Here is a 72089-nt window from a genome sequence, read left to right on the forward strand (position 1 = left end):
AGGTGTTTCGACGATTCTCACTACACCTTCCAAAGGGTGTGATGATTGCGTTGATTAGGCCCGAACTGAACCAGGTGGCTTAACCCCTGCTCCTCCCACTTCAGCCACAGCCAATGTGATGCTCTCTCTACCTCCTGCCCAGCTGTGCGATCTTCTTCCTCAGTGCTCCTTTTACTCTGAGGATACTTAGTGCCCTCCACAGAAACTGACCTGGGAAACCTCTTGCCCCAACCTCCACCGACAGGCCTTCCATTCCCTTGTCTGTACAGTGCCGGGTACTTCCTCAATCCTCTCGTCCTCCCGTGGAACCGTCAGCTCGAGCATTATGATGTTCTTTATGCTCCTCAGCCAGATCAACAGATCTACGGTGTATTCAGAAAGTGTTCAGACCCGTTGACTTTATCCACATTTTGTTACGTTACAGTCTTATTCTGAAACGGATAAAATTGTTGTTGTTTTTTTTCTCCCTCACACACACAATACCCCATAATGGCAAAGCAAAAATAGGTTTTTACACATTTTTGCAAATGTATGAATAAAAATCCATGGAAATATAACATTTACATAAGTATTCAGACCCTTTACTCAGTACTTTGTTGAAGCACCTTTGACAGTGATTACAGCATTGAGTCTTCTTGGGTTTGACACTACAAGCTTGGAACACCTGTGTTTGGGGAGTGTCTCCCATTCTTCTCTGCAGATCCTCTCAAGCTCTGTCAGGTTGGATGGGGAGTGTTGCTGCACAGCTATTTTCAGGTCTCTCCAGAGATGTTCGATCAGGTTCAAGTCCGGGCTCTGGCTGGGCCACTCAAGGACATTCAGAGACTTGTCCTAAAGCCACTCCTGCGTTGTCTTTGTGTGCTTAGGGTCGTTGTCCTGTTGGAAGGGGAATCTTCGCCCCGGTCTGAAGTCCTGAGCGCTCTGGAGCAGATTTTCATCAAGGATCTTGCTATACTTTGCTCCGTTCATCTTTCCCTCAATCCTGACTAGTCCCTGCAGCTGAAAAACATTCCTACAGAATGATGCTGCCAAGTTTTCTCCAGACGTGATGCTTTGAATTGAGGTCAAAGAGTTCAATCTTGGTTTCAGACCAGAGAATCTTGTTTCTCATGGTTTGAGAGTTCTTTAGGTGCCCTTTGACAAACTTCAAGCTGGCTGTCATGTGCCTTTTACTGAGGAGTGACTTCCATCTGGCCACTCTACCATAAAGGCCTAATTGGTAGAATGCTGCTTCTGGAAGGTTCTCCCATCTCCACAGAGGAACTCTAGAGCTCTGTCAGAGTGACCATCGGGTTCTTGTTCACCTCCCTGACCAAGGCCCTTCTCCCCGATTTCTCAGTTTGGCCAGGCGGCCAGCTCTAGAAAGAGTCTTGGTGGTTCCAACCTTCTTCCATTTAAGAATGATGGAGGTCACTGTGTTCTTGGGGACCTACAGTGCTGCATAAATGTTTTGGTATCCTTCCCTAAATCTGTGCCTTGACACAATCTTGTCTCTGAGCTCTACGGACAATTCCTTCGACGTCATGCCGGGGTTTTTCTCTGACCTTCACTGTCAACTGTGGGACCTGATATAGACAAGTGTGTGCCTTTCCAAATCATGTCCAATCAATTATATTTTTAATTTACCACAGGACTCCAATCAAGTTGTAAAAACATCTCAAGAATGATCAATGGAAATAGGATGCACCTGAGCTCAATTTCGAGTTTTCGTGTTTTCACTTTGGGGTATTGTGTGTAGATTTTATACCAAAGCTAAATATTTAATACAGTTTAGAATAAGACTGTAATGTCACAAAATGTGCAAAAAGTCAAGGGGTCTGAATACCTTCTGAAAGCACTGCATCTACTATGTCTGTCTGTCTGTCTGTCTGTCTGTCTGTCTGTCTGTCTGTCTGTCTGTCTGTCTGTCTGTCTGTCTGTCTGTCTGTCTGTCTGTCTGTCTGTCTGTCTGTCTGTCTGTCTGTCTGTCTGTCTGTCTGTCTGTCTGTCTGTCTGTCTGTCTGTCTGTCTGTCTGTCTGTCTGTCTGTCTGTCTGTCTGTCTACTATACTTGTCTGTCCATCTGTCTCTACAATATACATATATTGGTCTGTCTATATACCTGTCTAACGACTGTATCTGTCTGTCTGTCAGATGGTCCTATCCTGAAGGGGGCGCCCACGCCGATTACGGTGGACATTGACTCTGACGCCAAACTCAACTGCAAGTGGACCGGGAACCCTCCTCTTACACTCACCTGGACCAAGAAGGGCTCTAGCATGGTGAGAACTGACAAGTCCTCTGCTATAGATCCTCGCTTTGGGACAATTCCTTTTCAATAAAGTCAATTCAGGAAGTGAACTGAAATGATTTTTCTCAATGCTTGTCTATGATCATTTTTGGGAGAAATTGGAATTTCGGTATACCTCCTGAATTTACTGGAATTGAAGTTGAATTGACCCCTACTCTGCTGCTCTCCTGGTCCCAGAAACCCCATATCCTGAAGCCCATATCCATCCTACAAGTGCTTGAATTGGAGTGAAATAGGTGCTGGATGTAACTTTTTTTGGAAGCCGGTACTCATTACATTTAGTAGTGGTAATCATCATAAGTCAATATTGCCGTTACTCAGCGTTGAACCTTGTCCCGCCTGTACTTCATACTCACTCCGACCCTAAGACTACCCCCTCCCCTCTAACCCTAAGACCACCCCCCTCCGACCCTAAGACTACCCTCCCCCTCCAACCCTAAGACTACCCCCCCTCCCCCTCTAACCCTAAGACTACTCCCCCTCCGACCCTAAGACTATCCTCCCCCTCCGACCCTAAGACTACCCCCCTCCAACCCTAAGACTACCCTCCCCCTCCGACCCTAAGACTACCCTCCCCCCTCCGACCCTAAGACTACCCTCCCCTCCTCCAACCCTAAGACTACCCCCCTCCAACCCTAAGACTACCCCCCAACCCCCCCTCCAACCCTAAGACTACCCCCTCCAACCCTAAGACTACCCCCCTCCAACCCTAAGACTACCCCCTCCAACCCTAAGACTACCCCCCTCCAACCCTAAGACTACCCCCCTCCAACCCTAAGACTACCCCCTCCAACCCTAAGACTACCCCCTCCAACCCTAAGACTACACCCCCTCCAACCCTAAGACTACCCCCTGCCCAGTTGGGTTTTAAACCCTCCTAATGTTGAACTCCTAACCTGTTCCATAAATATTTTATTAATGCATTATAGCGAATTAAGAACAACTACAGGAACTTTAATGGAGCCTGCGGCTGTGAAAATCAACATGTTTTATGAATTAAATATCTCTCTCTCTCCTTTTACAACTTGCTTCCATCAAACCTCCCTCCCTCCCTCCCTCGTGTGTGTGTGTGTGTGTGTGTGTGTGTGTGTGTGTGTGTGTGTGTGTGTGTGTGTGTGTGTGTGTGTGTGTGTGTGTGTGTGTGTGTGTGTGTGTGTGTGTGTGTGTGTGTGTGTGTGTGTGTGTGTGTGTGTGTGTGTGTACTGCTCTCAGGTCCTCAGTAACAACGAGGAGCTGGTCCTGAAGTCAGTGAGCCAGGTGGATGCGGGGCAGTACGTGTGTAAGGCCATCGTCCCCAGGATCGGAGTGGGAGAGACTGAGGTCACTCTAACAGTCAACGGTCAGTTACAGCACTGCTGTGTTCAGTACACACACACACACACACACACACACACACACACACACACACACACACACACACACACACACACACACACACACACACACACACACACACACACACACACACACACACACACACACACACACACACACACACACACACACACACACACAGCACAGTGTCACTTCTAACATGAATATCCTTTTGATTCTACTGTTACTACTCCTGGGCCCTGGGACCATGTGAGCACATCCTCATTTGCAATCTGTTTATTTATGTATAGTGCTCTGTTTTCTATGACCATTTCATGGTCATCTTTTAGTCCTTTTAGCTTTTTACATTTTTAACTCTTTGCCATTTTGAAGCCTTTTTTCCTATGAATATATTTATTGAAAATAAATTAAAACATTTTACAGAAACAGTGTATTCTACGGTGCAGAGGGCAGATGCTCGTTGTCTGCAGTGAGAAGCTGTCTACCGCAGGACTATGTAGTATCATGACATAGAGATCTCATTCCACCATTTTACATGAAACAGTTAAGTGTCTAGTAATTGACTGTTTGTCTGAGTTGCTATTGGCTAAAGAGGTCATTGTAGGTCTCGACCACTAATTGAGCTAATGAGCTACACCTGTTTAAATGTTTATGGGAGTGTACCAGGGAATGACAGTGGTAAGCTACGATAGACCAGTGAGGATTATTATTTTATTCTATTCATCTTTTAGTTCTTGTTTTTCCCATTTTAACTCTTTGCCTTTTTTCTATTTATATATTGAAAATAAATATCAAAGTTTGGAAGAAACCGCTTCAGTTTTTTTAGTAAAATACTTTTTTTGTGAAGGACATCGGCCGTCCCCGTCAACAGGCCCACATTCAAAAAGGGTCTCAGAGTAGAAGTGCTGATCTGGGATCAGGTCCCCTTTGTCAATTTATTACAATCTAAAAAGGCAACAATTATCCTAGATCAGCGCTACTACTCTGAGATGCTAAGGGGACGATTCAGTCGTTATTCAATCTCCACCCCAAACGAATAACTGATGAATATCATGTTATTCTCATGCTTAAGTTCAATGTCAGAATACAGTAGAGAGAGAAAAGTGCATAATAAGGGAATCACTCCCCCGAGTTTAACTCAAGTCAGAATTCACCCCCCTAGATGAATACAGGCCCTGATACTACTGCTATGTTACAACTAGATGGTCATTTGCTGTGAATAAACATGGTGGGACTTTCTTTAACTCTTTACATGTGTTTTTGTGGCAGTGGATAGGATGGCCTGAACATGTGAACGTTGGTTGGGTGTATCTAGCTTGAACGGTTCAACAGTTACTGTTAGTTAGTTATTTTATGCTCATTTATACACATGTATGTAGTTATAGCTGTCACGACTAGTCAAGGTGGGTGGAATCAGGCGCAGAGAGAAAATAATAAATAGAAGTTTATTCTCCGGTGAACAACAATAAACACGGTCAACCCAAAAATACAAACAGGGTGAAAAATATCCAAAACAGGAAATAACAGACAAACCGGAGAAATAAAACACAAAAACACCGACAGCCGAAACGAAATGACAAAAACAAACAATCCCGCACAAAACAAGGGCGGGACAACCTACATTATATACAGATACTAATTAACTAACACACAGGTGAAAACAATCAGACAAAAACCAACAGATAACCGAAAAGGGATCGTAGTGGCTAATAGGACGGTGACGACGACCGCCGAGCACCGCCCGAACGGGCAGGAGAGCCAACCTCGGCGGAAGTCGTGACAATAGCTGGTGCAGATTTTTAAGAATTTGAAGTTAGGATAGGCAGAATGTTTTAAACTTTGTTTTGTAGCTTAATTAAGGATCATTTTGAATAGTTACTTCTGTATTCCGTGGTTCTCATTCAAACCCATGTTAATTTATGAAATGTATTCATGATTATAGTTCAGAATGTATATATATATATATATGTATAGTATCAAAAAGTCTTTAGGAAAGCAATTTAAGATCTAGTTATGGTCAGTCTGAACATCTCAACGTTGGTTTGGAGTTGAAAGCTTAAACGGCGAAAGAGGACGTAGGTCTAGAATTCTTAATTTTTTTACCCTTCTAGTCTGTGGCCCTTTTTTTGTTCCATAGCAATGGCTACGTTTGGGCTGCTCGGTGACGAGACATGAGAGAGCTGTTAGCGGCTTTTCGTCACTTTAAACTCTGACAAACAGCTGTCATTTTGTGTTGGTAACAGATCATTCTGTTCTGATTCCAGATTTAAATAGTATAGAAGTAGACCAAGATTTTTATACCCTCTAACGCCAGATGTACACTGCACCATTTTCAAAATCCTAACATTGCTGAGACACTTACATTACTATCAACATTTTTCTTACTTTTTAAAGCTCTTGTATCGTTGGTTATTAAGTAAGCATTCCGTCGTAATGTCTACCTACACCTGTTGTATTTGGCACATGTGACAAGTCAAATTTGATTTGGATTTTGGTTTAAAACGACCATCTTTCCTGTAGTTTATTGTCTTGCCAACGTAGGGATGAGGACAGTAAACGATCTGGCACAGAGGGTCACTGTAAGATCCATCACTTGGTGGTGAGGATTCTCCATACCACTCTGTCTCACAAAAACAATTATGTGATTAGATTGTTATCGTAGCCAGAACAAGCTGTGGCTCAAAGCAGTCTCATAAACGTTTTCAGTCAGTAATTCACACTTGCCCTACAGAGTTGAAATATCTAGCTAACATTTTGAAATCAATACGATTTCTTGTGAACTTCAGAGCTGTAACGATTTGACGCTTTGGTTAAAGGCAAGTACTGTACAAACACATACCAGTAGTAGGCATCTCTCATGGGTGATGTGAAACAACGACATCATCTCACTGGTTTCTTCTCCGGCGTGCACTCATTGGCTATTGGTTTCTTCTCCGGCGTGCACTCATTGGCTATTGGTTTCTTCTCCGGCGTGCACTCATTGGCTATTGGTTTCTTCTCCGGCGTGCACTCATTGGCTATTGGTTTCTTCTCCGGCGTGCACTCATTGGCTATTAGTTTCTTCTCCGGCGTGCTCTCATTGGCTATTAGTTTCTTCTCCGGCGTGCTCTCATTGGCTATTAGTTTCTTCTCCGGCGTGCTCTCATTGGCTATTAGTTTCTTCTCCGGCGTGCTCTCATTGGCTAGTAGTTTCTTCTCCGGCGTGCTCTCATTGGCTATTAGTTTCTTCTCCGGCGTGCTCTCATTGGCTATTAGTTTCTTCTCCGGCGTGCTCTCATTGGCTATTAGTTTCTTCTCCGGCGTGCTCTCATTGGCTATTGGTTTCTTCTCCGGCGTGCTCTCATTGGCTATTGGTTTCTTCTCCGGCGTGCTCTCATTGGCTATTGGTTTCTTCTCCGGCGTGCTCTCATTGGCTATTGGTTTCTTCTCCGGCGTGCTCTCATTGGCTATTGGTTTCTTCTCCGGCATGCTCTCATTGGCTATTGCTGATCACCGGTCTGAAAACTTGTTGTTGTATATAATGACAAACGTTTGAAAGCATCAGTGTGTCTGGGCTCAAAGACGGGATCAGTAGCCCTCAGTAGGTCTCTGACCGGCTCACATGAAACAGGCGTCGGTGACAGCCACAAAACTCGAGTAGGCAACAACATGGGGATTTTGTCTCCGATCTCTAAAATGTGTCTGGGACAGCTAAACCGTGTAGTGCGCACCCAGGTTTTTGTCTAAAGTGCTGCGAAAATTGTACAAATTTCAGTTGTTTGAAATATGTCTGTGGTTACTAAAAAAGGTGTATTATTAGATGATTATTATTATTATTATTATTATTATTAGATGATATTGGTATCAGATATTTATTGTTACAATTTTCAGATTTGAGTAGCAGAGAAGCAGGGGGAGATTTTATACCCTCTAACTTTTTTGGGAAAGTGGTCAAAATTCAATGCTATGTGTCAAAAGTGACATTATTTACAGTAAATAGAATATCATGTTGGGAGTGATGATGTCACAATGGGCCCTATAGAATCCAGAGGAAATCCCATGAAAGTGGATGAAGGACAAAAAGCTTAATAGTTGAAAAAGTATCAAATATATATATTTAAAAAAAGTTGTATACAAGCCTGAATAGTCTGAACAATTGAACGTTTGAATGACGTTTCTAGCTTCGACGGTGTAAAAGGACGAGCGTGTTAAAGAAAGATACTAATAATAAGAACCATGACGAAGATTTAAGCGACTAATTACCTCTTCCACCACTCAATCTCCACTCATTATCCGACGTTCTGTCATGACTGGAGTGTATATAGCTGAAATGACATCCTATCTGTCTCTTCCCCCCAGGCCCTCCCATCATCTCCAGCGAACCAGTCCAGTACGCAATGAGAGGGGAGAGAGGGGAGGTCAAGTGCTACATTGCCAGCACCCCTCCACCTGACAAGATTGTGAGTGAAGTGAATTCTGGGAAATTTCCTGGGAAATATCTGTAACACTTTATAATAACTTTAATGTATATCCCTTTATAAAAAGCTTATAAATGCTTTGTATATGTTATAATTGCTTGTGAATTGTAAGGCTTTGTAAGTACATTCAGATCAAAGACAAGAGAGAGTGAATGAATGAGAACTGTACTGATGTTAAGGGGTTGTGTGAAAGGGGATGACATAAAGTTGATGGATATTGTGAGAGGGGGATGACACGAGGTTGATGGATATTGTGAGAGAGGGATGACATGAGGTTGATGGATATTGTGAAAGGGGATGACATAAAGTTGATGGATATTGTGAGAGGGGGATGACATGAGGTTGATGGATATTGTGAAAGGGGATGACATAAAGTTGATGGATATTGTGAGAGAGGGATGACACGAGGTTGATGGATATTGTGAGAGAGGGATGACACGAGGTTGATGGATATTGTGAGAGAGGGGATGACACGAGGTTGATGGATATTGTGAGAGAGGGATGACACGAGGTTGATGGATATTGTGAGAGAGGGGATGACACGAGGTTGATGGATATTGTGAGAGAGGGGATGACACGAGGTTGATGGATATTGTGAGAGAGGGGATGACACAAGGTTGATGGATATTGTGAGAGAGGGGATGACATGAGGTTGATGGATATTGTGAGAGAGGGGATGACACAAGGTTGATGGATATTGTGAGAGAGGGATGACACGAGGTTGATGGATATTGTGAGAGAGGGGATGACACGAGGTTGATGGATATTGTGAGATAGGGATGACATGAGGTTGATGGATATTGTGAGAGAGGGGATGACACGAGGTTGATGGATATTGTGAGAGAGGGGATGACATGAGGTTGATGGACAGTGTGAGAGGGGGATAACATGAGGTTGATGGACAGTGTGAGAGGGGGATGACATGAAGTTGATGGACAGTGTGAGAGGGGGATAACATGAGGTTGATGGACAGTGTGAGAGGGGGACGACATGAGGTTGATGGATAGTGTGAAAGGGGATGACATGAAGTTGATGGACAGTGTGAGAGGGGGATAACATGAGGTTGATGGACAGTGTGAGAGGGGGACGACATGAGGTTGATGGATAGTGTGAGAGGGGGATGACATGAGGTTGATGGATAGTGTGAGAGGGGGATGACATGAGGTTGACGGATCAGGTGTGAGAGGGGAGGGGAGATCGTCGAGTAAAATCCTGTACCTTTCAGCGTCAATTATCCACGACAACAGCAGAGAGACATGAAACTAATCTGTGGTTGAAAAAAAAATAAAGTCCTCCACTCCATTTGTAGTGTCTGTGTCCCAAATGACACCCTTTCCCCTTTATAGTGCACTACTTTTGACCAGAGGTCCGATCAAAGGTAGTGTGCTATAGGATGCTATTGGGATTGAGCCAGTGAGTACCCGGAGCGTATAATGTGATACGACGTTATGGTTTTAGCTTAACGCAGAGACACAAGACCTATTAAATATGAAGCAGGGTGCTGTGTGAGTGTCAGAAAGTAGACCGGGGTGGGGGAGTAGGGGGGAAGGGGAGCGGAGGGGATGAGTTAAAATCTTTCATTTCTTTTTCCTCCCCCTTCTCCAGCCAATTTGCCTTTTTCTTTTTTGGGGGGGTTAAAAGGTACATTAGCACAACATGTGGGCCGCTGCATATTTCATATATTCACACTCCATATTTAATAGTGTAACTACTTCAACAGATTTAAAGTAGAAAAACCTGCTAGACTCTTTATTGCTCGTGTGTGTGTGTGTGTGTGTGTGTGTGTGTGTGTGTGTGTGTGTGTGTGTGTGTGTGTGTGTGTGTGTGTGTGTGTGTGTGTGTGTGTGTGTGTGTGTGTGTGTGTGTGTGTGTGTGTGTGTGTGTGTGTGTGTGTGTATACGCCTCTCTATACAGTATAAATATGTTTTGTTATTGTGTTTTGTCACTTCCTTCAGACGGTAAGGAAATCAGAAGGGAACGGTAGACGAGGGGATTGAACCCACTTCCGATAGTCAAGTCATATATGACAAATGCTCAACCAGGACTCTGCACTTTTCTGTTCTCCGTTTGACTCCCTAATTGTGTGTGTGTGTTTCCCTCCAGGTGTGGGCGTGGAAGGAGAACGTGTGGGAGAAGGAGAAGGGGACTCTGTTGGAGAGGTACACGGTGGAGCAGAGTAAACCTCACTCCCAGGGAGGAGCTGTTCTCTCCACCCTCACCATCAACAACGTCATGGAGTCTGACTTCCACTCTCCGTACAACTGCACCGCCTGGAACTCCTTCGGACCCGGGACCATGATCATCACCCTGGAGGAGAAAGGTATGTCTTAATTAAAGGGGCAATCTTGGTACATTCTTCTTTATAACTGAAGAATGATATAGAATGATATAGAATGATATAGAATGATATAGAATGATATAGAATGATATAGCCATTGATTCTTGAAAAGGGTGGTGGCACATACTTCTCTTTACTGGCAAAGATTTCAGTTTTGAATAGTATGGGAAAGTTTTGAATAGTATGGGAAAGTTTTGAATAGTATGGGAAAGTTTTGAATAGTATGGGAAAGTTTTGAATAGTATGGGAAAGTTTTGAATAGTATGGGAAAGTTTTGAATAGTATGGGAAAGTTTTGAATAGTATGGGAAAGTTTTGGTATTTTAATTTTTTACATTTTTCTATTGAACCTTTATAGGTTAAATAAACAGGTTGGCCAGTTGAGAACAAGTTCTCATTTACCACTGTGACCTGGACAAGATAAAGCAAAGCAGTGTGACACAGACAACAACACAGAGTTACACATGGAATAAACAAAACATAGTCAATAATACAGTAGAACAAAAGAAAACAAAAAGTCTATATACAGTGAGTGCAAATGAGGGAAGATAAGGGAGTTAAGACAATAAATAGGCCATGGTGGCGAAGTAATTACAATATAGCAATTAAACACTGGAATGGTAGACGTGCAGAAGATGAATGTGCAAGTAGAGATACTGGGGTGCAAAGGAGCAAGATAAATACATAAATACAGTATCGGGATGAGGTAGGTAGGTAGATGGGCTGTTTACAGATGGTCTATGTACAGGTGCAGTGATCTGTGAGCTGCTCTGACAGCTGGTGCTTAAAGCTAGTGAGGGAGATGTGAGTCTCCAGCTTCAGTGATTTTTGCAGTTCGTTCCAGTCAGTGGCAGCAGAGAACTGGAAGGAGAGGCGACCAAAGGAGGAATTAGCTTTGGGGGTGACCAGTGAGATATACCTGCTGGAGCTCGTGCTATGAGTGGGTGCTGCTATGGTGACCAGTGAGCTGAGGTAAGGTGGGGCTTTACCTAGCAGAGACTTGTAGATAACCTGTAGCCAGTGGGTTTGGTGACGAGTATGAAGCGAGGGCCAACCAACGAGAGCGTACAGGTCGCAGTGGTGGGTAGTGTATGGGGCTTTGGTGACAAAACGGATGGCACTGTGATAGACTGTATCCAATTTCCTGAGTAGAGTGTTGGAGGCTATTTTATAGATGACATCGCCAAAGTCGAGGATCGGTAGGATGGTCAGTTTTACGAGGGTATGTTTGGCAGCATGAGTGAAGGATGCTTTGTTGCGATATAGGAAGCCGATTTCTAGATTTAATTTAGGATTGGAGATGGATAATGTGAGTCTGGACTGAGAGTTTACAGTCTAACCAGACACCTAGGTATTTCTAGTTGTCCACGTATTCTAAGTCAGAGTAGTGATGCTGGACAGGTGAGTAGCTGCGGGCAGTGATCGATTGAAAAGCATGCATTTAGTTTTACTTGCTTTTTAAGAGCAGTTGGAGGCCACAGAAGGAGAGTTGTATGGCATTGAAGCTTGCCTGGAGGGTTGTTAACACAGTGTCCAAAGAGGGGCCAGAAGTATACAGAATGGTGTCGTCTGCATAGAGGTGGATCAGAGAATCACCAGCAGCAAGAGTGACATCATTGATGAATAGAGTCGGCCTGAGAATTTAACCCTGTCGCACCCCCATAGAGGCTGCCAGGGGTCCGGACAACAGGCCCTCCGATTTGACACACTGAACTCTGTCTGAGAAGTAGTTGGTGAACCAGGCGAAGCAATCATTTGGCAATCATTTGAGAAATCAAGGCTGTCGAGTCTGCCAATGAGAATGTTGTGATTGACAGAGTCGAAAGCCTTGGCCAGGTCGATGAATACGGCTGCACAGTAATGTCTCTTATCGATGGTGGTTATGATATCGTTTAGGACCTTGAGCATGGCTGAGGTGCACCCATGACCAGCTCTGAAACCAGATTGCATAGTGGAGAAGGTATGGTTGGATTCGAAATGGTCGGTAATCTCTTTGTTAACTTGGCTTTCGAAGACCTTAGAGAGACAGGGTAGGATAGATATAGGTATGTAGCAGTTTGGGTCTACAGTGTCACCCCCTTTGAAGAGGAGAATGACCGCCGCAGCTTTCTAATCTTTGGGAATCTCACACAATACGAAAGAGAGGTTGAACAGGCTAGTAACAGGGGTTGCAACAATTTCGGCAGATAATTTTATAAAGAGAGGTTCCAGATTGTCTAGGCCGGCTGATTTGTAGGGGTCCAGATTGTCTAGCCCGGCTGATTTGTAGGGGTCCAGATTGTCTAGCCCTGGCTGATTTGTAGGGGTCCAGATTGTCTAGCCCGGCTGATTTGTTGGGGTCCAGATTGTCTAGCCCGGCTGATTTGTTGGGGTCCAGATTGTCTAGCCCGGCTGATTTGTTGGGGTCCAGATTGTCTAGCCCGGCTGATTTGTAGGGGTCCAGATTGTCTAGCCCGGCTGATTTGTTGGGGTCCAGATTGTCTAGCCCGGCTGATTTGTAGGGGTCCAGATTTTTGCAGCTCTTTCAGAACATCAGCTATCTGGATTTTGGTGAAGGAGAAATGGTGGGGGCTTTAGCGGGTTGCTGTGGAGGGTGCCGGGCAGTTGACCGGGGTAGGGATAGCCAGGTGGAAAGCATGGCCAGCCGTAGAGAAATGCTTATTGAAATTCTCAATTATAGTGGATTTATCGGTGTTGACAGTGTTACCTAGCCTCAGTGCAGTGGGCAGCTGGGAGGAGGTGCTCTTATTCTCCATGGACTTTACAGTGTTTCCTAGCCTCAGAGCAGTGGGCAGCTGGGAGGAGGTGCTCTTATTCTCCATGGACTTTACAGTGTTTCCTAGCCTCAGAGCAGTAGGCAGCTGGGAGGAGGTGCTCTTATTCTCCATGGACTTTACAGTGTTTCCTAGCCTCAGAGCAGTGGGCAACTGGGAGGAGGTGCTCTTATTCTCCATGGACTTTACAGTGTTTCCTAGCCTCAGAGCAGTGGGCAACTGGGAGGAGGTGTTCTTATTCTCCATGGACTTTACAGTGTTTCCTAGCCTCAGAGCAGTGGGCAACTGGGAGGAGGTGTTCTTATTCTCCATGGACTTTACAGTGTTTCCTAGCCTCAGAGCAGTGGGCAGCTGGGAGGAGGTGTTCTTATTCTCCATGGACTTTACAGTGTTTCCTAGCCTCAGAGCAGTGGGCAGCTGGGAGGAGGTGTTCTTATTCTCCATGGACTTTACAGTGTTTCCTAGCCTCAGAGCAGTGGGCAGCTGGGAGGAGGTGCTCTTATTCTCCATGGACTTTACAGTGTTTCCTAGCCTCAGAGCAGTGGGCAACTGGGAGGAGGTGTTCTTATTCTCCATGGACTTTACAGTGTTTCCTAGCCTCAGAGCAGTGGGCAACTGGGAGGAGGTGTTCTTATTCTCCATGGACTTTACAGTGTTTCCTAGCCTCAGAGCAGTGGGCAGCTGGGAGGAGGTGTTCTTATTCTCCATGGACTTTACAGTGTTTCCTAGCCTCAGAGCAGTGGGCAGCTGGGAGGTGTTCTTATTCTCCATGGACTTTACAGTGTTTCCTAGCCTCAGAGCAGTGGGCAGCTGGGAGGGGGTGCTCTTATTCTCCATGGACTTTACAGTGTCCCATAACTTTTTTTGAGTTTGTACTACAGGATGCAAATTTCTGTTTGAAAAAGCTGGCCTTGGCTTTCCTAACTGCCTGTGTATATTTGTTCCTAACTTCCCTGAAAAGTATAACCATGTCTCTCTTGTGTGTCTGTACAGAGATAGTAGGGGTCCAGAGATAGTATGGGAAAGGTTTGGTATAACCATGTCTGTTTGTCTGTCTGTACAGAGATAGTACCAATAGTATGGGAAAGGTTTGGTATAACCATGTCTCTCTTGTGTGTCTGTACAGAGATAGTAGGGGTCCAGAGATAGTATGGGACAGGTTTGGTATAACCATGTCTGTTTGTCTGTCTGTACAGAGATAGTACCAGTGGGGATTATAGCTGGTGGAGCAGTTGGATCCTCCATCCTGCTCCTGATCGTTCTCCTGGCTCTGGCCTTCTACCTCTACCGCCAACGGAAAGGCAGTGAGTCGTGTACCAACCAGATACTACTCCCTCCCTCTGCATGCAACATGTTTGTGGGTCGTGTTCCAACTGGCTCCCTATTCCCCCCACAGGGCTCTGGTCAAAAGTCATGCCCTATACATTTATGGGGAATAGGGGACAGGGAACAGGGTATAGGGGACAGGGGATAGGGGACAGGGGATAGGGGACAGGGGACAGGGGACAGGGGACAGGGGACAGGGGACAGGGGACAGGGGACAGGGGACAGGGGACAGGGGACAGGGGACAGGGGATAGGGGAAAGGGGAAAGGGGAAAGGGGAAGGGGACAGGGGACTGGGGAAAGGGGACAGGGGACAGGAGACAGGGGATAGGGTGCCATTTGGGATGCATGTGGGTGTGGCTGTGTGTGGATGCATGTGAGTGTGGCTGTGTGTGGATGTATGTGGGTGTGGCTGTGTGTGGATGTATGTGGGTGTGGCTGTGTGTGGATACATGTGAGTGTGGCTGTGTGTGGATGCATGTGGGTGTGGCTGGGTGTGACTGTCATTCATATAGTTATTCACAATGTACTGTGTAACCACAAATAGTCACGTGTTTATTCATGATCGCTTATTTAAAACTAAATAAGAATGACTTGTTTTCTCTCTCTTTTGTTGTACTGTAGATCTAAACGTTGATCCAAAAGTACTGTTATTCAGATGTCTGTCCCACTTTAAACGAACAACAGCTTATAAAGGCTTCATATAGCATACATAAAGTCTTCATAAGCGCTCTGTTAGGCGCTTCATGAGTCATGTCTTGTTCTGGTTCCAGGTCGTCGTGGGGTCACTCTGGGGAAGCCGGACATCAAGGTGGAGACAGTCAACAAGGAGACACATAGTCTGGAGGAAGAATCGGGCAGTGTTTCCACGGCAACGCGCATGGTCAAGGCCATGTATTCCGTGAGTACCCAACACCCACCGCTATGAGTCAAATCAAATCAAACATTATTTAAAGTGCAATAACTTAGAACCAATGGAACCAACCTGAACCTCTAGTGTTGCAGTTCCTTTTTTTTTCTTCTTTAAAATATAGCAACAGACTTCATGGTAAAACAATCAAATTAAGCATGAAGGGGGGGGGGGGGCATCTGTTCTCTGTTGCCTTAGACTTCACAGACTGAGGTTGTGTTCCAAGTGGATGCACTATATAGCGCATTACGTCTAACTGAAAGTAGTGCACTATAAAGGGAATAGGGTGCCATTTGACAAACCCTTAGACTTCTCTCAGACTGAGGAACACCTGCACTAGGCTACACTGAGAAAGCTCTATATAAGATGGGACTAATGCCACCGGCCAAATGGGTTGTCATTTGAAATACAGCTATTATAACTGTTATTACAACATGTATCAGACATCATGTGGTCCTTCTGTAGCTCAGTTGGTAGAGCATGGCGCTTGTAACGCCAGGGTAGTGGGTTCGATTCCCGGGACCACCCATACGTAGAATGTATGCACACATGACTGTAAGTCGCTTTGGATAAAAGCGTCTGCTAAATGGCATATATTATTATTATATTAATTGTTCTAGAAGCTAGAAGGTGCTGAAGCCTTTAGTTGTTGTTTGAGAGTAAAACCACTGGATTGAATTCACCTTGTGTTTCACCTGTTACACCTGGTCCTGTTACATCTTCAACTGTACTCTCCAAACATTTGTCAAACAACATTTTCATCAAATGAAAAACCTGATATTCTGTTTTCCTCTTCCCTCCCCTCTCTCTCTCTCTCTCTCTCTCTCCCTTCCTCTCTCTCTGTCTCTCTCTCTCTCTCTGTGTGTTTTGTTGTTTGATGGTTTAGTTTCTACCCTCTGTCTCCCTCTCTCCCTCCACTCAGCCATTCAAAGACGATATGGATCTGAAGCAGGAACTGCGCAGTGAGCTCGATACCCGCGAGGAATACGAACTCAAGGTGAGTAACTCTCTCTCTCTGCTACTCACTTCATACCCTCCTACATCAAACCAACAAACTCCTCATATGTACAGTACATACAACACAATACGCAACAACATATCACACAAAATACTAATACTAACTACCTCACACCTCAGATAAGCTAACACCTCAGATATGCTAACACCTCAGATATGCTAACACCTCAGATATGCTAACACCTCAGATATGCTAACACCTCAGATATGCTAACACCTCAGATATGCTAACACCTCAGATATGCTAACACCTCAGATATGCTAACACCTAAGAAAAAAGCTCACTATCACCTCATCCCTATTCTACAACAATACAACACACAACATGACTACATCACACCTCAAATATGCCCAAACAGGGTTGGGGTGAATTCCAATTGGTGGCAGTCAATTCAGGAAGTAAACTGAAATTCCAATTCAATAATTGAAAAGATGTCATTCATTTTCAATGACTACATTTTATTATTTTAAATGTAAATCACTTTCTGAATGCACTGCCTTTAATTAGAATTGCCCCCAACCTTGACCACACCTCAAATTCAAACCCATGTAAAAATCACTCGCTATTCCCTCATCATGTTTGTCCTTAGGACCCAACGAACGGCTACTATAACGTCCGTGCGACCACCCACGACGAGACCAGGCCGTCCTCCCGCTCCATGCTGTACCAGGGAGAGTTCCGGACCTCCAACCCTCCAGGGGGAGCTACAGGTGCTACCTCCAGTGGCCCAGCAGGGGGTCCCGGAGGGGCGGTGGCTGCAGGAGCGGTCCCAGGAGTCCCAGGGTCAAGGGCAGGGTGCTATGACCCCAGACCTCCATCCAGGATGTCTCACACCAACTACCCCCAGTTCAACACCTTCACCAGGGCGGGCCCGAGCCAAGTCCCGCCCACCAACCACCCCGCCCACCCCTCCCACCCCGCCCATCCTGCCTCACAGACCACCGACTTCCCCGGAGACTGCGGACTATTGGACAACAACAGTCAGCTGACCTATGACAACTATGGCTATCCCGCCCAGTACCCTACCTATCGGGTGGGCTTTGCACCGCCTCTGGAAGGAGGGCCGGCCTATGAGGTCTACCCAACTGGGCAAGGGGTGGGACCAGGGCCAGTGCAAGGACCAGTCCAAGGCCAAGGCCCATGTCCGGGTCCTGAAACTGTGCCTGGGAATTATGGGACCACCCGCTTCTCTTACACTTCTCCTCCTAGTACTGACTACTCTCCTCCTGCTACTGACTACTCTCCTCCTGCTACTGACTACTCTCCTCCTGGTACTGACTACTCTCCTCCTGGTACTGAGTACAACCAGAGACACACTCAGAGGATGCAGACACACGTGTGAGAGAGATGGATTCTGTAATACATAGTGATACTTGTTGTCATACATGCGTACATACATATAAACACAGCCACACACACACACACACACACACACACACACACACACACACACACACACACACACACACACACACACACACACACACACACACACACACACACACACACACACACACTTGTTGGAGAGATACATTTATTCTCTCTAAGCTTTCTTTATCGCATACACACACACACAAACAAACGCAAACAATCTGACACAGTCTCTCTCAAGCTTCAGCTCCAAGAGGGGAGACATGACAAAAGAAAGAGAGGCTGAAAGTTATTTTCTTAAACTAGGTGGTGATTCAGCAGAGTTTGATTACTTACATGCTAATTGACAGCGTCCAGATCCATCTCTTCTCTATTGGACTCTCCACCCCTCTCTCTTTCCTCTCACACAATCTCTGTATATAATATCAGTGGGGTAGATCATTTTAACCTTAGTATAACCTTGTATAAACGTACTGTGTACAGATACAGCTGCTGAACTTTTCTCCTTATTATACACCCTCTTACACTCCTTTACATTCACAGGAACACACACACACACACACCCTCTTACACTCTGTTAAATTCACAGAAACACACACTTACATGCCTTTAAATTCACAGAAACACACACACACACACACACACACACACACACACACACACACACACACACACACACACACACACACACACACACACACACACACACACACACACACACACACACACACACACACACACACACACACACACACACACACACACACACACACACACACACCCTGTTACACGTTGAAAGAGACAGTGTTGCGTCCCAGCGGTGCTCAGGCAAGGCGACAGCTTGATCTCTGTATGTGGAGCTCTTTTTAACATGCTTCTTCTCCATGCCGCCACAAACTGCTCCACCGGCATGGCCTTAGGGCTTCAAGAAGTGAATGAAAGGGAAATATGGGGGTGTCTCCCAAATTTCACCATATTCCCTATGTAGTGCACTACTTTTGACTAAGGCTCATAGGGCTCTGGTTAAAACTAGTGCACTATATAGGGAATAGGGTGTCATTTGGGACACAAACAAAGGCATCATGGCATAACAGCCATTACACCAATATGGCGATTTGACATCAGACAAGATAGAGGAAGAATGACCTTGTGCTTGACACCTAGAAGGTACAGTGAGGTAACTCTAACCAAGGTGACCGTGAGGTACCTCCCTCCATGGTAACAATGAGGTGTATGTGTGGACTGTATGGACAATGAAATAGGGTTTTGTATACAGTATACCACTTACAGTATGTTGAGCAACCTATAGGGGAAGAACAGAGCTGTAGCTTCTTCAAAGGCTCATCACAGTACATATCTACCCCACATGTCACTCATCTGAGGTCAATATGATGTGTTTGGGAAGCAGGGGAAAGAGCTTTTGTAATAAAATGAATCTTTACATTTTGTACAAATTCCCCCAACCCCCAAATAGTATTGTATGTGTCTCTGTCACTTGCACAGTAGAGTAGCTCTTTCCTCATATTTATACCTAAATAGAAGAACAAGAAGCAACACAAAAAACAACACATTCATAAAAGTTTGATAGTATTTTTATAAGGGGGTTGCAGACCAAAGGTTCAGAGGTTTGGGTGACATTCACTTGTACAATTCAATGTTCTGAGGTTTCTGTGTCGTTTCATTCACTGAGTTTCTATCTGGTCATGTTGTTGTTGTTGTAGACTAGGACTGCGTCCCAAAAGGCACCCTGTCCCCTATATAGTGCACGGCTTTTGACCAGAGCCCTACGGGCTCACTGGCTCACCATAGAGCTCTTGTCAAAAGTAGTGTACTATATAGGGAATAGGGTGCCTTTTGGGATGTAGTCATGATGGTGTAGTCTTGAAACTAAAGCATCAAACTTGTAGTTTGATGCTGGCAATGGTGCACTTTTGAGATTGGCGCTGAGTGACCAATGCTGGTACTGTCTGTCCACAGTGGCCTGTACGTATGATATAATATTTGGTACTTTGCTTTACCCCATCTGGTATTGGGCACAGTGCTCTATAGTGGTGGATGTGAAGGCCTCCACACAGTGGCTCTGTAGCTGTGGGTAAACTCTGATCATGCAATTCACCATCATTATTTCACCTCGGTACGCTAATGCATAGAATGACATATAGAACCCATACATAACATATTGGATCTTTGTGCCCTATTATCTATATATCGGCTCCCGAGTCGCGTAGCAGTCTAAGGCACTGCATCTCAGTGCAAGAGGCGTCACTACAGTCCCTGGTTCGAATCCAGTCTGTATCACACCCGGCTGTGATTGGGAGTCCCATAGGGCAGCGCACAATTGGCCCAGCGTCGTCTGGGTTTGGCCGGGGTAGGCCGTCATTGTAAATAAGAATTTGTTCTTAACTGACTTGCCTAATTAAATTAATAAATATATACAGTTGAATCCGGAAGTTTACATACACCTTAGCCAAAAACATTTAAACTCAGTTTTTCACAATTCCTGATGTTTAATCCTGGTTTAAATTCCCTGTCTTAGGTCAGTTAGGATCAGCGCTTTATTTTAAGAATGGGAAATGTCAGAATAATAGTAGAGAGAAGGATTTATTTCAGCTTCTATTTCTTTCATCACATTCCCAGTGGGTCAGAAGTTTACATACACTCAATTAGTACTTGGTAGCCTTGCCTTTATTTTTTTTAAAACTTGGGTCAAACGTTTCGGGTAGCCTTCCACAAGCTTTCCACAATAAGTTGGGTGAATTTTGGCCCATTCCTCCTGACAGAGCTGGTGTAACTGAGCCAGGTTTGTAGGCCTCCTTGCTCACACATGCTTTTTCAGTTCTGCCCACAAATTTTCAATAGGATTGAGCTCAGGGCTTTGTGATGGCCACTCCAATACCTTGACGTTGTTGTCCTTAAGCCATTTTGCCACAACTTGGGGGTCATTGTCCATTTGGAAGACCCATCTGCAACCAAGCTTTAACTTCCTGACTGATGTCTTGAGATTTTGCTTCAATATATCCACATAATATCCCTCCTTAATGATGACATCTATTTTGTGACATGCACCACTCCCTCCTGCCGCAAACACCCCCACAACATGATGCTGCCACCCCTTGCTTCACGGTTGGGATGGTGTTCTTCGGCTTGCAAGCCTCCCCCTTTTTCCTCCAAACATAACGATGGTCATTATGGCCAAACAGTTCTATTTTTGTTTCATCAGACCAGAGGACATTTCTCCAAAAAGTACGATCTTTGTCCCCATGTGCAGTTGCAAACCGTAGTCTGGCTTTTTTTTATGGCGGTTTTGGAGCAGCGGCTTCTTCCTTGCTGAGCAGCCTTTCAGGTTGTTGTTATAGGACTCGTTTTACTGTGGATATACTGTAGATACTTGTGTACCTGTTTCTTCCAGCATCTTCACAAGGTCCTTTGCTGTTGTTCTGGGATTGATTTGCACTTTTCGCACCAACGTACGTTCATCTCTAGGAGACAGAACGCATCTCCTTCCTGAGCGGTATGATGGCTACGTGGTCCCATCCCATTTTTATACTTGCGTATTAACGTGGTACCTTCAGTCAAAATTGCTCCCAAGGATGAACCAGATTTGTGGAGGTCTATAATTTTTTTCTGAGGTCTTAGCTGATTTCTTTTGATTTTCCCATGATGTCGAGCAAAGAGGCACTGAGTTTGAATGTAGGCCTTGAAATACATCCACAGGTACACCTCCAATTGACTCAAATGATGTCAATTAGCCTATCAGAAGCTTCTAAAGCCATGACATCATTTTCTGGAATTTTCCAAGCTGTTTAAAGGCACAGGCAACATAGTGTATGTAAACTTCTGACCCACTGGAATTGTGATACAGTGAATTATAAGTGAAATAATCTGTCTGTAAACAATTGTTGGAAAAAGTACTTGTGTCATGCACAAAGTAGATGTCCTAACCGACTTGCCAAAACTATTGTTTGTTAACAAGAAATGTGTGGATTGGTTGAAAAACAAGTTTTAATGATTCCAACCTATGTGTATGTAAATTTCCAACTTCAACCGTATATATAGTGTTTCGATCAGAGCCCTATGGGTCATTGTCAAAAGTAGTCCACTATATAGGGAATAGGGTTCCATTTGGTTTGTAACTATAATGTTGCTGCAAACCACGGATCAGAGCCGTCAGAACTCCCTCTTTGATCTCTGTTTCTACCGGAGTCCTGTTGACTTTCTTCTTTACACCTTTTCTTCCAGATCTCACCTTTTCTTCCAGATCTCACCTTTTCTTCCAGATCTCACCTTTTCTTCCAGATCTCACCTTTTCTCCCAGATCTCACCTTTTCTTCCAGATTTCACCTTTTCTTCCAGATCTCGCCTTTTCTTCCAGATCTCACCTTTTCTTCCAGATCTCACCTTTTCTTCCAGATCTCACCTTTTCTCCCAGATCTCACCTTTTCTTCCAGATCTCACCTTTTCTCCCAGATCTCACCTTTTCTTCCAGATCTCACCTTTTCTCCCAGATCTCACCTTTTCTTCCAGATCTCACCTTTTCTTCCAGATCTCACCTTTTCTCCCAGATTTCACCTTTTCTCCCAGATCTCACCTTTTCTTCCAGATCTCACCTTTTCTCCCAGATCTCACCTTTTCTTCCAGATCTCACCTTTTCTCCCAGATCTCACCTTTTCTTCCAGATCTCACCTTTTCTCCCAGATCTCACCTTTTCTTCCAGATCTCACCTTTTCTTCCAGATCTCACCTTTTCTTCCAGATCTCACCTTTTCTCCCAGATCTCACCTTTTCTCCCAGATCTCACCTTTTCTTCCAGATGAAAACATAGGAGTAGATTAGAGATTATGGCTAGCTGTAAATAAACATCTTTTTGACAGGTCGGCCCTCTGTTCAAAAGATATAACTTCCTTCATAAACTCATATCAATTTTGTTCGTTCCTCATCCACCATTTTATCATTTCATCAAATGCCTTCCACATATGAAGCCAGTATTATAGTTGTCATATTATATTCATGGTGTTATTATGTCACCAATGAAGGTGACACTAGGGTGTTTAAACTTCTATACACGTCCTGTATCGTTTACTTGTTGTCTGTGTAGGCCTCTGTTTCTATGTAACGGGGGTCACGGTCAACCTATTCTCTATATAGTGCACTGCTTTTCACCAGGGCACATCGGAATCTGGTGAATAGTAGTGCACTATTTATGGAATAGGGTGCCATTTGGGACTAGCCTCAGACAAAGGGAGTGGTGATACACTTACATGACCAAAATGAATGCACAATTAGGCCACACCAGATGGGACAGATGTCTATCCTACCCAGGCCTAACCCAGGTCTCAGTGGACAGTACTAAGGTGCTCTGAGCTGTTCTCTGCTATCTCTGACCAGGATTTATTTACATACGTTGTTTGGTAGCAGTCTCAGGCCGGGATTCAATCCCAGGAGCCTTAGAGAGCAGTGCACTGGTGTAAAGGCATTTTTCCCAGATGCTCGCAGCGATTGGATTCACGATAAATGAGTGTATAGTTTGAGCGTATTAGTACATTTTTTAAAGTATGCTTTGCTTCACAACACATCTTGGATTGAATCCTGGTTATGTTGTGTTATGAATCTCTAATCTAATGGGAGTCAAAAGACAAAACAACAGAAATGAACAAAGCAGACAGACCAATGCAGCAGCCATTTGTGTTTACAGTACAACTGTGTGTATGCGTGACCTCTGACCCTGGTGTTTTGATCAGTGTGTGTGTGTATATAGAAAGGGGACATTGGGCTGTGAAAACATGGCGAAAGCGAAAGATGGAGAGACTGAGAGAGAGAGAGTGACTGGTTATGTCCTAAATTGTACCCTATTCCTTACCAAGTGCAATAATTCTGTCTAGAATCCTATGGGCCCTGGTCAAAACCGTTGCCCTATATAAGGAATAGGATGCCATTTGGGATGTAATCATGGAGCCATCATGTGACCATAGGACATGAAGAATGAGCCGACTGAGTCCAATCATTCTTCATGCCACTGTTGAGTTAACAGAGGACTCCAAATACGTCCATGGTTAACACAAATGGAACCCTATAGATGTAGGATCTTAATTTGAGCCAGTTTGCTAGAGCAGGAAAATAGTCCTGCAGCAACAGGAAATGTGAATTATAATTAATGGACATTTTTGTTGTAGGGGTTGATAATGTTTTCGTTGGGGCAAATCAAGTCAGACATTTTACAGTGGAAATTACAAACTTTAGTAGTCTTTTTAACCTCAAATACACTACAAGTTTGCATTTTCTGCTGTGCAGGAAAATTCCCAGCAATAAAAGAGTGATCAAATTACAAACTACATCTGTATTCCCAATATAGTGTTGACCAGAGCCCTAGTCAAAAGTAGTCCTTGACAATAGTACTATGGGACCTGGGGCACTGTATGTGTGTACACCAGTGGAGGTGGGTGGGAGGAGCTATAGGAGGACAGGCTCATTGTAATGTCTGGAATAGAATTAATGTAACGGCATCAAACAAATCAAATTTACGGAGACCATGTTTGACTCCGTTCCATCAATTCCATTCCAGACATTAGAATGAGTCTGTTCTTCGATAGCTCCTCCCACCTGTAGTGGGTGTGGCTGAGCATGTGCACGTCTGAGTGAGTGTATTTCCTCCATATAATTCATTCTCATTCCTGTTATTTTCTATTCTGTCATTGTTCCAATAGGACTGTTTCCTGTATTATTGTCACTATGGGCTTCTCATTCAGTAATGCTCCTCCTGTATAACGGTTCTTCTTTAAGAAAAAAACACAAATATATTACTGAAATGTGTTTTCATTTTTATTTTTATTCAATATTTTTTCAAATTGTATGTCATTATTTTTCCACAGTATTACAAAAAAATAAAAAGACACAGCTTTCATAAGAACAAGGATAAAACCTCCTTTTTTCATTTTTAGAGACAGAGTAAGATTAAATATATGAAATGCTAACCAGTACAAACACGGGTCCCAAATGGCACCCTATTATTTTTTTAACAGAACCCTATGGACCATGATTGGCACAGGTCAGATTCAAACGTGTGTAAGGGTGTCACAGAGAGAGAGAGGGAAGGGTGACAGAGAGACTTAGAGAGAGCAAGAGCAGGGGATTGATTAAACTTGGGCGGTGTAGCAGTCTATATGCTAAAGTCTTGTCACTATGCAACAACACACCCTCTCTGTTGTCTTCATCGTGGACACTAGGCAACAACACACCCTCTCTGCTGTCTTCATCGTGGTCACTATGCAACAACACACCATCTCTGTTGTCTTCATCGTGGTCACTAGGCAACAACACACCCTCTCTGTTGTCTTCATCGTGGTCACTATGCAACAACACACCATCTCTGTTGTCTTCATCGTGGTCACTAGGCAACAACACACCCTCTCTGTTGTCTTCATCGTGGTCACTATGCAACAACACACCCTCTCTGTTGTCTTCATCGTGGTCACTAGGCAACAACACACCCTCTCTGTTGTCTTCATCGTGGTCACTATGCAACAACACACCCTCTCTGTTGTCTTCATCGTGGTCACTAGGCAACAACACACCCTCTCTGTTGTCTTCATCGTGGTCACTATGCAACAACACACCATCTCTGTTGTCTTCATCGTGGTCACTAGGCAACAACACACCCTCTCTGTTGTCTTCATCGTGGTCACTAGGCAACAACACACCATCTCTGTTGTCTTCATCATGGTCACTAGGCAACAACACACCATTTATTACTCTTAGGGTGATAACTAGGCCTGTCACTTTTCTTCCCATGCCTTATCACATTCTCTGTGAATGTTTCTCCATGTAGATTGAGCCTAACAGAGTCATCACAACAGAGACTCCAGTCCTTCCGGCCTGTGCACTGGTCAGCAGGTTTCCTGCATCTCCACCTGCAGAGGATCACACCAATGTTGATTAGCACCGCATCTGAAGAGATCAGCTGATGATTTGATTTATGTCAGCTGACTGACACGATACAAAACAGTACATCCATACCCAGCGACAAGTACCCGGCAATCTGGGTGCCTCTTTGATGCACGTAAGAGTTGTAATACCTCCTCCAATAACAAACCGTGTTCAACTACATGAAGGCTAAGAGAGAAAGAGAATAGAGGAGTCATTAGTTCAACAGTTACACTGAAACAAAGATGACACGGACGACACAGGGAGTATGTTGTACTCACGATATCATCCGCAGGTTTGGGCAGGCCTGGCTGAGACTGATTACACTGGTAGCACACCTCTCTGTCAAGCGTCTCACAAACAGACTGATGTCCTCCAGAGAGGTTTGAGAGTGTAGCAGCGAGATCAGTGCTTCAACATGCTCATCCCAATCTGGACTGGTAGAGGTCATTCATATGACACAAACAGACAGACACAGACTCTCATCATGGTAAAGCAAATATTGTCATATGTTTGTGTGCAGATATGTAAAATTATTTATTTGTCCTTTATTTAACTAGGCCAGTCAGTTAAGAACAAATTCTTATTTTACAATGACAGCCCACCCCGGCCAAACCCTAACCTGGATGACGCTGGGGCAATTGTGCGCCGCCCTATGGGACTCCCAATCACGGCCGGTTGTGATACAGCCTGGCATCGAACCAGGGTCTGTAGTGACACCTGTAGCACTGAGATGCAGTGCCTTAAACCGCTGCGCTACTCGGGAGCCCTATACACTACGGCCCGGAATCAATCCGAATTGCGTTAGGGAGCAGTGTCCTTCTATAGGTCATTTTACAGCCATTCTTTCATGATAAACACTCAAATGCAAATTACCTTCATGTGAAAGGTGCATTGTCAGCTGTCTAGTGAGGTACCCTATAAAGAACCTTGGATTGAAACACGGCCGTGTGTGTGTGTGTGTGTGTGTGTGTGTGTGTGTGTGTGTGTGTGTGTGTGTGTGTGTGTGTGTGTGTGTGTGTGTGTGTGTGTGTGTGTGTGTGTGTGTGTGTGTGTGTGTGTGTGTGTGTGTGTGTGTGTGTGTGTGTGTGTGTGTGGGAGATTTTATTGAGGACAGAAGTTCTTACTGTTGCTCCAGAGTGTGAACGAGCTGAAATAATTTTCTCCAGTCGAATATGGGATCGCCACAGAGGGTTATTTCAATCCCTCTGAGTGATATCTGGGAGTGTAAACCTTCACTCACTGCGTCCTGTCCATATAAATCTTTGTGTTGAAAGCTGAGCCTGAAATCCAAGAAACATTTTCATTAAATCTTGTACACATGAATCAATGCATGATGATCCACTGTCTGGCAACATACAGTATGTTGAGCATAGTTCAGCATGACAAATATAAAGGGTTTGTAAATTACATGTAATGCAACTAAGTCAAATGTAAAGGTTCATGATAGATGTTAGGTATTTGAAATTTGCTAATATTTATGAAGTATAATCTCAACTCCCTCACCTTAACTTGTCTACAGGGTGGATGATTGCACTCAGGTCATCCAAGTCAGTGTCTGATAGGTCAGCCACATAGCTCACAGACAAGCTATCATCAGGAGAAGAGAAACATCTTTATTTAGGGGAAGGGGGATACCTAGTCAGTTGTACAACTGAATGCCTTCAATTGATATGTGTCTTCCGCATTTAACCCAAATCCTCGGAATCAGACGGGTGCAGGGGGCTGCCTTAATTGACATCCACGTTTTCGGCACCTGGGGAACGGTGGGTTAACTCCCTTGCTCAGGGGCAGAATGACAGATTTTTACCTTGTCAGCTTGGGGATTCGATCCAGCAACCTTTCGGTTAGTAACCCAACGCTCTAACCACTAGGCTACCCGCCTCTAGCCACTTAGCTACCAGCCTCTTGCCACTAAGCTACCTGCCTCTAACCACTAGGCACACGCCTCTAACCACTAGGCTACCCGCCTCTAACCGCTAGGCTACACGCCTCTAACCACTAGGCTACCCGCCTCTAACCACTAGGCTATTTGCCTCTAACCACTAGGCTATTTGCCTCTAACCACTAGGCTACCAGCCTATAACCACTAAGCTACCCTCCTCTAACCACTAAGCTACCCGCCTCTAAGCACTAAGCTACCGATACTGGGTAACTCAAGTTTTTGCACCTAATAGTGCTACGATGCTTCGAGATTCATACTTTTAATTTGCGCTTTGTTTTACCCACATAATTTTTAACACAAGGACAAGTTATACCTCGACAATTTATTAAAATGAGAGGCTGCCTGGATCTTTCATTTAAAGACCCTTGCTCTCTTTGGTCTCAATTTAGACTTTGATCTGAAGCCATTCTTGTGATTTTTTATTGTGAGTTTTCTTGTAATTTTGATGTATAAGTGTTTTGATCGAGTGGAAAAACTTGAGATATTTTCTCCTTCAAATGAGTGTAACTCAGCTAAGCTAACTAACTTTGCATGTAAGCCAAGATGGCTGTCACAGCTGTCAAAAGAAGCGGACCAAGGTGCAGCGTGGTACAGCGGCGTACATTTTACTTTTATTATAAAATGATGCCAACAAAACAACAAACGAGAAAACAAACAGGGCACAATGCCTCAAACAAAGTTAACTTCCGGCGCCGACAGAGATGGCCGCCTCGCTTCGCGTTCCTAGGAAACTATGCAGTATTTTATTTTTAATGTGCATGTTATTTCTTATATTGGTACCCCAGGTAATCTTAGGTTTCATTACATACAGTCGGGAGGAACTACTGAGTATAAGAGCAACGTCAAATCACCATCATTACGACCAGGAATATGACTTTCCCGAAGCGGATCCTGTGTTTTGCCTTTCACCCAGGACAATGGATCGGATCCCAGCCGGTGAACCTAAATACCGTCGCCGTAAAAGGGGTAAACGAAGCGGTCTTCTGGTCAGGCTCCGGAGACGTGCACATCGCGCACCACTCCCTAGCATACTACTCGCCAATGTCCAGTCTCTTGACAAGAAGGTTGATGAAATCCGAGCAAGGGTTGCCTTCCAGAGAGACATCAGAGACTGTAACGTTCTTTGTTTTTACAGAAACATGGCTCACTCGAGAGACGCTATCGGACTCGTTGCAGCCAGCTGGTTTCTTCACGCATCGCGCCGACAGAAACAAGCATCTTTCTGGTAAGAAGAAGGGCGGGGGTGTATGCCTTATGATTAACGAGACGCGGTGTGATCATTACAACATACAGGAACTCAAGTCCTTCTGTTCACCTGACTTAGAATTCCTCTCAATCAAATGTCGACTGCATTATCTACCAAGGGAATTCTCTTTGATTATAATCACAGCCGTATTTATTCCCCCCCTAAGCAGACACATCGATGGCCCTGAACAAACTTTATTTGACTCTTTGTAAACTGGAAACCACATATCCTGAGGCTGCATTCATTGTAGAAGGGGATTTTAACAAGGTTAATCTGAAAACAAGACTCCCTAAATACTATCAGCATATCGATTGCACAACCAGGGCTGGTAAAACCCTGGATCATTGTTATTCTAACTTCCGCGACGCATATAAGACCCTCCCCCGCCCTCCTTTCGGAAAAGCTGACCACGACTCCATTTTGTTGCTTCCAGCCTACAGACAGAAACTAAAACAAGAAGCTCCTGCGCTCAGGTCTGTTCAACGCTGGTCCAATCTGATTCCACGCTTCAAGACTGCTTCGATTCCATGGATTGGGATATGTTCCGCATTGCGTCCAACAACAACATTGACGAATATGCCGATTCGGTGAGCGAGTTCATTAGAAAGTGCATCGGCGATGTCGTACCCACAGCAACTATTAAAACAAACCGTGGATTGATGGCAGCATTCGCGCGAAACTGAAAGCGCGAACCACTGCTTTTAACAAGGGCAAGGTGACCGAAAACCTGACCGAATACAAACAGTGTAGCTATTCCCTCCGCAAGGCAATCAAACAAGCTAAGCATCAGTATAGAGACAAAGTAGAGTTGCAATTCAACGGCTCAGACACAAGAGGTATGTGGAAGGGTCTACAGTCAATCACGGATTACAAAAAGAAAACCAGCCCCATCGAGGGCATTGATGTCTTGCTACCAGACAGACCAAAAAACCTCTTTCCTCGCTTTGAGGACAATACAGTGCCACTGACACGGCCCGCTACCAAAACCTGCAGACTCTCCTTCACTGCAGCCTGACACGAGTAAAACATTTAAACGTGTTAACCCTCGCAAGGCTGCAGGCCCAGACGGGTTCCCCAGCCACGTCCTCAGTGCATGCGCAGACCAGCTGGCTGGTGTGTTTACAGACATATTCAATCACCCTTATCCCAGTCTGCTGTTCCCACATGCTTCAAGAGGGCCACCATTGTTCCTGTTCCCAAGACAGCTAAGGTAACTGAGCTAAATGACTACCGCCCAGTAGCACTCACTTCCTTCATCATGAAGTGCTTTGAGAGACTAGTCAAGGACCATATCACCTTCACCCTACCTGACACCCTAGACCCACTCCAATTTGTTTACCGCCCCAATAGGTCCACAGACGACGCAATCGCAACCACACCGCACACTGCCCTAACCCATCTGGACAAGAGGAATACCTACGTGAGAATGCGTATTTTCCACCATAATTTGCAAATAAATTCATTAAAAATCCTCCAATGTGATTTACTGGATTTGTTTTTTCATTTTGTCTATCATAGTTGAAGTGTACCTATGATGAAAATTACAGGCCTCTCTAATCTTTTTAAGTGGGAGAACTTGCACAATTGGTGGCTGACTAAATACTTTTTTGCCCCACTGTATGAACCAAAAGAATGATATCTATTTTAGAAGGTTACTTTTCATGAAATGTGTATCTAACAGTTGCATGCTAACCGCTAACATTAGCTAGCTAATTCAGCACTGAACCAGTAACTGTGCATTAGAGACCTCTCTAATGCCCAACAAGCTCAGTCCAAACTCCCATTCACCAGCTCCGCAAGCGTTATAATGTCAAAATACATTAGTTGATCACCAAATATAGTTTCACTGATCAACGATCATATTTTGAAGTTCTAATGCTTGCAGAGCTGGGTTTTCATTTATTAATACACAGGCCTGTTCTATAATATGTTTGGATAATTAGCACTGTATACAGTATGTAGTGAATCAGATGTACTGTTACCCCAATAAATCATAGTTGTTTTGCACACCACCATCTTTGCTCCGCGATCAGACTGGCAGCGTCATCGTATCAATGCTGCGTAATACATTCTGCAGTCAAACTTATTTCAGCTTGTAATCCAACAGTTGTACTTGATATGTGTGTAACAACAGTTCAACATTCACTTTCTTCTACTATTTAGAAAGTACTGCAATTGCCTCTACAACGCAATGATGCAAGTTTCTTTGGAAATGAATGTGCTTCTGTTATACCAAAAAGCAATGACGCTGTTGGTCTGATCGACAGGGTTAGTGACAGGGATATGTAGCTAACGTTAGCTAAACAAACACTAACTACATGGTAGCTAAATATTAGCTAGCTAGCGACATGCATAGTTGAGAGCTAGCTTTAGCTACAGTATGTCATGAAAACGTTGAGAAAACATGATTGTAGTGTATTTGAAAATGTGCGAAAGTGTTGTTTGCTACTGCCATAATATACCAAACTTTAGGAACACCTTCCCAATATTGAATTGCAACTCCCCCCTCCCTTCGCCCAAGGACAGCCTCAATTCGTCGGGGCATGGACTCTACAAGGTGTCAAAAGCGCATGTTGACTCCAACGCTTCCCACAGTTGTGTCAAGTTGGCTGGATGTCCTTTGGGTGGTGAACCATTCTTGATACATATGTGAAACTGTTAAGCGTGAAAAACCCAGCAGCGCTGCAGTTCTTGACACAAACCGGTGCGCCTGGCACCTAATGCCATAACCCCGTTCAAAAGGAACTTAAATCTTTTGTCTTGCTCATTCACCCTCTGAATGGCACACATACACAAGGCATATCTCAATTGTCTCAAGGCATAAAGATCCTTCTTTAAAACTTCATTGGGATAGGGGGCAGCATTGGGAAGTTTGGATGAAAAGCGTGCCCAGAGTAAACTGCCTGTTACTCAGGCACAGAAGCTAGGATATGCATATATTGGTAGATTAGGATAGAAAACACTCTAAAGTTTCCAAAACTGTTAAAATAATGTATGTGACTATAACAGAACTCATATGGCAGGCAAAAACCTGAGAAAAATCCAACCAGGAAGTGGGAATTCTAAAGTTTGTAGTTTTTTAAGTGAATGCCTATCCAGTATCCAGTGTCTGTGGGGTCAGATTGCACTTCCTAAGGCTTCCAGTAGATGTCAACAGTCTTTAGAAGTTGTATCAGGCTTCTATTGTGAAAGGGGAGAGAATAAAACCACTCAGAGTAAGTGGCTCAGCTGAAAGCTATGAGTTGTTTATCGCGCCCTGAGATCGCTGTTCGTTCGCTTTCCTTTCTAATGAAAACAGTATTGTCCGGTTGAAATATTATTGAATATTTATGATAAAAAGATCCTAAGGATTGATTATAAACATTGTTTGACATGTTTCTACGACCTTTGATGGAACTTTTTTGACTTTTCTTCTGGATGTTGTGAGCGCGCTTTGTGCCTTTGGATTACTGAACTAAACGCGAGAACAAAACTGAGGTATTTGGACATAGAGGGAATTTATTGAACAAAACAAACATTTATTGTGTAACATGGAGTCCTGGGAGTGCCACCAGATGAAGATCATCAAAGGTAAGTGATTCATTTAATCACTATTTCTGAGTTTGTGAGTCTTCTCCTTGGCTGGAAAATGTCTGTATGGTTTTTGTGGCTAGGCGCTGTCCTAACATAATTGCGTGGTGTGCTTTTGCCGTAAACTCTTTTTGAAATCGGACACTGTGATTGGAATAACAAGAACTTTGTCTTTAAAATGGTGTATAATACTTGTATGTTTGAGGAATTTTAATTATGAGATTTCTGTTTGAATTTGGAGCCCTGCAATTTCACTGGCTGTTGTCGAGGTGGGACATCCCAGAGAAGTTTGTCTCCTCCCCTTCATCTACACTGATTGAAGTGAATTTAACAAGTGACATCAATAAGGGATCATATCTATGTCATGGAAAGAGCTTGTGTTCTTAATGTGCTGTATACTCAGTGTATTTGGGATGAAGTTTTCAGGTTTCTTTAGCGGTGTTGCATTGTAGCATACTCTATTCTGATGTCTGTTTCTTTACTTAGATGTTTTTAGAGAAAGTAACGCATCTGCTGTATCCAGGGGGAAGGTGAAGACCTTGATGGAGTCTGCAGAAACAAACATTTTAAACTAAAGGAAACTTATTGGCAGTGAAAAGACAATAAATAATAAATAATATGATTTTAGAGTTAAATCCTTTGTTGTTGTTTTAATTAATTCTTTACAGGTTTTATTTTTTTGATTGTATTTTGAATAATAACTTGTAGAAAATACACTGTCACGAAGCATTATTTGTCATATGCGCCCAATACAACATGTGTAGACCTTACCGTGAATGCTTACTTACAAGCCTTTTAACCAACATGTGTAGACCTTACCGTGAATGCTTACTTACAAGCCTTTAACCAACATGTGTAGACCTTACTGTGAATGCTTACTTACAAGCCTTTTATCCTCTTGCTCCTACGTGACATGCAGGCGTCCCATCTAGACATCTGGAAATGCAAATGCGCTACGCTAAATGCTAATAGCACTCGTTAAAACTCAAACGTTCATTAAAATACACATGCAGGGTACTGAATTAAAGCTACACTCGTTGTGAATCCAGGCAACAAGTCAGATTTTTTAAATGCTTAGCATAGTCGGCGCTACAAAAAACGCACAAATAAAATATAAAACATTCATTACCTTTGACCATCTTCTTTGTTGGCACTCCTAGATGTCCCATAAACATCACTATTGGGTCTTTTTTTCCGATTAAATCGGTCCATATATAGCCTAGATATCGATCTATGAAGACTGTGTGATCAACGAAAAAAATAGCGTTTTATAACGTAACGTCATTTTTTTTAATTAAAAAAGTTGACGATAAACTTTCACAAAACACTTCGAAATACTTTTGTAATGCAACTTTAGGTATTAGTAAACGTTAATAAGCGATCAAATTGATCACGAGGCGATGTATATTCTATAGCTGTACGTCTGGAAATAATGTCCGGGTAAATCTCAACCAAAATATCCGGTCGGAGACCGGAAGAACTGCGCTGCCTTGTGTCTGTTTGACCAAGAAACAAATCGTAGGCAAATGACAAGACTGTTGACATCGTGTGGAACCTGTAGGTATTGCAACCTCGGCCCATTTAATGTGGATCACGTTTAACAATGGGTTGAAGTGGCGCATGGATATATTTTCCCATTTTCAGTGATCAGATTTTCCTGCACTTTTCGATGAAACGCACGTTCTGTTATAGTCACAGCCGTGATTTAACCAGTTTTATAAACGTCTGAGTGTTTTCTATCCACACATACTAATCATATGCATATACTATATTCCTGGCATGAGTAGCAGGGCGCTGAAATGTTGCGCAATTTTTAACAGAATGTTCGAAAAAGTAGGGGGTAGGAGTAACAGGTTAACCAACATGTTACAACCTTACCGTGAATGCTTACTTACAAGCCTTTAACCAACAGTGCAGCTCCAGAAAGAGTTAAGCAAATATTTACCAAATTAACTCAAGTAAAAAATTATAAAAATATCACAATAAAATATGAGGCTATATACAGGGGGTACCGGTACCTAGTCAATGTGCGGAGGTACAGGTTAGTCGAGGTAGGGGTGAAGTGACTATGCATAGATAATACACAGCGAGTAGCAGCAGTGTACAAAACAAATGGAGGAGGGGGTCAATGTAAATAGTCTGGTGGCCATTTGATTAATTGTTCAGCAGTCTTATGGCTTGGGGGGTTAGAAGCTGTTAAGGAGCCTTTTGGTCCTAGACTTGGTGCTCCGGTACCACTTGCCGTGCGGTAGCAGAGAAAACAGTCTATGACTTGGGTGACTGGAGTGAATTTTTGGGACTTTCCTCTGTCAATTTACTTGGATTAAGAAAATACAGTTTATTACATTGTCAATAACAATGATTACCATCACAAGGACATAAACCAGAAAGGCCTATCACGTACATGCCCATTATGTCAGTCATCAGTGTTTACACCTGACTCTTACATGAGACTTACGAAGATCACATTGAAACGACAGGAGGTGGTCAGGAACGCATTGTGTGTGGAATTCTCCTCAGTCTGGAAGCAATCAGGCTATTGAAAGTGCATACAATGGGCAATGTCATCAGCACTCTGCCCACAAGTCTCCAGAAAACGTGTGTTTTGGGACGGAGAATCACTTTCATTATAACTTTGGAGGAAATGCTTTCCTAGTGTGTGGGGAATGTGTTTTCTGGCCTCAAAGACATTTTGAAAACAAGTTATGCTAATCCATTTGCAATCCCGTCAGCTTTGGTTGCTAGCTTGCTGACTAGCTACAGAGGCTAGCTGGCTAGTTAGCTACACTAGTTAGCTACTGCCATCAAGTTGTTGTTGTGTTATTATAATATTTAGCCTATGCATACTGGCATTTGAATACAGCGCGGCCAAAGGGAACACAATGTGGACATGGTGGACACATTTAAATGTAGACGCATGATGTGTTTTGAATTCCATGATCAGAATACAAAAACTGCATTAACTGTTAGGTCTAGACACAGCCAAAGACAGTGTCTTGTCCTGCTCCTGAAATCTGCTCTTGCATCAGCAACAAAGCATTCGCGCAGATACATGTCTGACATCAATGTGTGCTCAATTACAATGATCATTTAATATGTTATATTACGGTAACATAGCGTGGTGTAATAGAATGGTTTGCCTTGTGAGATAGATTTGGTGGGTTTTGACACTCTTATGTAGGTGTCATAACCAGCCATAAAATAACAAGATATACTGTATGTCACAACAGGTCTAAATATATGGGTCACGACAGTGTTATGACCATATCATGACACGTTATGTCAAGTTATGTCAGCTGTTATGACCATGTCATAACGTGTTATGATGCTAGGTGTCAAATAGAGTGTTACCTATAGCGATGTCATAGATGAACTGGAGTGCAACAATAAAAGAATATTGCTAAACTACAACCGTGTGTATATAGCCATTTGGGATCGAAGCTAGGTCTCCTGGGCATCACAAGACTGTGTTAGCCTGCTGAGCTTAAGTCTACAGTAAGCACTAAGCATTGGGAGCCATTGCAACTCTTCAGGTCTTAGACAAGGTTACTCGTCTCTTGAGTGTGCTTCACCAAACCACTTCCTTAACATGGACAATAAATTAAAGATATCCACTGTAAAATGTAGTATTATATGTAGTATTAGAAATGATAAATTGTACTTACTCTATTTCACTCAAACTGTAGCCAGATGCCCTGATACAGTCACAGATCATTTTCATGTCAGACACTTTTAACCAAAGAGAAGTTTGGAGAGTCCTTCACAGGCAAGAGATGGTTGAATTAGTACATGAATATTTTGATCGACAAGACATCTACACTCAAAAAACAACAACATTGTTACAACTGTACAGCATGCAATATCAATCAAGTGCACCTTTCTACTGAGACAATGTAGAAGAAGCTCACCCACTGACTCCATTTTTCTGTAGATTGGCTTCCAATGTAACATTCTCACAACAATGAAGCCTGAAACAGTAACATATCATACTGTTAAGAGGCTATTTAATTAACATTATTATGGCCATGTTTTATATTGTGTCCAATCACGGGTTGAATTCAACCCCCAAAATGTCAAATTCTGCAGACCAGTGCCAGTGTGTCACGCCTTGGTCTTAGTATTTTGTGTTTTCTTGAATTATTTGTTCAGGCCAGAGTGTGACATGAGTTTATTGTATTGTCGTATTGGGGTTTTTGTAGGCATTGGGATTGTGGTTGATTAGGGGTGTGTCTAGTTAGGCTTGGCTGCCTGAGGCGGTTCTCAATCCCAGTCAGGTGATTCTTGTTGTCTCTGATGGGGAACCGTATTTAGGTAGCTGGGGTTTCACTTTGTATTTCGTGGGTGATTGTTCCTGTCTCTGTGTTGTGTTCACCAGATAGGCTGTAATTAGGTTTCACGTTCCGTTTGTTGTTTTTGTATTTATTAGTTATTTCATGTATCGTTCCGTTTTTTTCTTCATTAAAGTCATGAGTAACCACCACGCTGCATTTCGGTCAGACTTTCTTTCGACAAACGAAGAACGCGTTACAGAATCACCCACCACACGCAGCACGGCGACGTGGATGGAAGCCCGGGAATCAGCCCCAAAAATGTATTGGGGGGGGGCTTACAGGGAGTATGGCTACGCCAGGTAGGAGACCTGCGCAAACTCCCTGTGCTTACCGGGGGGCTAGAGAGACCGGGCAGGCACCGTGTTATGCTATGGAGCGCACAGTGTTTCCAGTGCGGGTGCATAGCCGGCCCAGTACCACCAGTGCCAGCACCACGCATCAGGCCTACAGTGCGCCTTGCCTCTCTTGCGCTGTTGGAGTCTCCCGCCTCTCCTGCGCTGTCGGAGTCTCCCGCCTGTTCAGCGCTATCAGAGCCTTCCTTCTCTACAGCGCTGCCGGAGCCTCCTGCCTGTTCGGAGCAGCCTGAGCTGCCAGTCTGCAGGGAGCTGTCAGTCTGCAAGGTGCTGCCAGCCTGCATGGAGCAGTCAGAGCTGTCAGCCTGCATGGAGCAGTCAGAGCTGTCAGTCTGTATGAGGCAGCCAGAGCTGTTAGTCTGCAAAGAGCTGCCAGTCTGCAAGGAGCTGTCAGTATGCAAGGAGCTGTCAGTCTGCAGGGAGCTGTCAGCCTGCATGGAGCAGGGGGGGGGGGGTTCTGTCACGCCTTGGTCTTAGTATTTTGTGTTTTCTTTAATTATTTGTTCAGGCCAGAGTGTGACATGAGTTTATTGTATTGTCGTATTGGGGTTTTTGTAGGCATTGGGATTGTGGTTGATTAGGGGTGTGTCTAGTTAGGCTTGGCTGCCTGAGGCGGTTGTCAATCAGAGTCAGGTGATTCTTGTTGTCTCTGATGGGGAACCGTATTTAGGTAGCTGGGGTTTCACTGTGTATTTCGTGGGTGATTGTTCCTGTCTCTGTGTTGTGTTCACCAGATAGGCTGTAATTAGGTTTCACGTTCCGTTTGTTGTTTTTGTATTTATTAGTTATTTCATGTATCGTTCCGTTTTTCTTCATTAAAGACATGAGTAACCATCACGCTGCATTTCGGTCAGACTTTCTTTCGACAAAAGAAGAACGCCGTTACACAGTGTGACTCCTCCTCACAGACTGAAATGGTCCAGTGTGACAGTGAATAACAGGGTTCCCACAATTCCCTTGCTTTTGTCAATTGGGTGTTAAGATTACTTACTAGTGTACTAATGTTAAGATTACTAGTCCTAAGTAACTAGTGCTAACTCAAATCTTGGGTTTCTGACTCTCCAAGTCTAGTCTAAATATTTACAAGATGTGGTACACTGTTGAAATTAAGCGCTTTGTAACTAACACCGAAACGAGTGGTAGCTGAGCTGCCACCAACACAAAGGAGACAAAACCTTAACTTTGCTGGAGTATTGAAACACATCATCTTGGGTTGTTTTGAAACATGACATGGTGTGTTGTAAACCACTTAATCAAGTGTAGTGCAACACCTTGCAGGGGACTGGGAGCCCTACCGTTGGGGTGGCAATCAGCAGTTGATAACAATTAACAAAGCGGACTCTGCACCCTGGTTTGGTAAAAAGCTGAGGGATGGAGCTGGAGAAATTTAACAACTCTCAAATTCAAAGAAATACTTAGTTTCCACCATAATTGGACTAAACCCTTTTTTTATGACAAACTATATAAAATGCCTTTGTTATTAATCAATTATGTATTTATGTTCACTTCTGCATTACCTACATGTTAATGAATTAACCCTTTTTGTAACAGACATTATGCATTTACCATGTATGTTCCATCTTAGTTTCCTAATTGTTATTCGAGGAAACATTGTGTTTTATATACAGGTTGGTTGGAAGCTAAATGAAAAGTTACTTACCCTATGCTTTCCAAGTCTGCATGTGCCTTATTGATGAGGGACATGAATTTGTCAGCTGTATTGCTGGTGATGGACTTCACTCCAATGTCAATGTTTCTGGGTTTGTGTTTAGTCAGAGCAACAAGCAAGTCCTGCACTTTCTCATCAGAGAAGTTGTTCTCTGTCAGACTGAAAAATACAGTACAATTTGGCGTGAGGCACATAAAACACTATTTTTTTTAAACAACAAAAAATATGTGGTAGACTAAAGTAACTCATTAATATAATGTAAGTGCACTCTGAAATTATTCAGAACCCCTCGACTTGTGTGTAGATTGATGAGGGAATTTTTTTTTTTTTTTTTAAATGTTAGAATAAGGCTGTAACGTAACAAAATGTGGAAAAAGTCAAGGGGTCTGAATACTTTCCGAATGCACTGTAACTGAGGTAGAGATATATTTAACAGCAAGAATTTGATAGATGACAAATAAGGTTTGATGTTACAGTAAAGATCATGTGATTCTTACTCCAGCTCCAAACTCTTTCCTTCTCCCAGTGCTGTCAACAGACCATCTAAATCATCATCGGCTAGGTCGTCCACCTGCAACCTACAAAAACAAATACCAAAAACAATTAAGTGACAAAAATGACATAAATAATTAATTCAAGAGTTTAAATTAAAACAAATATCTATGTCCAAATAACCTTTTTATAAAATAAACATTATATTGAGCATCAACCAGTTATTATTATTATCGTGGTCCTTCTGTAGCTCAGTTGGTAGAGCATGGCGCTTGTAACGCCAGGGTAGTGGGTTCGATCCCCGGGACCACCCATACGTAGAATGTATGCACACATGACTGTAAGTCGCTTTGGATAAAAGCGTCTGCTAAATGGCATATATATATATATATATTATTATTATAATTAATTCAAATAACATTTGGGGAAATATATACTGTATATATTATTTTATGTATGAAAATCAGGCTTGTTCTAGGTTGAGAAAGGGAAATATACTCACTCGAGATGTTGACATTTTTCCAATGCTGGCAGAAGGATTTTTATCTTCTCTGCAGATAACTTGCACCAGTTGAGAATGAGTGTTTGGATGCACGTGCAATGCTGAAAGCAGTACTTCAGCACCCAACAGTCTGTTTTTGTCAGGGGAATGTGAGTCAGATTAAATTCTGTGTATGTATTCATAGCTTTCTTTACAAAATCATCTACATGTAGTTCATATAGACAGTGAAATGCAAAAAGCCACATTGATGAAATGTGATAATCAATGGCGTTTCGATTCTCCTTTTCTTTTTCAATGACTTCCAGAATAAAATGTTTGAGCTGGGTCCAAATTCCTTGAGAACAAGAGATGTATTTTTTATCCTCGAGCCGTTTTCCCACTTCCTTGTTTACGATGCCGAAGAGAAATTGAACTATGGGTAGCAGGTGACTGTTTTCTTTTCCACGTCGAACCTTGGAAAGTAGCTCTCTAACTTTCTCCTGAGCTTCCTCATCACCCAGTAACATGTATGAGAGGGCTGTGAAAAACTCCTGGAAGCTGAGGTGCATGAAGCTGTACATAGTGGTCTGACTTACTCTTTTCTTTTGGAGAAACTTACACAAGAAGGGGACTTTGGAAGGATCTGACACTGTCTGTGAGACACAATCATGGTCAAATAACACCTGCTGCTCTTCCATTCCCTGTTCTGCCAGCTTGCCTAGTCCTTGGAGGATAGTAAGAGCTGACTGACCCAAATCCTGACAGTGGTGCTTCAACAGAGTGTCAACAAATTCAACAAAGATGGAGGTGGTGGTCTCCAGTGATTGTATCATCTCTGTACCTTCATCAAACTGCTCCCTATAAACTGTGCAAATGATCCAGCAGATGACTGGAATGAAACATGCGGTGAAAAGGGTTTCATTTTTTCTCACAGCGTCATAGGCTTGATGTGAGTGTTGCTTCTTCTTGAAGAATCTATTGAAGTATTCCTCCACCCCCTCTTTAGAAAAGCCCAATATCTCAGCGTATCTCACTGGATGTTTGACCACTTCTTTTAATTTGTCCAACGCTGTGGACCTGGTGGTGACAAGCAGAAAGGACTCGGGTAAGATCTGTTTCCGTATCAGGCCACTCAGTGTCACTTCGGGGGAGCATTGTGTCCACGGGTCCCTGGGAAGGGAGTCTTTAGGTACATCAAGTGAGAATTTGAGCTCATCAAAGCCGTCTACCAGGAAGAGAACCCTCTCAGGAGACTGGTGAAGGACCTGCTTGATCATTGATGATGAACTCTGATCGTAGTTAAGCAGATCCATCAGACTTTTTCTCCCAGTGGCCTGGTTCAGTTCTTTGCACCTCAGGTGAAAAACAAAGTCAAATCGGTCTTCGTAAAGTCTTCCAAAGGCCCAGTCAGACATGATCTTCTGACTGGTAAATGACTTGCCAGTTCCAGAGTGGCCCTGCAGTATCACTGTTCTCTGAATGTCTCCGTGCTCGTCTGGATCAAACAGCCGCTCCACTTTGGTACTCTTGTAGGTCTCGCTGTCCCTCTGGTCCATGACTTGATGAAAGTTCTGTCCTCTGGAGCGGATCTCCTCCTCTCTCTCTCTCTGCTGACGGTATTTCTGGATGATCAGGGGCTCAGTGTAGCGATCATCTAGCTTCACATGTTCTCCAGGGAGAGAGTTGTACTCCTGCACTGTGGCATATTCACCTCTGATGAATTCCTTGTACTTTAGGCTTATTGTGCTTTTGTTCTCTACACATAGAAACAATAAAAGAAAGTCAATTCATAATTTTCCAAAAGTGTTTTTGTTGTATAATTCTTGAAATCATATAACATTATAAGAAATGTAATTGATTAAAAAGGTGAAATAAACATGGCCTACCTGGTTCACCTCTTTGTTTGCCACTGCATTCTATATAAATGATTGACAAATACATATCACGTTAACCTTCTCACAAGATATCGCTAATCTTTGCATCTTCATCATTTATTGAAAACGTTATCACGCAACAGTTAGGTTGGGCATTGTTTCACTTGACACATTTCAGTGTTTCCACAAAGAAACATCAGTACGTCAGGTATTGTTGACAGTTCGGACAATCCTTGTCATGTAATGAAACATTATTTTATAGATGGGAGAAAATAAATCTGTAATTAATGAATACAATTACATATAAGGGAAGTTTGTAAGAGCAATAACTTGTTTTTGTCATTTTCCAAATATTTTAAATACTGTACATTTCCCATATCTGCATTCTGCCAGGAAATGCCCGTCCTGAGAAACTGATCAAAGTTTAAACACTTAAACTTCAAAAAAAATTATATTCACTGTAAAATGATATTAAGAAGTTTCTTTTAATAGCCCTCTGTGACTTTAAGGAACATTTTTCTTAAAACACTGACTCCTAAAAGATGTGTCCCAAGGTCAACTGTGTTTTAATTAGGAGGTTGCTCCTTTATGTGGTGTGTAGAAAATCTGGCTAACTATGTAAGTGAGGGTTCATCTGTGTATTTCTATGTAATATCCTCATTGTTACTATGTAATTTTACCTTTATTTAGGTATGTCAGTTGAGAACAACTTCTTATTTTCACTGAAAGCGAAGGAACAGTGAGTTAACCTTCTTGTTCAGGGCAGAGTGGCATTTTGTATTTTTTTTTACATTGACAGCTCGGGGATTCAATCTTGTCAAGTCCAACGCTCTAACCACTAGGCTACCTGCCGCCCTAACAGCCTTGAATAGCATATTCCACAGTACCACATCATGTAACTGTGCTTATACATGCTTACTCAGGTGTTTACATGTTGTAATATCATGCAGCATACCCTGGTTATCTGGCCCTTTTGGCATAGTTTATGTGTGGCTACATGTGGTACACTCTGTCCCCATAACTTACTATGGGCCAAGATGGCTTCAAGTCAATAGTTGTATATTACACAACCAATATGGCCGACCATTGACGCCATTGTTTACATCCTAGCAAACTACTTCTAACCATTAGCCCCACTAGCTGCTAACTGTACTGTGCATAGGGTTATACAGCTCCCTATGCCGGCCTATAGCCTGAGGGCTACTAGCCTATAACCTAGCTTAGCGTGCTAGCCTCCAGCTATTGCCTGTTTATACTGTATGCCAACCCACAGCCTGTGGCCCACTAGCCTAGCATGCCAGCTGCTAATTGTATCATGTTTATACTGTACCTCATATGCTACCCTAGCCCCTTTATAGAATATGGTATAATCATTACTGCTATGTAGCGTGTTAGCCTACTAGCCATAGAGTGCTGTATGCCTATTACCAGATAATACTGTTAGCACACTAGCTTCTTATTGTGTGCTAGCCATAGAGAATGATAGATGCCTCTAGTGGCCAAAGGGCTTTATTAGCATTGGCAGCGCCATTGAGGGCTTCCAACATTTAAAAAAAAGATATACTACTTCAAAATGGAGAATGGTACTACCCATGCTGTCACAGATGTTATAACGCACAGATACAAAGATGAGTCCTCTAGCTATCTCTATGATGCTAGCTCATTGCTATCCCATTGCTGCTATGCATATTTTACATCATTGCCATTCTGTTTGTATAGCCTTACATGGCTAGTACTCTGGAGTAATTGCCTGTTTCTTCTGTTCTACAGAAAACACTATCACTTCCACTAGTCCCTTCCTCTTGTTTGATGTGTGTGTGTGTGTTAGTTGTGTAGTAATAAAGTGTGGATTGAATCCATGTCTCCTACTGGTAATTTCCGTCCTCTAACTGGGACCCTGGGACAGTTGTACCAGTGGAGGCTGCTGAGGAGAGGACGGCTCATAATAATGTCAGGAATGGAGTACAATGGATGGAATGGAGCGAATGGTATCAAACACATGAAAACCATGTTGATACCAATCCATTGACTCCATTCCAGCCATTAGTATGCTCCGTTCTCCCCTCAGCAGCCTCCACTGAGTTGTACCTATATCTAAACCAACCTCTTTCAGGGGAAACACCAGATGGTGGCACGCTTTCTCCTTGTGTGATACTGTAGCAGATAGTTGATTATTTGGTCTATAAAATATAGATTTTTCAAATTTGCTTAATATTAATATATATATATATTTTTTTAAATGTTGGCTTTCAAGAATGCCTGACCTAATCCCAGCCCATGTATCTAAATTGCCAAACATCTTCACTTACCCAAATCCTGGACCAGATTAGGTTCATTCTCCCTCAGTATGGAGAGAAAGGTAGATTTCACTTTGTTTCCTCCAGAGTGGAGGGCTTTAAAGAGCTCCCTCATTTTGTCCTGATTAGTCCTGGCAGCACTGATGTTGGAGTACATCTCTTTATGAATCATGCCTTCAGATAGCAGCTCATCAGCTATAGGCATCACCATGGTGACCCTCTGAATGAGCTGGGGCCTGTACTTGTCCACGAACTGAGCACCTGTGGAGGGGACATATTGGATTGAGTCTCTCCCCTAAACCAACCACCTCAATAAATATACATTCTATTTCAACTTAATTATGATATAAATGATATAATATCAAGTTTTATATTATTCAGATTCATTGAAAGTGCCATCTTGGTTGACCATCTTGCTATCTTCGTTAAATGAGTGGCTACAGTGCTGTTCTGGGAATTGCGAAAACAGATTGGGGAAGGTTCTGCACTATCAGAATTATGCTCAGTTCAAGAGCTGACCACCAGATGGAACCAAACATTTGTCTATCTAAGTCAAGATGGGACAGACGGGCCTTTCAAAATGGGAATCCCCTGTTACAGAGTGGGCAGAACAAGCAAGGAGGTGGGCAGAGCCAAAAGATCTTATTGGAGCTTTTCTGCACGCATATTTCCGTTAGGGAACGCCTACCCTCTCAAGTATCCGTGTGCAAGAACTTGAATTTGAACATCTTCTTAAACAACGAACAAGAACAAAACACAAAAAAGTTTGCCAATGAGTCAAGTCTACTCAACGTCATGTCGCAACAAATTCTCGTTTTTGGAAACAGAAAAGTGTATTGAGATCGAATGATGACGTCTATGAGAAAACAAGCAGAATGTCGGCCAACTGTAGTTTCGCTATGCTCTATCGCCCCCCTCTGGCTGCCACTGGACTTGCTCTCATCTCCATTACTGGTCGTGAGCGGAAGCCTCCACAGACTCAGTTTTTTTTTTTTACCCCATGTGACACATCTGTGTTTCCCCTTGTAATGTAGGTACTGTAGCTACTGCTTGTATTTAAATGTCACAGATAGGAGACTTGTTTGAAAAACATAAACCACACTGATTTAAATGCCATTACATAGTAGAATCATGGAGTGGTATATTAAACAGCCAGGGCTGAGCGATTAGCGCTATTTGAGGTCTGTTTTGGTTCGGTTTTTTTTTTCAATTTCGGTTTCATACATTAAATGCAATATGAAATACGACCTTGAAATCATTTTAGAGCTTTGTAATTGAAATTTTAAAAGACAAATATTGAGAACATTCAATTGACAAATAATTGAAACCATTCCATTGTCTCTTAACAACAAAGAATAAATTGATAAGAGCCCCATGATGGTAGTGACTGCCCATTACTGCTTATCATTTATTAACTTTACTTAAATTAATTACATTGTCTACTTAAACTTTTTTTTGACGACATTATTATTTATTGTCCAGTACTTTGGTATACTTTTTAGCCAGTAGTTCTGAAAGTAGCCCCACGAGCTAAGTAGCCCCACGAAACCACATTGCTTTCTCTTTTGATTTGCTGTGTGTGCGCATCTTGCTAGCTGTCACTCAAATGGTGAGGGGCTGATTGGATTTCGAAGTGCTAGGGGGCTGGCCCACGTGGGGGGAAATTACGCAGCGCAGCATTCGTTTTCAACCTAGGGATTTTGCAGATAATTATGATTAAACAGTCATTCTGCTCATAGATTATGCATGTATGAACTACATCTTGACACGTACAGCTCAAAGCTTGTCTGCAAAGTTCCACAGCATGTCTTTAAAGTCCTCATCTGATCTCTGCTGGCAGTAACAGACATACAACCATTTAACAATGTTTCTATGGTCCACAATGAGCCAAGCTCCCCTGTCGAGTGAAAAAAAGTAGCCCATGATCATTTTGTTGCCACATTGCCCATAATGCAGAGCTGTCTGACAAAATCACTATTTTAGTATTTCTTCAAAGTAGATAAAGCATACTTTCAAGACTGCTACAACTATCAGTCAGGTACTATAACTATCCCTCTGTACATTCCTCTCTAATGTAGTCGGTGTGCCGGGAAGAATAGGCGCAGTGGATTCCGGTCATTGTAGTTAATTACCACGTTTTCAGCATTGAACTAGCGTGAATATTTCTATTTTTTGTAATATACTTTTGAAAACCACAACTCCTACAGCGTCCCACCGGTCGTTCTTGATTTGATGTCTGTCGTGCTTGATAGGATTTCTTTGTAGAGAAGCAGGGTGTTGATGTAACAAAACAAAAACGAAATAAATGGAATTCAAGTAATTGAACCATGTGGGTCTATGAGTTGTTTAATAAAAAATAAAAAATAAATAAAATCAGGTTAGATCTAACTAACTGCATTACTGTAGTACATTAGTATAGTTCAGTACATTTGGAAAGTATTCAGACCCCTTGACCTTTTCCACATTTTGTTACATTACAGCCTTATTCTAAAATGGATTAACATGTTTTTCCTCATTAATCTACACACAATACCCCATAATGACAGTTTTTTTTAGAAATGTTTGCAAATGTATTACAAATAAAAAACAAAAATACTTTATTTACATAAGTATTCAGACCCTTTGCTATGAGTCTCGAAATTGAGCTCAGGTGCATCCTGTTTCCATTGATCATCCTGGAAATGTTTCTACAACTTGATTGGAGTCCACCTGTGGCAAGTTAAATTGATTGGACATGATTTGGAAAGGCACAAACCTGTCTATATAAGGTCCCACAGATGGCAGTGCATCTCAGAGCAAGCCATTAGGGTCGAATGAATTATCTGTAGAGCTCTGAGATAGGATCGTGTCAAGGCAGAAATCTGGAAAAAACAATTCTACAGCATTGAAGGTCCCCAAGAACTCAGTGGCCTCCATCACTCTTAAATGGAATAAATTTGGAACCACCAAGACTCTTCCTAGAGCTGACCATCCGGCCAAACTGCGCAACCGGGGGAGAAGGGCATTGGTCAGGGAGGTGACCAAGAACCCCATGGTTACAGCCTCGAGCGTGTAAAGCTGTCATCAAGGCAAAGGGTGGCTACTTTGGAGAATCTAAAATCTAAAATGTATTTTTATTTGTTCAACACTTTTTGATTACTACATGATTCCATTACCTGTTTTTTCATAGTTGATGTCTTCACTATTTTATTTGAGAATGTAGAACATAGTACAAATAAAGAAAACACCTTGAATGAGTAGGTGTGTCCAAACGTTTGACTGGTACTGTATTTTTTAATTTGTAATACATTTTCAGAAATGTCTAAACCTGTTTTTTGCTTTGTCATTATGGGGTATTGTGTGTAGTTGTGGAAAAGTCAAGGGGTCTGAATACTTTCTGAATGCACTGTATCTCAGACCATATCCAGGTCTAACTTACTGTCTTCAGACGACTCCATTTTGTTCATCAGGAAAGGTCACACTGCAGCATTAAATCGTCTCTCTTCACTGGTTGTCTACTAGGGAAACAGTCAGTTATGCTCCACAATTATGTGCCCATATTCAATAGCTAATGTTAATGCATACAGTATATGGAGTATTCTCTATGTGTAACAGTATATCTTTAGACCGTCCCCTCGCCCATACCCGGGCGCGAACCAGGGACCCTCTGCACACATCAACAACAGTCACCCTCAAACCATCGTTACCCATCGCTCCACAAAAGCAGCGGTCCTTGCAGAGCAAGGGGAACTACTACTTCAAGGTCTCAGAGCAAGTGACGTCACCGATTCAAACGCTATTTAGCGCGCACCGCTAACTAAGCTAGCCGTTTCACATCCGTTACATATGCAACAGATATTGAGACCACTTCCCTTTCTATAGTTTGAAATGTCTGTAGTATCATTTTTCTTGGACTCTCTGGGGCCCACAAATCCTTTTTATTTTGGTTTCTACGGAAGGCACAACAAAACATATTTGACTTCCTCTTTGTCTTTGTGTTGATTAAAAAAAACAGCAAGTTTATGTTTGCTGTGTTCAAGTGGACTTATACTCACCGTTCACATCCACAGCTAAAGTTAATGGATAACATCATGTCTTTCAGATCACATCAATCTAAAGGCTGTAACTTCAACATGTTAAAGGTTCGCTGACTTGCTGTATGTTTGTCTCCAGTGGTTATTTAAACTAAGACATATTCCATCAGAAGGACAGGGGTTTACTCTTCCCTGCTCCCTGACAAACTGTAAACCACTCCCCCTTACACTTCCTGGAACTCATGCACGTGCAGCAACGTGGAAGGAGAAGGATCACAGACACACAGAGATTGGGCAAGTTCGTTTTGCATGGCCGGGTGCCCCGGGTGGACAGAGTTTGCACATTTTAGACCATTCCATTGGTCTTATACTGCACTGTTGGAACTGGAAGCACAAGCATTTCGCTACACTCGCATTACCCTCTACAGAATCGGTGTCCCGACCTCAGGAGTGTTGAACTAATGTGATTAACATGAGGTTGTAAGAAACAAAACAAAAAGTCCCAGGACATAGACATATCTGATATGGGCAGAAAGCTTAAATTCGTGTTCATCAAACTGCACTGTCCAATTTACAGTAGCTATTACAGACTGCACATGGGCTAGAATAATTCATTATGGCCTTTCTCTTGCATTTCAAAGATGGAGAAAAAAAAATCATATTTTTTTCTTTGTATTATCTTTTACTAGATCTATTCAACGACAGTGATTTCACATTTCCACAAACATCAACGTGTTTCCTTTCAAATGGTATCAAGAAAATGCATATCCTTGCTTCAGGTCCCGAGCAACAGGCAGTTAGATTTGGACATGTCATTATAGGTGAAAATGGGAAAAAAGGGGATAATCTTGACATCTGCTAACCATGTGTACGTGACAAATACAATTTGACTATATTTTTTATATAAGTCTAATATTGGGATGCAAACTCAATGTAATACATTTCAACTTTATATCTGACATGGTATAGGTAGGTGTCTTCTCTTATTTCAGCCCATAATCATGTGTGTGAGGTGTATACTTTTGTTTCAAATTAGATTTGTTTAAGACTACCAAGAAACACTCTGTGTGACCCTGATTTAACCCACTGCAGTAAAAAGTTAAGAATATCTGTCTTGAGTTCAGTTTATAACGAAAGCCACTTGGATTAATGTACAACAACAAAAAACTCTTTAAATCAAATCAAATTTATTGATATAGCCCTTCGTACATCAGCAGATATCTCAAAGTGCTGTACAGAAACCCAGCCTAAAACCCCAAACAGCAAGCAATGCAGGTGTAGAAGCACGGTGGCTAGGAAAAACTCCCTAGAAAGGCCAAAACCTAGGAAGAAACCTAGAGAGTAACCAGGCTATGAGGGGTGGCCAGTCCTCTTCTGGCTGTGCCGGGTGGAGATTATAACAGAACATGGCCAAGATGTTCAAATGTTCATAAATGACCAGCATGGTCAAATAATAATAATCATAGTAGTTGTCAAGGGTGCAGCAAGTCAGCACCTCAGTAGTAAATGTCAGTTGGCTTTTCATAGTTGATCATTAAGAGAATCTCTACCACTCCTGCTGTCTCTAGAGATTTGAAAACAGCAGGTCTGGGACAGGTAGCACGTCCGGTGAACAGGTCAGGATTCCATAGCCTCAGGCAGAACAGTTGCAGCAGCACGGCCAGGTGGACTGGGGACAGCAAGGAGTCATCATGCCAGGTAGTCCTGAGGCATGGTCCTAGGGCTCAGGTCCTCCGAGAGAGAGAAAGAAAGAGAGAATTAAAGAGAGCATACTTAAATTCACACAGGACACCTGATAAGACAGAAGAAGTACTCCAGATATAACAAACTGACCCTAGCCCCCCGACACATAAACTACTGCAGCATAAACACTGGAGGCTGAGACAGGAGGGGTCAGGAGACACTGTGGCCCCATCCGATGATACCTCCGTTTGTAGTTGGCTAAGACATCATCAACAATGAGGCCACACATGGTTTGTAGTTGGCTAAGACGTCATCAACAATGAGGCCACACATGGTTTGTAATTGGCTAAGACGTCATCAACGATGAGGCCACACATGGTTTGTAGTTGGCTAAGACATCATCAACGAGGGCGGCCACACATGGTTTGCGAGGCAGAGGTCCCGGGGTTCTAGTCTCGGTGTGAGCTTGTGTGTGTCATGTTTTGTCTTATATTGTCTTGTCATTTTGCTTTTCCCTCTGTTCGTTTTCCCCCTGCTGGTCTTTTTAGGTTCGTTCCCCTTTTTCTCTCTCCCTTCCTCTCTCTCTTCTCTCTATCGTTCTGTTCCTGCTCCCAGCTGTTCCTATTCCCCTAATCAATCATTTAGTCTTCCCACACCTGTTCCCTATCTTTTTCCCTGATTAGAGTCCCTATTTCTCCCCTTGTTTTCCGTTTCTGCCCTGTCGGATCCTTGTCTATTGTTCACCGTGCTGTGTCTGTGTATCGCCCTGTCGTGTCGTGTTTCCCTCAGATGCTGCGTGGTGAGCAGGTGTCTGAGTCTGCTACGTTCAAGTGCCTTCCCGAGGCAACCTGCAGTTCATGATCGAGTCTCCAGTCTGTTCTCGTCATTACGAGTGGAATTGTGCTTTATGATTGTATATTTACTTTACTGGATTAAAGACTCTGTTTTCGCCAAGTCGCTTTTGGGTCCTCATTCACCTGCATAACAGAAGGATCCGACCAAAGAATGGACCCAGCGACTACAGACGCTCGTAACACTGCCGTCGAGATCCAAGGAGCCATGCTCGGCAGACACGAGCAGGAATTGTCTGCTACTCACCATGCCGTGGAGAACCTGGCCGCTCAGGTTTCCGACCTCTCTGGACAGTTCCAGAGTCTTCGTCTCGTGCCACCTGTTACTTCCTGGCCTGCCGAGCCTCCGGAACCTAGGGTTAATAACCCACCTTGCTACTCCGGGCAGCCCACGGAGTGCCGCTCCTTTCTCACCCAGTGTGATATTGTGTTCTCTCTCCAACCCAACACATACTCTAGAGAGAGAGCTCGGGTTGCTTACGTCATTTCACTCCTTACTGGCCGGGCTCGAGAGTGGGGCACAGCTATCTGGGAGGCAAGGGCTGATTGCTCTAACAATTACCAGAACTTTAAAGAGGAGATGATTCGGGTTTTTGACCGTTCAGTTTTTGGTAGGGAGGCTTCTAGGGCCCTGGCTTCCCTATGCCAAGGTGATCGATCCATAACGGATTACTCTATTGAGTTTCGCACTCTTGCTGCCTCTAGTGAGTGGAACGAGCCGGCGCTGCTCGCTCGTTTTCTGGAGGGACTCCACGCAGTGGTTAAAGATGAGATTCTCTCCCGGGAGGTTCCTTCAAGTGTGGACTCTTTGATTGCTCTCGCCATCCGCATAGAACGACGGGTAGATCTTCGTCACCAGGCTCGTGGTAGAGAGCTCGCGTCAACGGTGTTTCCCTGCTCCGCATCGCAACCATCTCCCTCCTCTGGCTCAGAGACTGAGCCCATGCAGCTGGGAGGTATCCGCATCTCGACTAAGGAGAGGGAACGGAGGATCACCAACCGCCTGTGCCTCTATTGCGGACTTGCTGGACATTTTGTTAATTCATGTCCAGTAAAAGCCAGAGCTCATCAGTAAGCGGAGGGCTACTGGTGAGCGCTACTACTCAGATCTCTCCATCTAGATCCTGTACTACTTTGTCGGTCCATCTACGCTGGACCGGTTCGGGTGCTACATGCAGTGCCTTGATAGACTCTGGGGCTGAGGGTTGTTTCATGGACGAAGCATGGGCTCGGAAACATGACATTCCTTTCAGAGAGTTAGACAAGCCTACGCCCATGTTCGCCTTAGATGGTAGTCATCTTCCCAGTATCAGATTTGAGACACTACCTTTAACCCTCACAGTATCTGGTAACCACAGTGAGACTATTTCTTTTTTGATTTTTCGTTCACCTTTTACACCTGTTGTTTTGGGTCATCCCTGGCTAGTATGTCATAATCCTTCTATTAATTGGTCTAGTAATTCTATCCTATCCTGGAACGTTTCTTGTCATGTGAAGTGTTTAATGTCTGCCATCCCTCCCGTTTCTTCTGTCCCCACTTCTCAGGAGGAACCTGGCGATTTGACAGGAGTGCCGGAGGAATATCATGATCTGCGCACGGTCTTCAGTCGGTCCCGAGCCAACTCCCTTCCTCCTTCCGGGGACCACTCCTCCTCGGGGTAGACTATACTCTCTGTCGGCTCCCGAACGTAAGGCTCTCGAGGATTATTTGTCTGTGTCTCTTGACGCCGGTACCATAGTGCCTTCTTCCTCTCCGGCCAGGGCGGGGTTTTTTTTTGTTAAGAAGAAGGACGGTACTCTGCGCCCCCTGCGTGGATTATCGAGGGCTGAATGACATAACGGTTAAGAATCGTTATCCGCTTCCCCCTTATGTCATCAGCCTTCGAGATTCTGCAGGGAGCCAGGTGCTTTACTAAGTTGGACCTTCGTAACGCTTACCATCTCGTGCGCATCAGAGAGGGGGACGAGTGGAAAACGGCGTTTAACACTCCGTTAGGGCATTTTGAGTACCGGGTTCTGCCGTTTGGTCTCGCCAATGCGCCAGCTGTTTTTCAGGCATTAGTTAATGATGTTCTGAGAGACATGCTGAACATCTTTGTTTTTGTCTATCTTGACGATATCCTGATTTTTTCACCGTCACTCGAGATTCATGTTCAGCACGTTCAACGTGTTCTACAGCGCCTTTTAGAGAATTGTCTCTATGTAAAGGCTGAGAAGTGCTCTTTTCATGTCTCCTCCGTTACTTTTCTCGGTTCCGTTATTTCCGCTGAAGGCATTCAGATGGATTCCGCTAAGGTCCAAGCTGTCAGTGATTGGCCCGTTCCAAGGTCACGTGTCGAGTTGCAGCGCTTTTTAGGTTTCGCTAATTTCTATCGGCGTTTCATTCGTAATTTCGGTCAAGTTGCTGCCCCTCTCACAGCTCTTACTTCTGTCAAGACGTGTTTTAAGTGGTCCGGTTCCGCCCAGGGAGCTTTTGATCTTCTAAAAGAACGTTTTACGTCCGCTCCTATCCTCGTTACTCCTGACGTCACTAGACAATTCATTGTCGAGGTTGACGCTTCAGAGGTAGGCGTGGGAGCCATTCTATCCCAGCGCTTCCAGTCTGACGATAAGGTTCATCCTTGCGCTTATTTTTCTCATCGCCTGTCGCCATCTGAACGCAACTATGATGTGGGTAACCGCGAACTGCTCACCATCCGCTTAGCCCTAGGCGAATGGCGACAGTGGTTGGGGGGCGACCGTTCCTTTTGTCGTTTGGACAGACCATAAGAACCTTGAGTACATCCGTTCTGCCAAACGACTTAATGCTCGTCAAGCTCGTTGGGCGTTGTTTTTAGCTCGTTTCGAGTTTGTGATTTCTTACCGTCCGGGTAGCAAGAACACCAAGCCTGATGCCTTATCCCGTCTTTTTAGTTCTTCTGTGGCTTCTACTGATCCCGAGGGGATTCTTCCTTATGGGCGTGTTGTCGGGTTGACAGTCTGGGGAATTGAAAGACAGGTTAAGCAAGCACTCACGCACACTGCGTCGCCGCGCGCTTGTCCTAGTAACCTTCTTTTCGTTCCTGTTTCCACTCGTTTGGCTGTTCTTCAGTGGGCTCACTCTGCCAAGTTAGCTGGTCATCCCGGTGTTCGAGGCACTCTTGCGTCTATTCGCCAGCGCTTTTGGTGGCCGACTCAGGAGCGTGACACGCGCCGTTTCGTGGCTGCTTGTTCGGACTGCGCGCAGACTAAGTCAGGCAACTCTCCTCCTGCCGGTCGTCTCAGACCGCTCCCCATTCCTTCTCGACCATGGTCTCACATCGCCCTAGACTTCATTACCGGTCTGCCTTTGTCTGCGGGGAAGACTGTGATTCTTACGGTTGTCGATAGGTTCTCTAAGGCGGCACATTTCATTCCCCTCGCTAAACTTCCTTCCGCTAAGGAGACGGCACAAATCATCATCGAGAATGTGTTCAGAATTCATGGCCTCCCGTTAGACGCCGTTTCAGACAGAGGCCCGCAATTCACGTCACAGTTTTGGAGGGAGTTCTGTCGTTTGATTGGTGCGTCCGTCAGTCTCTCTTCCGGGTTTCATCCCCAGTCTAACGGTCAAGCAGAGAGGGCCAATCAGACGATTGGTCGCATACTACGCAGCCTTTCTTTCAGAAACCCTGCGTCTTGGGCAGAACAGCTCCCCTGGGCAGAATACGATCACAACTCGCTTCCTTCGTCTGCTACCGGGTTATCTCCGTTTCAGAGTAGTCTGGGTTACCAGCCTCCTCTGTTCTCATCCCAGCTTGCCGAGTCCAGCGTTCCCTCCGCTCAAGCGTTTGTCCAACGTTGTGAGCGCACCTGGAGGAGGGTGAGGTCTGCACTTTGCCGTTACACGGCACAGACTGTGAGAGCCGCCAATAAACGTAGGATTAAGAGTCCTAGGTATTGTTGCGGCCAGAGAGTGTGGCTTTCCACTCGCAACCTTCCCCTTACGACAGCTTCTCGTAAGTTGACTCCGCGGTTCATTGGTCCGTTCCGTGTCTCCCAGGTCGTCAATCCTGTCGCTGTGCGACTGCTTCTTCCGCGACATCTTCGTCGCGTCCATCCTGTCTTCCATGTCTCCTGTGTCAAGCCCTTTCTTCGCACCCCGTTCGTCTTCCCTCCCCCCCTCCCGTCCTTGTCGAGAGCGCACCTATTTACAAGGTACGTAGGATCATGGACATGCGTTCTCGGGACGGGGTCACCAATACTTAGTGGATTGGGAGGGTTACGGTCCTGAGGAGAGGAGTTGGGTTCCGTCTCGGGACGTGCTGGACCGTTCACTTATTGATGATTTCCTCCGTTGCCGCCAGGATTCCTCCTCGAGTGCGCCAGGAGGCGCTCGGTGAGTGGGGGGTACTGTCATGTTTTGTCTTATATTGTCTTGTCATTTTGCTTTTCCCTCTGTTCGTTTTCCCCTGCTGGTCTTTTTAGGTTCGTTCCCCTTTTTCTCTCTCCCTTCCCTCTCTCTTCTCTCTATCGTTCCGTTCCTGCTCCCAGCTGTTCCTATTCCCTAATCAATCATTTAGTCTTCCCACACCTGTTCCCTATCTTTTTCCCTGATTAGAGTCCCTATTTCTCCCCTTGTTTTCCGTTTCTGCCCTGTCGGATCCTTGTCTATTGTTCACCGTGCTGTGTCTGTGTATCGCCCTGTCGTGTCGTGTTTCCCTCAGATGCTGCGTGGTGAGCAGGTGTCTGAGTCTGCTACGTTCAAGTGCCTTCCCGAGGCAACCTGCAGTTCATGATCGAGTCTCCAGTCTGTTCTCGTCATTACGAGTGGAATTGTGCTTTATGATTGTATATTTACTTTACTGGATTAAAGACTCTGTTTTCGCCAAGTCGCTTTTGGGTCCTCATTCACCTGCATAACAGTGTGGGATGAAGTGTCAAGGTTAATCAAGCCTTACTGACCTCCGTCACTCATACTTACACACATCTCCGCTGGCTCTCTTTGTAGTGATCTGTCTTCTTTTCTTAGATAGTGTATCAGTCATTCAGCCTTATAGCCAGAGGCCCCAGTCCCATTCTTCCCAGTCTAAACCGGTGTAACGGATGTGAAACGGCTAGTTTAGTTAGCGGTGCGTGCTAAATAGCGTTTCAATCGGTTACGTCACTTGCTCTGAGACCTTGAAGTAGTAGTTCCCCTTGCTCTGCAAGGGCCGCAGCTTTTGTGGAGCGATGGGTAACGATGCTTCGAGGGTGACTGTTGTCGATGTGTGCAGAGGGTCCCTGGTTCGCGCCGGGTATGGGCGAGGGGACGGACGTAAAGTTATTCTGTTACACCGGCACCTCTCTTGGAGACCACGACCAACAGGTGGGGCTCTTGTTCAGTACATTTACATTTACATTTAAGTCATTTAGCAGACGCTCTTATCCGTAGACATGGAATCGACCAATGGTTATACTTTAACACGCCCCCTCTGGCTTGTCTTGCTGAACAGGTTGCTGGTGTGTCACATGATGGTTCCATCACTCCTGGTAACCACCATGACCAGCTGGGGCTTGTGGAGAACCACCTGTGTGATAAGAACGAGAACCAGAATTGAAATAGCTTGTTAGACTGTATTGTGTTTTTAATCCTTAAATATTTATAGTGTAATGATAATATACATATATCATAATATATACATATACATAATATACATATATGATATATAGCATCACCCACCTGTAGCACGCGCTCCAGCAGGTATATCTCTCTGGTCACCCCCAAAACCAATTCTTTCTTTGGCCGCCTCTCAGATTTATACACAGTGTACAGCACATTAAAACAACATGCTCTTTCCATGACAGACTTAATAACATACTCTTTCCATGACAGACTTAATAACATACTCTTTCCATGACAGACTTAATAACATACTCTTTCCATGACAGACTTAATAACATACTCTTTCCATGACAGACTTAATAACATACTCTTTCCATGACAGACTGAGTAGGTGAATCCGGGTGAAAGCTATGATTGCTTATTGATGTCACTTGTTAAATCCACTTTAATCAGTGTAGATGAAGGGGAGGAAACAGGTTAAAAGGTTTTTAAGCCTTGAGACATACATAGATTGTGTATGTGTATGATTCAAAGGGTGAATGGGCAAGACAAAATAATTAAGTGTCGTTGAATGGCTATGTTAGCTGGTGCTAGGCGCATTGTTTTGTGTGAAGAACTACAACGTTACCTTGTTTTTCAGTTTTTATTTTGAGATATCCAGACCACCACCCAAAGGACATCTAGCTAACTTGACACAACTGTGGGAAGCATTGGAGTCAACATGGACCAGCATGCCTGTGGAATTCTTTTGACACCTTGTACAATCCATGCGCCGACAAATTGAGGCTATTCTGAGGGCAAAACGGGGTTGGAACTCAATATTAGGAAGGTTTCCTTCATGTTTGGTACACTGAGTGCATCCAGAGTGCATCCAGAGGGCATCCAGAGATTAGGAAGGTTTTTTGGGGAATGAAAAATAACATTTGTTTTTATTTTTTATTACCAGTTCTCAAGATTTGAAAATAATGGTTCTGTTCCGGAACCCAAGAGATTACTTTCGTTCTCAGTTCTGTTTCTCCGAAAAAAAAATACTTTTTCGTTTTTCGTTTTTCTTTTTCTTTTTTCTGTTCTGCTCCCTGAACCGGTTACAACTCTAGGAAGAAACCTAGAGAGTAACCAGGCTATGAGGGGTGGCCAGTCCTCTTCTGGCTGTGCCGGGTGGAGATTATAACAGAACATGGCCAAGATGTTCAAATGTTCATAAATGACCAGCATGGTCAAATAATAATAATCATAGTAGTTGTCAAGGGTGCAGCAAGTCAGCACCTCAGTAGTAAATGTCAGTTGGCTTTTCATAGCTGATCATTAAGAGAATCTCTACCACTCCTGCTGTCTCTAGAGATTTGAAAACAGCAGGTCTGGGACAGGTAGCACGTCCGGTGAACAGGTCAGGATTCCATAGCCTCAGGCAGAACAGTTGCAGCAGCACGGCCAGGTGGACTGGGGACAGCAAGGAGTCATCATGCCAGGTAGTCCTGAGGCATGGTCCTAGGGCTCAGGTCCTCCGAGAGAGAGAAAGAAAGAGAGAATTAAAGAGAGCATACTTAAATTCACACAGGACACCTGATAAATCAGAAGAAGTACTCCAGATATAACAAACTGACCCTAGCCCCCCGACACATAAACTACTGCAGCATAAACACTGGAGGCTGAGACAGGAGGGGTCAGGAGACACTGTGGCCCCATCCGATGATACCTCCGTTTGTAGTTGGCTAAGACATCATCAACAATGAGGCCACACATGGTTTGTAGTTGGCTAAGACGTCATCAACAATGAGGCCACACATGGTTTGTAATTGGCTAAGACGTCATCAACGATGAGGCCACACATGGTTTGTAGTTGGCTAAGACATCATCAACGAGGGCGGCCACACATGGTTTGCGAGGCAGAGGTCCCGGGGTTCTAGTCTCGGTGTGAGCTTGTGTGGGATGAAGTGTCAAGGTTAATCAAGCCTTACTGACCTCCGTCACTCATACTTACACACATCTCCGCTGGCTCTCTTTGTAGTGATCTGTCTTCTTTTCTTAGATAGTGTATCAGTCATTCAGCCTTATAGCCAGAGGCCCCAGTCCCATTCTTCCCAGTCTAAACCGGTGTAACGGATGTGAAACGGCTAGTTTAGTTAGCGGTGCGTGCTAAATAGCGTTTCAATCGGTTACGTCACTTGCTCTGAGACCTTGAAGTAGTAGTTCCCCTTGCTCTGCAAGGGCCGCAGCTTTTGTGGAGCGATGGGTAACGATGCTTCGAGGGTGACTGTTGTCGATGTGTGCAGAGGGTCCCTGGTTCGCGCCGGGTATGGGCGAGGGGACGGACGTAAAGTTATTCTGTTACACCGGCACCTCTCTTGGAGACCACGACCAACAGGTGGGGCTCTTGTTCAGTACATTTACATTTACATTTAAGTCATTTAGCAGACGCTCTTATCCGTAGACATGGAATCGACCAATGGTTATACTTTAACACGCCCCCTCTGGCTTGTCTTGCTGACCAGGTTGCTGGTGTGTCACATGATGGTTCCATCACTCCTGGTAACCACCATGACCAGCTGGGGCTTGTGGAGAACCACCTGTGTGATAAGAACGAGAACCAGAATTGAAATAGCTTGTTAGACTGTATTGTGTTTTTAATCCTTAAATATTTATAGTGTAATGATAATATACATATATCATAATTGTGAGCGTACCAAGTAATTAGGCGTCACTCTAAAGCGGGAAGGTGGAATAAACGAGTCAGGAGTAGGTTTTTCTGATTGAACACGGTTCTCTATTGAGGGTATTTTGTCAACAAAAACATTAACATAATCAATGAAAAATCTTCCAAGGAAAAAAACACATCTTCTTCTCCAGATGAAACAAGAACACAATAGGATAATCTTTAAACTACAACAAACATAAATCATGGGTTTGTCACCATCTTTCTGGTTCTTTCAGCACAGCTTCTCTCTCTCGGTAGCCATCTTCCAGAGATAGTTTTCCCCCTCTCTGTTGGTTCCATTCTCTCTCTTATAGGGGAAGGAGAGTATCTCATTAGTACCTTCAGCTGTGCTTAATTGACTCTGGTTACCTGGTCTCCCATGCTTTGTTGGGCTACTATCCATGAGCCCAGCCTGCCCTCTAGTGGTCCTTCCACATACCTTCCCCCCCAGGACCGAACCGGAGGGTCGGGCGCCAGACGCACCGTCTTGGTCGCGTCGGGACAGCGCGTCTGCATTCCCGTTCTCGATCCGGCCCTGTGGATGACATGGAAAGAGAACGGTTGTAAAGACAAAAACCATCTGGCTATTCTGTTGTTATTGTTTCTCTTACCAGCCATCCACGCGAGGGGCGCATGGTCAGTAACTAATGCAAACCTCCGACCCAGTAGGTAGTACCGGAGATAATCGAGGGCCCACTTGATGGCTAAGGCCTCTTTCTCTACGGTCGCATACCTCTGTTCCCGATCGCTGAGTTTCCTACTAATGAAGAGAATCGGCTTCTCTGCTTCACCTTCACCCTGAGCTAGTACGGCCCCGAGCCCGGTATCCGAGGCGTCGACCTGCACAATGAACTCTTGTGAGAAGTCCGGAGCCTGTAGAACGGGATCAGAACACAGGCCATCTTTTAACAATTGAAAGGCCTCTTCCGCCTCGTCTTTCCACTCTACCTGGTTTGGCAGGTTTTTCCTGATGAGGTTTGTGAGGGGGTTGGCAATGGTTGCATATCCCGGGATAAAACGGCGATAATATCCTGTTATCCCTAAGAAGGCCCGAACGTCTCGCTTGGTCCGGGGTCGAGGCCAGTCACGAATTGCCCTGGTCTTCTCTGCCTGCGGGCGTATTTTCCCATTCCCCACGGTATACCCCAGGTATTCCGCTTCGGACAGGCCCAGGCAGCATTTATTTGGATTGGCTGTCAACCCTGTGGCTTCCAAACTCACGAGCACCGCCCGTAATCGCAGGAGGTGACTATCCCAGTCCTCGCTGTGGATGACCACATCGTCTATGTACGCCGCTGCATACTCTTGATGGGGGCGTAGAATGGCATCCATGAGGCGTTGGAAGGTTGCAGCGGCTCCGTGCAGTCCGAAGGGCATCCTCACATACTGGAAAAGCCCCTCTGGGGTGGCGAAGGCAGTCTTTGAGCGATCCTCCGGAGCCACCGGCACTTGCCAATATCCCTTCGTCAAATCCAGGGTAGTGATGAACTTGGCCTTTCCTAAGCGCTCCAAGAGTTCATCCACACGGGGCATGGGATACGCATCGAATGTAGAGATGGCATTCACGCCCTAAAGTCGTTGCAGAGTCTCATACTACCATCGGCTTTGGGGACCAGGACTATGGGACTGGACCACTCGCTCGTCGAGGGCTCGATCACGCCCATCCTCAACATCTCCCTCACCTCTTTCTTAGCGATGACTCGGCGAGCCTCAGGAATCCTGTAAGGGCGGATATGCACTTTCTTGCCGGGTTCAGTGTGGATATGGTGGAACAGGACATCTGTTTGTCCTGGGAATGGAGAGAATACTCGACCAAAGTTCATAATCAGCTTATCTAGCTGTCTTGACTGCTCCGGTAGGAGAGTTTGGCCACGGCGCACCTGTGGTAGAGCCTCTTTTTTTTCTTTGCCCTCCAGGGCCATCAAAGCCACCTCCTCCTCTCGTCCATGGTACGTCTTCAGCAGGTTTATGTGATAGAGTTGGACCTTCTTCCTCCTGTCAGGTTGCTTGATGAGGTAATTGACCGGTGAGACCCTTTTCATTACCTCGTAGGGCCCCCTCCACTGCGCCAGCAAGCGATGTTCGGCCGTGGGCACAAGCACCATCACTTTCTCTCCCACGGTGAACTCACGGGGGTCGCAGATTTATCATAGGCCCGGCCTTGGGTCCTTTGGGCCTTCTCCATATGCTCCTTGACTATGGGCCACACTGCTGACAGGCGGTCTCTCATCAGGGTAACGTGTTCTATTGTGGATCGAAAGGGGCATGGTTGGGTCTCCCAGGTCTCCTTGGCTAAGTCGAGGATTCCTCGACAGGGTCTGCCATAGAGCAATTCAAACGGCGAGAATCCAGTGGATGCCTGAGGTACTTCTCGCAGGGCAAACATTAAGTGTGGGAGGAGCATGTCCCAGTTTTTCCCGTCTCGGGACACCACTCTTCTCAACATGCTTTTAATTGTTTTGTTCAAGCGTTCACACAACCCATCTGTTTGAGGGTGGAATATGCTTGTACGTATCTGTTGAACCTGATATAACCGACACAAGTCCTTCATCAACCGGGACATGAACGGGGTTCCTTGATCGGTTAAGATCGTCTTGGGAAGGCCCACACGAGAGAACATCAGGAATAATTCCTTGGCAATTCCCTTTGACGACATGTTACGCAGGGGTATGGCCTCCGGGAACTTGGTAGCATAATCTATAACCACTAGGATGTACTCGTGTCCTCTGGCGGATTTTGGGAGGGGTCCTACGAGGTCCATAGCTATGCGTTCAAAGGGAGTCTCTATGATGGGGAGAGGAATCAAAGGGTTACGTAGGTGTGGCCTTGGGGCTGTACGTTGACATTGATCACACGTCTTACAATACCTGGCCACATCTCGGGTGACACGGGGCCAATAGAATCTCTGCATGATTCTGTCAATAGTCTTGTCTCGTGCCAGGTGTCCTCCTAGGACGTGGGAATGGGCTAACTGTAGAACTGTATCCCTGTAGGGTCTAGGCACCATTAGTAATTCCTGGTTTTCCCCCCTTCGTCGTACGACCCAGTATAAGAGACCCCGCCTGATTGCATAGTAAGGAAGAGGGGGCTCACCTGATCCGTCGACGTTCCTCCCGTCGATTACCTTCACCTTCCTCATGGCCTCCCTTAGGTCTGGGTCTCTATGCTGCGAGGTGCCGAACTGTCCCTTTAATTCCTGGGGCAGGTCAACCTCAGTAGAGGGATGTGGAGGTTGTTCCACATCCCCATCAGGGGAGACCGAGGAGAATCCCTTCCAGGTTCCCTCCTCGGATGGAGCTTCAAATATATCCCTTAGTGCCTGGTTGCTCCTTCCTTCCTGCGTTGTGTATAACCCTTCACAGGTGTCTTCATCGGTGGTTTCCTGGAATATCTGTCGTAAACGTTGGGTCGCTATTTCTTCCTCTGCAGTAGAGGACGAGGACGCGGCTACGTCTCCTTGTAGTACTACTACCTCGGGCTTGGAGATTCTCTTCTTTCCTGTCCCCCTTCTTCCCGTGCATAACGTCATCTGCCGAAGCTCCTTATATAGGGGACAGTCTCTCCCGATCAATAATGGCACCTTCAGCTGGGGCACTTTCCCTGCCCTGACTGTACACCTTCCTTTTGGAGTGAGAATAGGCAGATTCACAGTGGGGTAATAGTGGGTGTCTCCATGGATACAGGATACGGCTACTTTGTCTGGTAGCAGTGTTGCGGAGGTCACCATCCGCTCCTCTACTAACGTAACCATACTTCCCGAGTCGAGAATAGCTACCACATCTTGTCCTTCAACTCGCACCGGAATCTCTGAGGCTGGGGCTATCTCTGCTAACCAACAGTGTTGATCCTGCCCCCTCAAAACGGGATGTGTGGGGGTAGGCAGTGACGACTCTGTGACCATGGGCTCATCCTTGCTAGGACATTGTGGGGCATAATGGTTGGGAGACTGACACTTATAACACCGACCCGGCTGTGTGGTGGCTGACTTCTCCCACCTCCGGGGGGCTTGGACGTTTCGGTGGCGGGCAAGCCGGGGTGAGTCGTGGTACGGGATTGGACGACTCCTTCCGTTCCTCCTTGTCACTTTTTAACAACTCCCCTGTAGACCGATATGTTTCCACCGCCTGGGCTATTTCGTCGGCTGACAACGGGTTGGCTTGCCCCACAACCCTTTTAAGTCACTGGGTAATTCTCTCAATATCTTGTCCACTACGAGAGTCTCTATCACATGTCCTACTCCCTTTCCAGGTTCTAGCCACTGTTTTGTCAGTCGTATTAAGGCGAAGATCTGGGCACGAACGGGTTGATCAGCTGTATAGGTCCATTGATGGAACTTTACAGCCCTATCTCTGGCAGTCAGCTGGTACCGGGACAGGATCTCGGTTTTTAGTCGCCCATAGTCCGCAGCTTCGCGGGAATCCAGGTCAAAATAGGCTTCCTGAGCCACCCCGGTCAAAAGAGGAGCTAATGCGCTAGCCCATTCTGTGGGCGGCCACTCTTCCAAGGTGGCCGTCCTTTCGAAGGTCATGAGGAAGGCCTCAATATCATCCTCCTTGGAGATACGAGATAAGATGGCGTGAGCAGCCGCTCTTGGCCTAACTCTAGGTTCTTCTCGTCGACTCAGCTGTTGTTGCAGGAGTTCTATGGTTGTCTGCTGTGCCGTGATCAATTGTTGTAGTAGGGCGTTATCCATCGTTCTTGAATGGTTCCTCCGGGTCTTCTGGAAGAATATTAATTTACTCACTTATCCTTGTGTCACTCGTCCACCTAATGACCGCATCCTCCACCAATGTGAGCGTACCAAGTAATTAGGCGTCACTCTAAAGCGGGAAGGTGGAATAAACGAGTCAGGAGTAGGTTTTTCTGATTGAACACGGTTCTCTATTGAGGGTATTTTGTCAACAAAAACATTAACATAATCAATGAAAAATCTTCCAAGGAAAAAAACACATCTTCTTCTCCAGATGAAACAAGAACACAATAGGATAATCTTTAAACTACAACAAACATAAATCATGGGTTTGTCACCATCTTTCTGGTTCTTTCAGCACAGCTTCTCTCTCTCGGTAGCCATCTTCCAGAGATAGTTTTCCCCCTCTCTGTTGGTTCCATTCTCTCTCTTATAGGGGAAGGAGAGTATCTCATTAGTACCTTCAGCTGTGCTTAATTGACTCTGGTTACCTGGTCTCCCATGCTTTGTTGGGCTACTATCCATGAGCCCAGCCTGCCCTCTAGTGGTCCTTCCACATAATATATACATATACATAATATACATATATGATATATAGCATCACCCACCTGTAGCACGCGCTCCAGCAGGTATATCTCTCTGGTCACCCCCAAAACCAATTCTTTCTTTGGCCGCCTCTCAGATTTATACACAGTGTACAGCACATTAAAACAACATGCTCTTTCCATGACAGACTTAATAACATACTCTTTCCATGACAGACTTAATAACATACTCTTTCCATGACAGACTTAATAACATACTCTTTCCATGACAGACTTAATAACATACTCTTTCCATGACAGACTTAATAACATACGTTTTCCATGACAGACTGAGTAGGTGAATCCGGGTGAAAGCTATGATTGCTTATTGATGTCACTTGTTAAATCCACTTTAATCAGTGTAGATGAAGGGGAGGAAACAGGTTAAAAGGTTTTTAAGCCTTGAGACATACATAGATTGTGTATGTGTATGATTCAAAGGGTGAATGGGCAAGACAAAATAATTAAGTGTCGTTGAATGGCTATGTTAGCTGGTGCTAGGCGCATTGTTTTGTGTGAAGAACTACAACGTTACCTTGTTTTTCAGTTTTTATTTTGAGATATCCAGACCACCACCCAAAGGACATCTAGCTAACTTGACACAACTGTGGGAAGCATTGGAGTCAACATGGACCAGCATGCCTGTGGAATTCTTTTGACACCTTGTACAATCCATGCGCCGACAAATTGAGGCTATTCTGAGGGCAAAACGGGGTTGGAACTCAATATTAGGAAGGTTTCCTTCATGTTTGGTACACTGAGTGCATCCAGAGTGCATCCAGAGGGCATCCAGAGATTAGGAAGGTTTTTGGGGAATGAAAAATAACATTTGTTTTTATTTTTTATTACCAGTTCTCAAGATTTGAAAATAATGGTTCTGTTCCGGAACCCAAGAGATTACTTTCGTTCTCAGTTCTGTTTCTCCGAAAAAAAATACTTTTTCGTTTTTCGTTTTTCTTTTTTTTTTCTGTTCTGCTCCCTGAACCGGTTACAACTCTAGGAAGAAACCTAGAGAGTAACCAGGCTATGAGGGGTGGCCAGTCCTCTTCTGGCTGTGCCGGGTGGAGATTATAACAGAACATGGCCAAGATGTTCAAATGTTCATAAATGACCAGCATGGTCAAATAATAATAATCATAGTAGTTGTCAAGGGTGCAGCAAGTCAGCACCTCAGTAGTAAATGTCAGTTGGCTTTTCATAGCTGATCATTAAGAGAATCTCTACCACTCCTGCTGTCTCTAGAGATTTGAAAACAGCAGGTCTGGGACAGGTAGCACGTCCGGTGAACAGGTCAGGATTCCATAGCCTCAGGCAGAACAGTTGCAGCAGCACGGCCAGGTGGACTGGGGACAGCAAGGAGTCATCATGCCAGGTAGTCCTGAGGCATGGTCCTAGGGCTCAGGTCCTCCGAGAGAGAGAAAGAAAGAGAGAATTAAAGAGAGCATACTTAAATTCACACAGGACACCTGATAAATCAGAAGAAGTACTCCAGATATAACAAACTGACCCTAGCCCCCGACACATAAACTACTGCAGCATAAACACTGGAGGCTGAGACAGGAGGGGTCAGGAGACACTGTGGCCCCATCCGATGATACCTCCGTTTGTAGTTGGCTAAGACATCATCAACAATGAGGCCACACATGGTTTGTAGTTGGCTAAGACGTCATCAACAATGAGGCCACACATGGTTTGTAATTGGCTAAGACGTCATCAACGATGAGGCCACACATGGTTTGTAGTTGGCTAAGACATCATCAACGAGGGCGGCCACACATGGTTTGCGAGGCAGAGGTCCCGGGGTTCTAGTCTCGGTGTGAGCTTGTGTGGGATGAAGTGTCAAGGTTAATCAAGCCTTACTGTTCTCCGTCACTCATACTTACACACATCTCCGCTGGCTCTCTTTGTAGTGATCTGTCTTCTTTTCTTAGATAGTGTATCAGTCATTCAGCCTTATAGCCAGAGGCCCCAGTCCCATTCTTCCCAGTCTAAACCGGTGTAACGGATGTGAAACGGCTAGTTTAGTTAGCGGTGCGTGCTAAATAGCGTTTCAATCGGTTACGTCACTTGCTCTGAGACCTTGAAGTAGTAGTTCCCCTTGCTCTGCAAGGGCCGCAGCTTTTGTGGAGCGATGGGTAACGATGCTTCGAGGGTGACTGTTGTCGATGTGTGCAGAGGGTCCCTGGTTCGCGCCGGGTATGGGCGAGGGGACGGACGTAAAGTTATTCTGTTACACCGGCACCTCTCTTGGAGACCACGACCAACAGGTGGGGCTCTTGTTCAGTACATTTACATTTACATTTAAGTCATTTAGCAGACGCTCTTATCCGTAGACATGGAATCGACCAATGGTTATACTTTAACACGCCCCCTCTGGCTTGTCTTGCTGACCAGGTTGCTGGTGTGTCACATGATGGTTCCATCACTCCTGGTAACCACCATGACCAGCTGGGGCTTGTGGAGAACCACCTGTGTGATAAGAACGAGAACCAGAATTGAAATAGCTTGTTAGACTGTATTGTGTTTTTAATCCTTAAATATTTATAGTGTAATGATAATATACATATATCATAATATATACATATACATAATATACATATATGATATATAGCATCACCCACCTGTAGCACGCGCTCCAGCAGGTATATCTCTCTGGTCACCCCCAAAACCAATTCTTTCTTTGGCCGCCTCTCAGATTTATACACAGTGTACAGCACATTAAAACAACATGCTCTTTCCATGACAGACTTAATAACATACTCTTTCCATGACAGACTTAATAACATACTCTTTCCATGACAGACTTAATAACATACTCTTTCCATGACAGACTTAATAACATACTCTTTCCATGACAGACTGAGTAGGTGAATCCGGGTGAAAGCTATGATTGCTTATTGATGTCACTTGTTAAATCCACTTTAATCAGTGTAGATGAAGGGGAGGAAACAGGTTAAAAGGTTTTTAAGCCTTGAGACATACATAGATTGTGTATGTGTATGATTCAAAGGGTGAATGGGCAAGACAAAATAATTAAGTGTCGTTGAATGGCTATGTTAGCTGGTGCTAGGCGCATTGTTTTGTGTGAAGAACTACAACGTTACCTTGTTTTTCAGTTTTTATTTTGAGATATCCAGACCACCACCCAAAGGACATCTAGCTAACTTGACACAACTGTGGGAAGCATTGGAGTCAACATGGACCAGCATGCCTGTGGAATTCTTTTGACACCTTGTACAATCCATGCGCCGACAAATTGAGGCTATTCTGAGGGCAAAACGGGGTTGGAACTCAATATTAGGAAGGTTTCCTTCATGTTTGGTACACTGAGTGCATCCAGAGTGCATCCAGAGGGCATCCAGAGATTAGGAAGGTTTTTTGGGGAATGAAAAATAACATTTGTTTTTATTTTTTATTACCAGTTCTCAAGATTTGAAAATAATGGTTCTGTTCCGGAACCCAAGAGATTATTTTCGTTCTCAGTTCTGTTTCTCCGAAAAAAATGTACTTTTTCGTTTTTCGTTTTTCTTTTTCTTTTTTCTGTTCTGCTCCCTGAACCGGTTACAACTAGGTAGCATGCCTGGTGAAGAAGTCAGGGTTCCATAGCCACAGGCAAAACAGCAGAAACAGGAACAGCAGCACAAACAGATGGACTGGGGACGGGGACAGCCAGGAGTCATCAGGCCAGGTAGTCCTGAGGCATGGTCCTAGGGCTCAGGCTCGGGAGAAGAGAGAGAGAGATGGGAATATTAAGACCAGAGAATTACACCAGATAGGACAGACTTTTTTTATTTTTTTATTTCACCTTTATTTAACCAGGTAGGCTAGTTGAGAACAAGTTCTCATTTGCAACTGCGACCTGGCCAAGATAAAGCATAGCAGTGTGAACAGACAACACAGAGTTACACATGGAGTAAACAATTAGCAAGTCAATAACACAGTAGAAAAAAAATGGGCAGTCTATATACAATGTGTGCAAAAGGCATGAGGAGGTAGGCGAATAATACAATTTTGCAGATTAACACTGGAGTGATAAATGATCAGATGGGCATGTACAGGTAGAGATATTGGTGTGCAAAAGAGCAGAAAAGTAAATAAATAAAAACAGTATAAAAACAGTATGGGAATGAGGTAGGTGAAAAAGGGTGAGCTATTTACCTATAGACTATGTACAGCTGCAGCGATCGGTTAGCTGCTCGGATAGCTGATGTTTGAAGTTGGTGAGGGAGATAAAAGTCTCCAACTTCAGCGATTTTTTTCAATTTGTTCCAGTCACAGGCAGCAGAGTACTGGAACGAAAGGCGGCCAAATGAGGTGTTGGCTTTAGGGATGATCAGTGAGATACACCTGCTGGAGCGCGTGCTACGGATGGGTGTTGCCATCGTGACCAGTGAACTGAGATAAGGCGGAGCTTTACCTAGCATGGACTTGTAGATGACCTGGAGCCAGTGGGTCTGGCGACGAATATGTAGTGAGGGCCAGCCGACTAGAGCATACAAGTCGCAGTGGTGGGTGGTATAAGGTGCTTTAGTGACAAAACAGATGGCACTGTGATAGACTGCATCCAGTTTGCTGAGTAGAGTGTTGGAAGCCATTTTGTAGATGACATCGCCGAAGTCGAGGATCGGTAGGATAGTCAGTTTTACTAGGGTAAGCTTGGCAGCGTGAGTGAAGGAGGCTTTGTTGCGGAATAGAAAGCCGACTCTGGATTTGATTTTTGATTGGAGATGTTTGATGTGAGTCTGGAAGGAGAGTTTGCAGTCTAGCCAGACACCTAGGTACTTATAGATGTCCACATATTCAAGGTTGGAACCATCCAGGGTGGTGATGCTAGTCGGGCATGCGGGTGCAGGCAGCGATCGGTTAAAAAGCATGCATTTGGTTTTACTCGCGTTTAAGAGCAGTTGGAGGCCACGGAAGGAGTGCTGTATGGCATTGAAGCTCGTTTGGAGGTTTGATAGCACAGTGTCCAATGACGGACCGAAAGTATATAGAATGGTGTCGTCTGCGTAGAGGTGGATCAGGGAATCGCCCGCAGCAAGAGCAACATCATTGATATATACAGAGAAAAGAGTCGGCCCGAGAATTCAACCCTGTGGCACCCCCATAGAGACTGCCAGAGGACCGGACAGCATGCCCTCTGATTTGACACACTGAACTCTGTCTGCAAAGTAATTGGTGAACCAGGCAAGGCAGTCATTTGAGAAGCCAAGACTATTGAGACTGCCGATAAGAATGTGTTGATTGACAGAGTCGAAAGCCTTGGCCAGGTCGATGAAGACAGCTGCAGAGTACTGTCTTTTATCGATGGCAGTTATGATATCGTTTAGGACCTTGAGCGTAGCTGAGGTGCACCCATGACCAGCTCGGAAACAAGATTGCATAGTGGAGAAGGTACGGTGGGATTCGAAATGGACTGTGATCTGTTTGTTAACTTTGTATGGCTGCAGGGGCAGTATTGAGTAGCTTGGATGAAAGGTGCCCAGAGGTGCCCAGAGTAAACAGCCTGCTCCTCAGTCCTAGTTGCTAATATATGCATATTATTATTAGTATTGGATAGAAAACACTCTGAAGTTTCTTAAACTGTTTGAATGATGTCTGTGAGTATAACAGAACTCATATGGCAGAAACCTGAGAAGAAATCCAAACAGGAAGTGTCTGTGAGTATAACAGAACTCATATGGCAGGCAGAAACCTGAGAAGAAATCCAAACAGGAAGTGGGAAATCTGAGGTTGGTTGATTTTCAACCCAGCCCCTATTGAATACACATATTGGTTATGTTGCACTTCCTAAGGCTTCCACTAGATGTCAACCGTCTTTAGAAACTTGAATGAGGCTTCTACTGTGAGTGGGGCCGGGTGAGAGCTCTTTGAGTCAGTGGTCTGGCAGAGAGCCAGATCCTGGTCACATGCATTTCACATGATAGCGACCTGCGTTCCATGGCTTTTCTACAGACAATGGAAATGTCCGGTTGGAACGTTGACGATTTATGATAAAAACATCCTAAAGATGGAATCTATACTTAGTTTGAAATGTTTCTATGACCTGTAATATAACTGTTTTAAGTTTTTGTCCAACGTTATGCTGGACCTGCACGAGCGTTTGGATTTGTGTACCTAACGCCCTAACAAAAGTAGCTACTTGGACATAAATAATGGACATTATCGAGCAAATCAAACATTTATTGTGGAACTAGGATTCCTGGGAGTGCATTCTGATGAAGATCATCAAAGGTAATGGAATATTTCTAATGTTATTTCTGATTTCTGTTGACTCCAACATGGCGGATACATATATTTTTTTCCGAGCGCCGTTCTCAGATTATTGCATGGTTTGCTTTTTTCGTAAAGTTTTAAAATAATCTGACACAGCGGTTGCATTAAGGAGATGTATATCTATATTTCCATGTCTAACAATAGTATTTTCATCGATATTTACAATGAGTATTTCAGAAAAATTATGTGGCTCTCTGCAATATCACCGGATGTTTTTGGAACTACGTAACGCGCCAATGTATACTGAGATTCTTTTATATAAATATGAACTTTATCAAACAAAACATATATGTACTGTGTAACATGAAGTCCTATGAGTGTCATCTGTTGAAGATCATCAAATGTTAGTGATTCATTTTATCTCTATTTGTGCTTTTTGTGACTCTTCTATTTGGCTGGAAAAAGGGCTGTGTTTTTCTGTGAGTTGGTGGTGACCTAACATAATCATATGTGGTGCTTTCTAAAGCCTATTTGAAATCGGACACTGTAGTGGGATTAACAACAAGATTACCTTTAAAATAGTATAAAATACTTGTATGTTTGAGGACATTTAATTATGAGATTTCTGTTGTTTTGAATTTGGCACCGTGCACTTTCACTGGCTGTTGTCATATCGATCCTGTTAACGGGATTGCAGCCATAAGAACCTGGCTTTCAAATATTTTAGATAGGCAGGGCAGGATGGATATAGGTCTATAACAGTTTAGGTCTAGAGTGTCTCCCCCTTTGAAGAGGGGGATGACTGTGGCATCATTCCAATCTTTGTGGATCACAGATGACACGAAAGATTACAGGCTAGTAATAGGAGTTGCAGGTTTATTCTAAAAATGATACAATTATCAATCTATACACAATACCCCATAATGACAAAGAAAAACATGTTTTTAGAAATGTTTGGAAACATATACAAAATAAAGTAATGTAAATATCACATTTACATAAGTATTCAGACCCTTTACTCAGTACTTAGTTGAAGCACCTTTTACAGCCTCAAGTCTTCTTGGGTATGACACTACAAGCTTGACACATCTGTATTTGAGGAGTTTCTACCATTCATCTCTGCAAATACTCTCAAACTATGTCAGGATGTATGGGGAGGTTGCCGCAGTGCTATTTTCAGGTCTCCCCAGAGATATTAGATCGGGATCAAGTCCGGGCTCTGGCTGGGCCACTCAAGGACATTCAGAGACTTGTTTCCAAGCCACTCCTGCGTTGTTTTGGCTGTGTGCTTAGGGTCATTTTTCTGTTGGAAGGTGAACCTTCGCCACAATCTGAGGTCTTGACCAAAGCAGGTTTTCGTCAAGGATCTCTCTGTAATTTGCTCTGTTCATCTTTCCCTCGAACATGACTAGTCTCCCAGTCCCCACAGCATGATGCTGCCACCACCATGCCAGGTTTCCTCCAGGCGTGACGCTTGGCATTCAAGCCAAAGTGTTCAATCTTGGTTTCATCAGACCAGAGAATCTTGTTTCCCATGGTCAGAGTCTTTAGGTGCCTTTTGTTAAACTCCAAGTGGGCTGTCATGTGCCTTTTACTAAGGAGTGGTTTCCGTCTGGCCACCCTACCATTATGGCCTGATTGGTGGAGTGCTGCAGAGATCGTTGTTCTTCTGGAAGATGCTCACATCTCCACTGAGGAACTCTGGAGCTCTATCAGAGTGATCATCGGGTTCTTGGTCACATCTCTGACCAATGTACACCTCCCCTGATTGCTCAGTTTGACAGGGCGGCCAGCTCTAGAAAGAG

The 72089-nt window shown here is 44.2% G+C and overlaps 2 protein-coding genes across 4 annotated transcripts in view; one reads left to right on the forward strand and one right to left on the reverse strand.

The window, feature by feature from the left end:
• Nucleotides 1-18457, forward strand: part of LOC124009136 (kin of IRRE-like protein 1) — a 90484-nt gene extending 72027 nt beyond the window's left edge. The window contains exons 8-15 of one of the 2 annotated variants that reach the window (XM_046320643.1): nt 2133-2260; nt 3502-3628; nt 7963-8063; nt 10185-10401; nt 14389-14496; nt 15290-15417; nt 16313-16423; nt 17034-18457. In XM_046320643.1, the coding sequence (XP_046176599.1) occupies nt 2133-2260; nt 3502-3628; nt 7963-8063; nt 10185-10401; nt 14389-14496; nt 15290-15417; nt 16313-16423; nt 17034-17786 (1673 nt within the window). In that variant the 3' untranslated portion in view covers nt 17787-18457. The remainder of the gene's footprint in view (nt 1-2132; nt 2261-3501; nt 3629-7962; nt 8064-10184; nt 10402-14388; nt 14497-15289; nt 15418-16312; nt 16424-17033) is intronic. The other variant, XM_046320644.1, reaches the window with a different exon arrangement.
• A 6160-nt stretch (nt 18458-24617) lies between these two features.
• Nucleotides 24618-48204, reverse strand: LOC124009551 (NACHT, LRR and PYD domains-containing protein 1 homolog). 2 transcript variants are annotated; one of them, XM_046321440.1, is made up of 14 exons: nt 48024-48204; nt 47408-47483; nt 44002-44250; nt 41705-41734; nt 39840-41574; nt 39343-39423; nt 38837-39004; nt 36401-36460; nt 36158-36250; nt 27238-27321; nt 26859-27014; nt 26013-26168; nt 25825-25920; nt 24618-25718 (listed from the first exon to the last, which is right to left on the reverse strand). In XM_046321440.1, exons 2-14 carry the CDS (start codon nt 47433-47435, stop codon nt 25535-25537), a joined length of 3120 nt encoding a protein of 1039 aa, XP_046177396.1. In that variant the 5' UTR covers nt 47436-47483; nt 48024-48204; the 3' UTR covers nt 24618-25534. The 2 variants fall into 2 exon arrangements, with proteins under 2 accessions (XP_046177396.1, XP_046177397.1); XM_046321441.1 differs by having other exon boundaries at nt 47408-47486.
• Nucleotides 48205-72089: the final 23885 nt, after the last annotated feature.

Source organism: Oncorhynchus gorbuscha, linkage group LG22 (genome assembly GCF_021184085.1).
Source record: "Oncorhynchus gorbuscha isolate QuinsamMale2020 ecotype Even-year linkage group LG22, OgorEven_v1.0, whole genome shotgun sequence".
In the NCBI taxonomy this organism is placed as follows: domain Eukaryota; kingdom Metazoa; phylum Chordata; class Actinopteri; order Salmoniformes; family Salmonidae; genus Oncorhynchus; species Oncorhynchus gorbuscha.

Bases quoted from the DNA above. Each gene is read 5' to 3' on its own strand.
- LOC124009551 (XM_046321440.1), bottom strand. From the start codon at position 47,435: ATGAACAAAATGGAGTCGTCTGAAGACA. The intron at 26,169-26,858 runs GTAAGAACTTCT...GACCTCTACCAG, and splicing joins GTTCACACTCTGGAGCAACA to TCCAGATTGGGATGAGCATG. The intron at 25,719-25,824 runs GTATGGATGTAC...GATCCTCTGCAG, and splicing joins TGCCGGGTACTTGTCGCTGG to GTGGAGATGCAGGAAACCTG.